This window comes from Camelus ferus, chromosome 3 (genome assembly GCF_009834535.1).
Source record: "Camelus ferus isolate YT-003-E chromosome 3, BCGSAC_Cfer_1.0, whole genome shotgun sequence".
Lineage (NCBI taxonomy): Eukaryota > Metazoa > Chordata > Mammalia > Artiodactyla > Camelidae > Camelus > Camelus ferus.
In genome coordinates, this window is record NC_045698.1 from 106,946,597 (window position 1) to 107,001,775 (window position 55,179).

The following is a 55,179-nucleotide window of genomic DNA, read 5'->3' on the forward strand; positions in this document are numbered from 1 at the left end:
GTCCCCATCCAAACTGCCACCACAGGCAGGTAACCCAGGCTGGGCCAGCTTTCTTACTCCCCTGTTCAGGGACCAGTGATTGGTGCCACAAGAGACAGTCCTGTGACCTGATTGTGGCCAAAGAGAATCTTCCTCTGGGAGTCCCACGGGGACTTTGGGAGAAAGAAATTTCCCCACCCCCATGGACTACTGGGTTATTGCGTGAGAAGATTTAAACCTGGAGAAGTCAGTCCATTGTGTCAGTTTCCTAGTACTGTGGTAGTAAAGTACCACAAACTTAGTGGCTTAAAAGAACACAAATCTACTATCTTATCATTCTGGAGATCACAAGTGCTGAAGTTAAGCTGTCAGCTGGTCACATTCCTTCTGGACACTCTGGGGAAGGCTCCATTTCCTTGACCTTTGTGGCTTCTGGATGCCATCTCTGTTCCTTGGTTCATGGCTCTTTCCTGTCTTCAAGTCCAGCAAGGGAGCATCTTCAAAACTTTCTTTCTCTTTCTGACCTCATCTGTCATCACATCTCCTTCTCCTCTGACCCTCCTGCCCCCTCTTATAATAAAGGACTCTTGTGGTTTCATTGAGCTCATCTGGATAATCCATGATAATCTCCTCATCTCAAGATCCTTACCTTGGTCATATATTACTTTTTACCGTGTAAAGTAACATATTCACAAGTCAGGTATTAGGACATAGACATCTTTGGGGCCATTATTCAGCCCACCACACCCATTCATGTAGAGGAAGCTCAGCAGTGGCAAAAAGGAGAAGCCAGCAGGCAGAGCGAGCAGAGCGAGCAGAGCTGAGAGATGGAGGGAAGGGAGCCCTTGATCCAGCCATGCCTGAAGTCTCCACTTACTCGTTGCATGAACCAATGAATTCTCTTTTTGCTTAAGGTCATGTGATCTCTGTTTTTGTCACTTGCAACCTAATTATTTCTGATGGCTGCACATGCTTACCAGCCAGGATTTCCCTAGCCAACTCATGTTGTGTCAAATTCCATGTACAGTACAATTTTTCAGTTATATATGAACATATATATATTCATTGTTGCATTTTTTTTCGCTGTGAGCTACCACAAGATCTTGTATATGTTTCCCTGTGCTATACAGTATAGTCTTGTTTATCTATTCTACATATGCCTGTCAGTATCTACAAATTTTGAAATCCCAGTCTGTCCCTTCCCACCCCCTGCCCCCTTGGCAGCTGCAAGTTTGTATTCTATGTCTATGAATCTGTTTCTGTTTTGTATTAATGTTCTTTTTTTTTTTTTTTAAGCAAACCCTAAGATGATTGGATCTCTTAGGATCTTTCTGGCACAATCTTGTTAAGCTTCTTGGGAGTCTGCGGTCAGGAGAGAGGTCCATACAAACCCCTGGGAACAGCCAGGATGTAGAAACATCCCCAGAAAGGGCAGGTGCAGACCATGCCCTGACTTGAGCATCCTCAGGCATAGGGCATTAGGTACCTTGCATGTTCTGCTCCATAAATGCTTGTGACTGCACCCCAGAGGGAAGTGTTCTGTGTGGGACTCATTGCACCTCTTAAGTCTATAAAGTAATAGCAGTGCTTTGAAATTTGTCATCTTGGGGCAGCCGTTCCCCTTGTTGGGCCTTAGTTTTCTCCTCTGCAGACTGAAAACATTGGACCAGAATTCAGTTAGTGTCTTCCAGGAGACACAAGGGGACTTCTGGAGAGCTGGCAATGTCCTGTTTCTTGGGCACTGATTACACGGATGGGTACAATTTGTGAAAATCTGTTGAGTTGTACATTTATAGTGTGTGCACTTTTCTGGGTGTGCATTTTGCTTCAATAAAAGTTTACATAATCTATAAACAAGATGTGGGAGTGGGTGTGAGTAGAGACAGGACAGAATTGGATGTGAATTGATCATTGCTGAAGTGAGGGTATAGGTCTCCGGGGTTCATTATGGCATCTTGTGTACTTTTGTATGTGTTTGAAATGTCCCATAGTGAAAGTTATGAGAAGAGCTCTTCTTTCTCTAAAATGCTCTTCTTTGAGGAGTTCCCAGTATTGTGTAAGAATAAAGGCAAGTCACAGGTCCCCAATTCCAGAGTCAAAGAAGAGAAGGACCCCTACCCAACATGGCCAAAACAGGGCGACTGTGACAGCAGGGAGGCACACTGTGCCTCTAGGACAGAGTTATTTGTTTTGTTTGGTCCTAGTTTCAGATACTGTTTGGTATACTCACCTGTGATAGAGCAGGTTAAGTGAGAGTGCTCAGAGACATGGCTGTTTGATTAAGTTCCCCGTACGAATGCTGGCGCAGCCTGGCGCAGGCTGGGTTCTGGGCTGTCACAGCCCACGCGCGGTTGCTGCCTTGCCCTGGCACAAGCTGTGCCCGTTCAGCTGGTGGCAGGAAGCAGGTGAAAAGGCAAGTCCCATGAGGATCCTCAGGGGTTTGGCTTGACCTTCAAACAGTGATTGCAGTATCATCATCACACTTAAAGGGTCATGAATAAAATATCATGGCAAAGTGGCCAGGGTTCCCTCGTTCCCTACACATGTGCCCAGCCCCTGCTGCATGCCAGGCACAGTTCTAGAGTGAGGGATACAGCTCAAAACAGACAAAAATCGCTGCCCATGGAACTCTCATGATTCATTAAGTCACATAGACTTTAAAGACTTTAAAGACTTCTTCAAAAATTTTTTATAATTATGTTAAAATAGACATAACATTTACCATTTGGGGGTGGGGAAGGTATAGCTCAGTGGTAGAATGTGTGCCTAGCATGCACAAGTCCCGGGTTCAACCCCCAGTATTTCCATTAGAAAAATAATAAAATAAAATAGATAGATAGATAGACCTAATTACCTCCCTCCGCCCAACACAAAAAAACTGAAAAAAAATTTACCATTTTTTGAGTGTATATTTCAGCAGTGCTAATTTACGTTGTTGTGCAGCCAGTCTCCAGAACTTTTTCATTTTGCAGAACTGACATTCTATACCCATTAAACAACAGTTATCCTTTGTCTAACTCACCCCCAGCCCAATGACAGCCAGCACTCTACTTTATTTATCAGTTGACTTCTCTAGGTACCTCATGTAAATGGAATCATATAGCATTTGTCTTTTTGTGACTGGCCTATTTTACTTAGCATAATGTCTTCAAGGTTCATCCATGTTGTAGTGTGTTTCAGAATTCCTTTCCTATTCATGGCTGAATAATATTCCATCATAGTATATACCATATTTTCTTCATTCACCCACAGATGGACATTTGGGTTGCTTCCACCTTTTGGTTGTCATAAATAGTGCTACTACACGTATGGGTGTGTAGATCTCTCTTTTGAGATATCTCTTTGAGACCTTGCTTTCAATTCTTTGGAGTATGGTAGTTCCAGTTTTAAGTGTTTGAGGAACAGTCATACTGTTTTCCACATTGTCTGCACTATTTTACGTTTCTACCAACAGTGCACAAGGGTTCCAATTTCTCCACATCCTCTCCAACACTTGTTCTTTCCTGTTTTGTTTTGTTTTGGTTTGGTTTGTCTTGTTTCAGTGATGGCCATCCTAATGGGCATGAAATAAAGACTATTTTTGAAAGACTTAATTATAGAACAAATGGGCTAAGTTAAGTCAGCTGGAAAGACATGTGAAGGAAGCACAGCTCAAACTATCATTTACAGATGAGTAAACTGAATAGCGATACAAGCCTACCTCAAGGAACAAGAACAGTCTCAAATAAACCTACACTCACACCGAAGGCAATTAGAGAAAGAAGAACATACAAAACCCAAAGTCATTAGAAGAAAAGAAATCATAAAGCTTAGAGTAGAAATAAATGAAATAGAGACCAAAAAAAAAAATAGTAAAGATCAATGAAACTAAAAGCTGGTTCTTTGAAAAGACAAACAAAATTGGTAAAACTTTAGCCAGACTCATCAAGAAAAAAAGGGAGAGGGCTCAAATTAATAAAATCAGAAATAAAAAAGAAGTTACAACCAACATCACAGAAATGCAAGGGATCATAAGAGGCTACTATGAGCCAACAAAAAGGACAACCTAGAAGAAATGGACAATTTCTTAGAAAAGTACAATTTGCCAAGTCTGAACCAAGAAGAAATAGAAAATATGAATAGACCAATTACTAGTACTGATCATTGATTTTTTTATTGAAATATAGTCAGTTATAATGTGTCAATTTCTGGTGTACAGCACAATGTCCCAGTCATATATATATATATATATACACACACACATACGCACACACACACACACACATATATTCATTTTCACATTCTTTTTCATTTAAAGTTATTACAAGATATTGAATATAGTTCCCTGTACTATATAGAAGAAATTTGTTTTTTATCTGTTTTTATATATAGTAGTTAATATTTGCAAATCTCAAACTCCCAAATGTATCCCTTCCTATCCCCTTTCCCCCCGGTAACCATAACATTGTTTACTACGTCTGCGAGTCTGTCTCTGTTTTGTAGATGAATTCATTAGTGTCTTCTGTTTTCTTTAGATCATTGACTTTTAAGGAATAATATCCTATATAATTTCCTTAACCACAATGCCCCCAAAGAGCTAAAATAGGATTTGATTCCCTAAAATGCAGTTTATCCAGAAGTTGAGGGACATCTCAGATTCATCCGTTGAAGTTCAGCTTTCCAGGCCTGCCAATGCAGACACACCACAGGGAACATCATTATCCTTGTTTCTTAGTTCAGTGAATACCCCAGCCCTCACCAGCTGTCCATTGTGCAAGCCCCTTGCCCTCACTTGGCCTCAGTTTCTCCATCTGTAACATGAAGGAGGTGGACAATCATGGTGACTCAGGTTCCATCCAGCTCTAGGCTTTTATCAGGGTCTCCTCCTGTGTGCCCAGCACTGTGCCTTCAACAAGCGTGAGGATGAACTGGGGAGAGATGTCAGGCACTGATAAGCAGTGCTGACATGGAGCTGCCTGTGCAAGGTGCCACGTGAAGAAAACAGCCATTAGAGCTCAGAACGAGGAGAGCTGCTATGGACTGGAAAGGACTTGAGCAGGGGCCATTACGAACAGATAGGTTTTGAATAGGGAGAGAAGGAAAATCTATTTGCGCTTTGAAGGCCCACTCAGCAGCCTTCAAAGTAAGCTCAGGCAGCAGGTTCTGGCTTCATTTCCCTTCCTGGAGCAACAGAGGATGAATGGAACAAACCAGGGGACACTCAGGTCCACTTCTACTGATGACATCATTTGTTCCATTGAGTTTCTTGTGTTTCTAGTTGTTGACTGCGGGTAGCAGGGTGTGGACAGTTCTGAGCTTTTTAGCTAGAATATCAAAGTCTTGCTGAACTTGCTGGTTTTCTGCCCGATCCAGCTGTCCAAGCAGTATAGACAGCCCCCTGGGTCCTCCCCACCCACCTGCCGGGGGGAGGATGAATGAAGAGGGACTCAGATTGTGTGGTCCAGGCCCCCAGGAGGTACCTCTGATGCAGACTGTTCCCGCGCCGCAGGAGTGATGGGCAGGGTGGCACAGGGAGGCGGAGATGGCCCTCTCTCGCCTCAGCTTTCTGAACTCCATCTGCTCCAAAACCCAAGCCTTGCTTTCCGCTACACCCAAACCACCTGTGGGACTGGTTCTCCCCAGCACAAATAGCTCTTTGTTGGCTGCTTGTGTTTGTTTGTTGGCCTTTGAACAGTTCTCTGTGGTTCACTCTGAGGCCAGCCTGAGGCAAAAGGAGATTGGCAGAGGTTGGCGTGGGTGCCACACCTCTCTTCCATTCTCCTGCCCCCATGTCCAGACCCTAAACTCTTCTTCATAACAGACACCACCACCACCTTTGGAATTTCCTCCTCCCTCTGGTTCTCATTCTTTGCTTTCTCACATCGGTTTATCTAAGAAACAAATCTCAAACCCTTAGAAGGGTTGAGATTTTGATAAAGTATTTCTGTTTTAATAGGAATCTTCTGGAGACTAAATGCCTAGGCATTGTGACAGGTTTCTCAGGCAGATCAAGCTGCCTCTCAAGTACGGTTCCCTCTGTGTCCTTTGTCTGTACAACAGACACTGGGACACGCTGGCCCAGGAATAAGGGGACCTGAGCTCTTCATCTCAGCTCAACTATTTTTTTTAACATTTTTTATTGATTTATAATCACTTTACAATGTTGTGTCAAATTCCAGTGTTCAGCACAATTTTTCAGTCATTCATGGACATATACACACTCATTGTCACATTTTTTTCTCTGTGAGTTATCATAACATTTTGTGTATATTTCCCTGTGCTATACATTGTAATCTTGTTTTTCTATTCTACAGTTTTGAAATCCCAGTCTATCCCTTCCCACCCTCCACTATTTTTAAAAAATTTTTATTTTTTATTGAAGTATCATTGGTTTATAATGTGTTAATTTCTGATGTACAGCATAGCAATCCAGTTATACATATATATATTCCTTTTCATATTCTTTTTCATTCTAGTCTGTTACAAGATATTGAATGTAGTTCCCTGTGCTATACAGTAGGACCTGTTGGTTATGTATTTTACGTGTAGTAGTTAGTATCTGCAAATCCTGAACTCCCAGTTTATCCCTCCTCCATTTCTTCCCTAGTAACCATAAGTTTGTTTTCTATGTCTGTGATTCTGTCTCTGTTTTGTAAATAAGTTCATTTGTATCCTTTTTTTTTTTTTAGATTCCACATATAAGTAATATCATAGGATATTTTTATTTCTCTTTCTGGCTTATTTCCCTTAGTATGATAATCTCCAGGTCCATCCATGTTACTGCAAATGGCATTATTTTATTCTTTTTATGGCTGAGTAGTATTCCATTGTATAAATATACCACAATGTCTTTATCCAATCATCTGATGATGATGGACATTTGGGTTGCTTGCATGTCTTGGCTATTGCAAATAGTTCAGCTCAACTGTTAATATCTGTGTTTTCAGGCCCTTTGGGAGAGCCTCACTTTCCACATTATTACTGTAAAGGGGTTGGGCAGAATTACCCCACCATTTATAGGCCTGTGCAAGTGAAGGTAGGGGAGAAAATGATGTGCTGACCTTGCCCCCTCCCCCCTAGGAAAAAAGTTCTCAGCTTTTTAGGAGCTGTTCCTGAAACTCATGGACACCAAGTTTCCTCTGACTCTAACACTCATTGCTCTTCTACTACTTGGGATGTTTTTTCACTGAGGTATAGTACTTTACAGTTTCCAAGGTGCTGTCACTGCCCTGACTCAATTCACTGCTTGTTCTGTAAAAAATTAATAAACAGAAGCCTCAATTAAATAGACTTGGGAGACCAGAAAGGGGAACTTTCACACCCTACGATGATAGCAGAGCCCAGGAAGAAGGAAGGCCCTTTTTCTTTCCTGGCAACAGCTCAGCCAATGAAAAGCCATGGACTCTCTTTACTCTAGCCCTCCCAACATCCTTCTCCCCTCTATAAAAGAGATCCCCTAGGGGTGGGCATAGCTCAGTGGTAGAGTGTGTTTAGCATGCATAGAGTCCTGGGTTCAATCCCCCGTACCTCCATTTAAAAATAAATAAATAAAATTTTTTTAAAAAAGAAGTCTCCTGCTCTTGTTGTTGTGGGGACTTTCATGTTGGCTTGCCATGGTTGCAGGTCCCAAACTGCAATGTTTTGTTCATCACAAATAAAATCATTTTTGCTCGAGAAATACCCGGCAGTCTTTTTATTTTAGGTCAACAGCTCAATAAATAATTTTGAGCATCTATAAGGTGTCAGGCATTGTCCTAGCTCTGTGGATATATGCGTAAATGAGATGAGTGGCTTGGAAATAATGTGGTAGGGAAAAGGAAGAGCACATTGAGAAGGAGCATGGCTCCTTGTGGGTAGAACTTTGTAAGATGGGAGTGAATAGTAACAGCCCATGTCTGAAAGCAAAATGAGCGTTCAGTAACAAGCAGCAGCCAACCTTGGGAAGGTCTAGAGGCAGCTTACGCAAAGGCCCTGAGTCAGGAACTGAGTAAGCCACTGAACCTGTTTGGGGTCAGAAAGAAGGCCAATGTGATTGGAACTTAGGGAGCCAGGGTGATGGTAGGACATGTGGTTGGAGAGGAAAATGGGGCTGGATTATGCAGAGAGGTTTGTGGATTTTATTTCAAGTATAGCAAGAAATTGTTAGAGTTTTTTAACTTTAAAAAGAAAAGTCTTGCTGGTTGCTGTATTATTGTCATCAGCACCACTTTTACCTCTCCTGGGCACCATTCACTGTATAGTCTGTGTACAGAGCCCCCTGGAGTTGTGCAAGTTGAAGCAGCCCTGATCGTCCCCTCTAACCCCAATCCCCATGAGCCTTCAGGCTCTGAGGATCCTGATGCTAAGCGACTTTGGGGTGGAAGGAGTCGGAGTCTTCCTCAGGGGCTTTGATGATGTCGATCCTCTGTCATCTTTGAGAAACCTGAGGGAAACTCCGGCCCCTCTCGGGTGTCTTCACTGATCCCTGTAAACACTCCTTTCTCCCAAACTCTTTCATCTGAGAGGTCGAGCCAAGTGGCAGCAGACGCTCCCTCACTCTCTCCTCCTTTCAAGCTGACACTCTCTAAGCCTTTAAGCAGCTTGTAACTCCATCATCTCAGCGCCCCTTGGAAGGGAGCAGCCAGCAGATTAAGCGATTCTGGGATCCAGGCGCTGAGGAATTTGGGGCCTCTCAGTTTTCTTGGCAGGAGTTCCTAGTACATGCAGAGACTCTTCTTCAGAACAAGTGAAAATAATTCCTTCCAGGGGCAGAAAAAGGCATGCTTTTGGCAAAGGACTTCATAAGATGTTATCTCAGGAGACCCGCATGGGAGCCCTGGGAGGGAAGGCAGAAGTTACAAAACCAGGTGGGGAAATGGACAGACAGAGGGGAGAGATTTACAGGGTTCCCACAGCGATTCAGGAACTGGGTCTGCTAACTGGAGGCCACCTGCATTTTCCACTCTCCCGGGACTGGAAGGGAAGTGGGAAAGGCAGGGAGAGGAGAGGAGCAGAGATCTGCTAAAGTTGGAGGCTCAGTCCCACTCCCCAAGCTGGACATCTTGGAGGAAAAAAAAAAAAAAGGCAGATTTAGAAAGTTAGGGCTGCAAGGGACCCTGAGTATCATGCAGTCCAACCTTTTATTCCGTGGATGAAAAGATGGAGACCCCAAAGGTGAGAACTTCCCCTGGTTGTTCAGCTGGGGAGGTGACCTTTTCCTAGGCCAGAAGAGGACACTTTGGCAACACCTGTCAGTGTTTTAAACACACATATATTCTTGGACCCAGCAATTCCATGTCTACAAGTTCACCTGACAGAAATCCTTGCACACATGCACAGAGCTGTATGCACAAGGTTCGCTGTAGCAGCTTTGTCAGTGCAGGAACCTCAAGAGACAGCACAGGGCATGGGTACTGGTAGGTGCAGCACAAGACTGTGGCAGATTCATATTATGGAATACCATGCAGGCCCTGGGAGGAGGAAGCAGGCAAAAACACATCCTCGCTATGGAAAGATTACTGGTGATATTTTAAATGAAAAATAAGGCACATGATAAAACATATGGTCTGACCCAATTTGTGTAACAGAAAGCATGTATACATAAATATGTACACACAAGTATTCTTATATACTATTAACATATTTCCAGAAAGATATGTGAAGAATATTAACAGTTAAAAGAAATGGGAGTCAAGGAGGAGAGCTTTTAACTTCATTTGATGCTCTTCTGCGCACTTTGGAGTTGGATGTCGGGTAGGTGTTGACCATGCGCGTAACACTTCATTACAGGGCACAGCGATGATGACATGGCAGGGCTTTGGGATTCTGCTTCTTGAATTCCCGTTCGGACTGCACAGCTAAGAGTAGATATGGAGCAAATCGCAAGTCCTTTCTCCTCCCTGGGGCTGTTTCCCCATCTGTAACCTGGTGTGTGCAAGTGGCAGGAAGTGCGGTGGAGAAGGTGATCCCTCAGCGTCTCGGGGCAGAAGGAGCCAGTCAGCTGAGGTCTGGAGTTGGGGCCGACAAGGACGAGAGTTCCCATTTCTTGCATTAGGGCTCCCCCTGCTGGTCCGTCAGGAAGCTTACAAGAAAGAGATTCTAAAGGATGGCTGTACCTCCCTTTGGGCGTCCTTTGGAGATGTGTGGAGTTGTTTGGAGCTGTGTGGGCCCAGCTGGCATTTAACAGGCCAGGGATGAGAGACCCTAGACGTCGTCCAAAGCATGAGACAGTCCTGCATGGTAAAGAATTGTCTCATATCCTGAATGGCTTTTGAATGAGCCAATGAGAAAATGCTGTTCATAATTATCTGAGCCTGGAATCTAACTCCTTTACAAACATTAACAAAGTCGTTTGGGTTTTTGTTTGTTGATTTGGTTTTGCACTGTTTTAAGATCTACTGAATTGCAGTGACCCTGCAGATCGATGGGTGCTTGTGCTTTGCTTTGTCTAGAACTTTACCAAGAGTCATTCACCATCTCATAAAATCACATCGCCAGTAGCACTTGTGTGGTCGCCATTTCCACCCACTCTTACCCACCTGCATTTGTAGCCATATCCCTTGGCAAGTATGTAACCAAAGAGATCTGAGACTTCTTTTAACAGATGGAGAGCTAAATATTACTAAATTATCACACATGTGTGAAATGCAGGAATTTTGGGGGTTTTTAGTCTTTAATTTTTTCCAGCTTTATTGAGATAGATATATAACGTGTAAGTTTAAGGTGTGAATGTCATTTGGTACACACGTGTATTACAAAGTGCTTACCACAGAGAGGTTAGTTAACACCTCCACCCTCTCATAAAATTACCTTTTGTGTGTGTGTGGTGGTAACATTTAAGATCTCTCTTAACAACTTTGAAGTATATAACAGGGTATTGATTATAGTCACCATGTTGTGGATTAGATTCCCAGAATTTATTCATCTGACAGCTGGGAGTATGTACTGTTTGACCAACATCTTCCCATTTGCCTCACCCTCCAGTCCTTGGCAACCACTGTTATACTGTCTGTAAGTTCAGCTTTTTTACATTCCAGATAGACATGAGAACGTACAGAGTTTGTCTTTCTCTGTCGGATTTATTTCACTTAGCGTAATGCCCTCAGGGTCCTTTCATGATATCACAAAATGCAAGATTTCCTTTTATTTCCTTCCATTTGTATGTGTGTGTTTTCTTTTCTTTTCCTTTTATTGAAGTATAGCTGATTTACAATGTTGTGTTGATTTCAGGTGTTCAGCAAAGTAATTCAATATATATATGTTTTTTCAGATTATTTTCCATTATAGGTGATTACAAGCTGTTGAATAGATTTCCTATGCTATACACTAAATCTTTGTTGCTTCTCTATTTTGTATATAGTTGTATCTGTTAATCCCATACTCCTAATTTATCCCTCCCAGCTCCTTTCCCCTTTAGTAACCATAAATTTGTTCTCTATGTTTGTGAATCTGTTTCTGTTTTATAAAGAAGTTCATTTGTATCATTTTTTAGATTGCACATATAAGTGATATAATGAAATATATGTCTTTGTCTGATTTACTTCACTTAGTATGATAATGTCTAGGTCCATCCACGTTGCTGCAAATGGCATTATTTCATTCTTTTTTATGGCTGAGTAGTATTCAATTGTGTGTGTGTGTGTGTACTACAACTTCTTAAATCAACAATCTGTTGGTGGGCGCTTGGGTTGTTTCTGTGTCTTGGCTATTGTAAATAGTGCTTCTGTGAACATTGTGGTTCATTTAACTTTTTAAACTAGGGTTTTCATCTTTTCTGGATATATGCCCAAGAGTGGGATTGCTGGATCATATGGTAATTCTATTTTTAGTTTGTTTTAAGGAATCTCCATACCGTTTTCCATAGCGGCTGCTCCAATTTACATTCCCACCAACAGTGTAGGAGAGTTCCCTTTTCTCCACACCCTCTCCAGCATTTATTATTTGTGATTTTTTTTTGATGTTAGCATTCTGACCAGTGTGAGGTGATTCTTCATTGTGGTTTTGGTTTGCATTTCTCTGATAATTAGCGATGTTGAGCATCTGTTCATGTCATTATTGGCTATTTGTATGTCCTCTTTGGAGAAATATCTATTTAGGTCTTCTGCTCGTTTTTTTGATTGGGTAGTTTGTGTTTTCTATATTGAGTTGTATGAGCTGTTTGTATATTTTGGATATTAATCCCCTGTTGGTCACATTGTTTGCAAACATATTCTCCCATCAGTAGGTTGTCTTTTTATTTTGTTGATGGCTTCCTTTCTTTCTCTGATCTTTATTACTTCTTTATGCTAACTTTAGGTTTTGTTTGTTATTCTTTTTCTAATTGTTTTAGGTGATTAGTTAGGTTATTTATTTGAGATTTTTCTTGTTTCTTGAGGAAAACCTGTATCACTATGAACTTCCCTCTTAGAATTGCCTTTGTTGCATGCATCCCATAGATTTTGTAAGGTTGTGTTCTCAATGTCGTTTGTCTTGAGATATTTTCTAATTTCCTCTTTGATTTCATCATTGACTTATTGGTTATTTAGTAGCATGTTGTTTAGTCTCCATATAATCATTTTTGTCTACATTTTCTTTATTCATCCATCTGTTCATGAACATTTAGGTTGTTTCCATGTCTTGTTAATAATGCTGCAGTGAACATGGGAGTACAAATATCTCTTCAAGATAATGTTTTCATTTCTTTGGATTTATACCTTGAAGTGAGATTGCTAGGTCATATAGTGTTCTATGTTTAGTGTTTTTGAGAAACCCCTATACGGTTTTCCACAGTGGCTGCACCAATTTACATTCCCACCGCTAGTGCACAAGTCTTCCCTTTTATCCACACCCTCACCAACACTCATTATCCTAGTCTTTTTGCTGACAACCATTCTAATAGACGTGAGGTGAGATCCCATTGTGGTTTTGACTTGCATTTTCCTGATGGTTAGTGATGCTGAGCACCTTTTCATATATCTGTAGGCTATCTGAATATCTTTTGAGGGGAAAATATCTATTCAAGGGGATAGGTGGTATAGCTCAGTGGTAGAATGTGTGCTTGGCATGCATGAGGTCCTGGGTTCAATCCCCACTGCTTCTGTTAAAGGAAAAAAAATTTTTTTTAATTAAATTTTAAAACTTAAAAAAAACAAAATATCTCTTCAAGTTCTCTGCCCATATTTTAATCAGATTATTTGTTTGTTTGTTTGTTTTGCTGTTGAGTTGTATGAGTTCATGATATACTTTAGATGTTAACCTTTTATCAGATAGATGGTTTGCAAATATTTTCTCCCACTCTGCAGATTACCTTTTTATTTTGCTGATTGTTTCTTTCGCTATGCAGAAGCCTTTTAGTTTGATGTAGTCCCACATGTTTATTTTCACTTTCGTTGTTTGCACTTTTAGTGACATATCTAAAACATCTTAGCCAAGAGCAATGTCAAAGAATTTTTCCCTATTTTCTCAGATCCCAATATCCGCCTGCCCTACCTCTCATTGACCTAATTATTTATCTTAACAAATATCGACTAAGAACTGAACATGTTCCAAGAAATGTGCTTGGGGTTCTTGGCACAGCAGTAAGCAAAAGAGAATAAACAAGATCATAGTTACAGATTGTGATCATTGATATGAAAGAGAGAAAGGGGAGTAAGAGTAAGACCCCAAAGACCACTCTGAGGAGGTGACATTTGAACTGAGTCCTGATAGTGGTGAAGAGACAATATTTTCATTACTAATGAAAGTGTTTTAGTATGCCTACTAAAGAAAAGCTGAGGAAAGAGTGTAGTTCCAACAGAGGGACAGCAAGTGCAAAGGCCCTGAGGCAGGGCAGACCTTGGCATGTTTCTGGAAAACAAAGGCCATTTTAGCTGAGTGTAGTGACTGAGAGGAGTGTGTTAGGAGACAAGGCTGGAGAGGTCATTTATTAGACAACAGCCATGAACAAGACATAACCTTGTCTCCTGGACTTATTTTCCCCTCTGCTCAGACTGCTTGCTCCCTGACCATGATACTTCTCTCTACTTCTCTGACTCTTCTCCACCTTTCAAGACCTGTCCTCAAGATATGGTCTTCAAACCACTTGTACCACAGTCTCCTAATGTTCCTAAGTTTTAAAAGTGTTTTTAGTGAAATGTTTAAGTTATAGCAAATAGAATAATATATTTATATAATCACTATCTGCTTTTAAGAACTTTACCATTCATCTATATTAGCTTCAGTTTTGTTTTTGTTTTTAAGGATTAAAACAGGTACAAATATCCAAGACCCTAGCCTGGATCTACTCAATCGGGTTCTGAGAATGTGCACTTTTAACAAGCCATACTCCTTCACGCACTGCAATTCCTATGCATAGTTTGACAATTACTCATATATACCAATTAAAATCTGCCCCATCCAAGCAGTTTCCTGTCCTTATAGCTAACCCAGGGGGTCTGCATCTTTGTTCCTCATCCAAGTCACCTGGGGAACTTTCAGACATGCAGATATCTGGGCTCCTCCCTAAACTTGTAAGTCAGATTGGGGCTGGGATGTTAGGCACTCTATGACCAAAACCTCAAGATGGGTCTTTGATGGTTGCTGGTGTGGGGATTTGGGGGGAAGGTGGTGTGAGAAATGGGGTGGACCCATCTCCCTTGCTCTGTTTGAAACACTCCTGGGATCATCAGAGTCAGGATTCAGATATCCTTTAACTTACTGTCTCCCAGAATAATGTCAAGAAGCATTTCCCACATCCCTGAGTGCTCGGCAGAGCTGCTAGCAAAAGACATTGGTCCAGTATGATGGGAAAGAAACCATGACCCATGTCTGGGCTCCTGTCGAATCTCAGCCCTGAACTCAGTGGGTGATCTGGAGGTAGAGTTGCCAGATTTATCAAAAAGATAGTATATCTGGGTAATCTTGAATTTCAGATACCTACCGAGTAATTTTCTAATAGAAGTATGTTCTAAACATTGCATGGGACATACTTACATATATCTATCTATACACACACACACACACACATATATACATACACACGCATATACATACATACGTACATATATACATATATATACATTATATATAAACAACATTTATATATATCTGAAATTCAAATTTAGCTGGAAGCCCTCTGTTTTGGCAGTCCTACCTGAGGGAGTATCTTCTGCTCCTGCAAACCTCAGTTTCCCCATTTTGTGGGGACTTCTGTGGGTTCTTAGGGCTTGGATGCGATTCAGACGCATCCTGCGGCCTGGGAGCCCTTCTCCCCTGCTCCACCAGAGGGCGCCCTGGCTCTCCGCAGCGTTGTGCAGGCCTGTGGCTCAGGGAGCAGTCAGCTTGGTCCCTCTGGCTCTGGGGGGCCATGTGGAAACCAGGTTAGGAGGCCTCGATGGCCCTAGGTCCTTACTCCTCCCTAAGACAGCTTATTCAGATGGAGAGAAGAGGAGATGTCATAGAGTCTCTGAAGATGGGACCATCTCATCCAGCTCCCCCTCCACCATTATTTAGAAGGGGAGACGGGACTCCAGAGGGGAAGGCACTTGTCCAGGCTCACACCACTGTCCTGGAAACAAGACTTCTGACTTCCTGTCCATGGCCCCTTTACATCCTTAGGGTGCCCTTACTTCTGCTTCCTGCTGAACATATTTTAACCCTTTGCAGTTCTAAAGCCAAAACCAGTGCAGACACCAGGCTGCCCAGCAGAGCCTAACAAGTGTGATGTGTCTGAGCCCCTTCACAAAGGGGATGTGGCCTTGAAACCTTACTATTGAGAGGGGGCCAGGCATAAAGGGCCAGGCTAGGCAGTGGGGAGACAGCAGGCCTCTCCCAGTTAAGTGGGCAGTCGTTAACATCATTGTCATCGTCGGCTTCCTCTATGCCCAATACAGAGACCTGTGTGGCAGGGACCACTGTTGTCAGGATTTTGCAGATGAGGAGACAAGCTCAGTGTTTGGTCGTTGGACTAAGTGAGGCTTAGTTTCGTTCTGCAGCAGATGTTGGAGGGTGGGAGGGAGGAGAGGAGGGAGGTTTCTGTTTCCGGGACCTAGGTGATCCCTAGAGGACCCACGCCCACTTCAAGGAAAAGAGGAGAGATACCCACCACTTCAGAGCAAGAGATGATTTTAGGAGAGTTTCAGATTTGGCATGAAGTGACATTAAATTAGGTATAATTCAGTTGTCTTTCAGACCATTTGATTATCAAAGAGAAAGTCTCTTAGATGTCTTCTTTTAACAAAAAGCAGAGCATTTTTCAAGCACAAAGAACATTCATAATTGCATAACATTTTTCCCCACTGTATTTATTTTCTTACTGTATTTCTCTTTAAGGTTTATCTCTATTTATGGTAAATGATAGTGGTTTTCCACCCAAGGTAATGAGATCATTTCTTTGAAATGTTAAGTTTTGTTTTGTTTTTTTTTTAAAGAGTTTTGACTTAAAGGGAGGGGAAAGCACAAATAGAAGGAAAGTATGAAAACGCTGCCTTTAAGGATTCTGGATTCTGAGGGCCGCTGTCCACTCAGCCGATCAGTGTCAGTGCAGCCGGCAGGCCATGCAGCCCCACCCATCCTCCCAGGGCTCTGGGCTGATGCACATCCTTGCCGCTCTTTCATGCTACCTTTCCCTTGAAAACTCTGAGGTGCTCCCTATGGCGAGGCATCTAGTTATGGAGGAGAAAGCTCTGGGTGCCAGTTCTCCCATGATTCACCGCCTTATCACTCAGCCTCCCTGAACCTGAACGCCATCTGTGAATAAGCTGACGGCAGAGCTGTTGTAATAGTAGGTGCTGTGCGTTACACGGGTGATCTGCCCCAGGCTGGCCAAGGCACAAAGACTGCATCCTACAGTCTCAGGCAGAATGTCACATCTCCCTCCCTACCTGGAGGAACAACCCATCCAAGCCTTGTTCCATCAGAGCTCTGTGCTTTGTTTCCTTTACAGCACACGTCTCTGCCTCAGAAGGTCTTGTGCATTGCCTGCCTAGCCAGAATGAAAGCTCCAGGACAGCAGGGACCTTGCCTGCTTCACACATGAGAACATAGAACAAGCCTAGCATGCTGCGGGCATCTGGTAAACGTCATCGAATGAATGAATGAGCCAGTACTGAAATTTACCCATCAGTTTCTGCCGCGATCCTTAGAGATTGTGAGACTAGTGCTAGTCTTGCATTCCTCAGATGGCCGAGACCAAACTGGCCAATCTCTCCCTCCCATTGTGTAAAAACAGAGCACCCCAACACAGTTTAATTTTTTTATGAGTTTGTATTATTTTAGTAATTTGAAAAGAATCTAAAATAGAAGGGGAAAAAAAAACAACTCTGGGCTCAGCACCTGATGACCCAGCTCTGTGGCCAGTGCAGCGGCACCCACTTCTAGGATCTGTTTCTCTGTCTTGAAAGGAAGTCTCAGAAGCCCAGCCTGAAATATCACACCAGCATCATGGGCATGCCTGAGCTTCAAAAAGTGCTCTCTGAACTTACAATGCTGTTATCTTTCCAGAACCAGAGTGTTCTTTTTAAACCAAATCCAATCTTGTCTCTTTCTCTTTCTCTGGTTTAAAACCCTCCAACAACTTCCCACCGCACAAAAATCTAAAATCCAAACTCCTTGCCATGGCCCACCTCTTCTGCCTCCTCCAGCGTGACCCACCCTTCTTTGGTGAACCAGCCACGCTGGCTTGGAACACATCATGCTGCCTTTGCGGGTGCTGTTCCCCCTGGAATGCTCTTCCCCTGACCCTCTCTCCTTCCCCCTGTCTCACCTCTGCCCCTCCAAACAATTCCTTCTTTCCCTTTGTGACTCAGCTCATCTTCCCAAGGAAGCCCGAGAACAGCCCTGTCCAATAGAACGTTCTGTGATGATGAAAATGCTCTGGACCTGCCCTGTCCAATGCGGTCAGCAGTAGCCACGTTTTGCTCTTAGCACTTGAAAAGTTTCTAGAGTGACTGAGAGACTAAATATTTCATTTTAATTAATTTAAATTGAAATCGAAATAGCCACGCGTGAGTAGTGGCTACCGTGTGGGACAGTGTGACTCTAGTCCTCCTGTGACACACACTCCTGGCTTCTTACACTCTTCCTTCAGTGCTCCTATCACATCTTGTAATTTGTATTTAGTTGTGCACTTGTTTAATCGATTCCTTGCTAGACTCTAAGTTCCGGAAGAACACACATCTTGTCTGCTTTGCCACAGCTGTGTCTCCATCACCTGGAGTGGGACATGTCCACAGTAGGTACATCAGAAACATTTATGGAATGAATGAATGAATGAGTGAGTGAATGGTTACTGAAAGGAGAGAGTTGCTTAGCCTGGTGCACTGATCATGAAATGCAGCCCACAGGTCATAAAATTAAAAGCAAGCTAACTCTGTGCTTATGGGAACCATCCCTGTGTATAAATCAACCTGTGTGAGTGTGCACGTGTGTGTACAGAAGCAGGAGTGTGCAAAGCTGCTCACTTGTGCGGTCATGTGTGGACATGTCTGTCCGCGGGTCCACGGGTCGGGGAAATGAGGTCACTGAGACACGTGCAGAATCACTCGGGAAGGCCGTTTCTAAGTCAGTAAGTACTTTTTATTTTGAAAGATTTGTCAAACTCCTCGCGTCATGGCGAGAGTTTGCATGATTAATAAGAAGCAGCTTTTTCATGAAATGCTTGGAGGTGAACGAGTTCTCAGCCTGTGAGATCCGACCATCCCAATGACTTTGAAGTTTCTCTTGATTAACAGAAGGAAAAGAGAGGGGACGGGGGGAGAAGGAGGAACATGCTAGAAACCAAAGGAAAGCTCCCTCATGACAGCCATCCAAATGTGAAAAAAAGAGAAAAAAACAAACAAAAAAAACAAAACCAATTCACCAACTGCACTTTTTCTATTTTGCCATTTTCTGCACCTCACTCTTGATTTTGGCCTTCCTGGCTGAAGCAGCCTCCCAGTCCTGCAACTCCGAGAGACATCTGTCGGGGAGTAGCCCTGTAGGATGTGGGGGTCCACCCCCCAGAGGTGAGGTGGATTCCAGAGGCTCCCCAAAGTTTGAACAAACAGCCTACTGTGAAAAGAAATGCCACTGAAAGGGGAGGGGGAAACGGCGAGGAGGCGGGTTTTTGTGAGCGCTTATACGTTTCCATAACACAGCCCCAGGCAAATGAGATTCGTTATCTGCGGTTCTGGCTGGTGGGTTGTGCAGGGCTCCCCCACCACTGATCCTCTAGCCCTGGAAACATCCTTGCCAACGTCACGTGTCTGTTACTTCCCTTTGCCCACCTTCTGGCCACGTAGGGGTGACCCCCCCTGGCAGCCAATACCCTAAAATAAAATTAACACAAAGCCTGACTCTGCGAGTATTAGTTTCAAAGAGAAAAGTAGAAAATCTGAAGATGCAACATGTGTTGAAGGCAGACTTGAGCAGATGGAAGCATCCACCCATGTGCCCCTGAGACAATGGGCAGAGCTGCAAATGGCAAGAGAAAAATGCGACTGTTAGTGGGTGAGCAAGAGGCCTGTGATAGCTGAGGAGCAACTAAGGATGTCGTGACTTGGGTTAAAATTTCCATGTTTAGCACCGTTAATGTGTTCATTGAAATCTATATTAGCACCTTGTCCCCAGGCAGAACAACAAACCATCCAAACATTTTAAACATTGGGGAAAACAGGAGGGGGAAGGTTAAAGACAGAGAATCTGGTTCTGCAGGAGGAGGCGTGGGTTTAGATCACGAGGTCCTTGTCGATGTCCTCTGCAAAGCAAGAAGGAGCAGTTAGACTTGAAGGCCAGTGTTGGTGAAGACGTGCTTCCCAGGGGGTCAGAAGATCCGACCCATCCCCAGGACCAGGGGCCGGGTGACCCGTCCAAGGTCACCCAGGAAGTCAATGCCTGAGAGCTTTGGTCTCCCCGTCCCTGGCTTGTCCTTGTCACTTACACATACTGCCAAGTTACACTTCCCGTTGCCTCCCTGGGTGCCTGAGAGTTCCCAAAGTAGTGCTAGGCACTGAGCAAGTGGAGGAAGGGAAAAGAGAAAGACACCATCTCTGAGTGAGCAAGCGAGGCCCAGAGTTAACCAGGCACAGAGAGCAGAGATGGGCAGAGAGGAGGGAGGGAGAGGACGGCGGACCCTCTGCTCAGACACTCACTCTCCTTGATGCCGAAGCAGCCGGCCCACTCATCCAGGGCGATGTACTTGTCATTGTCCAGGTCACAGGTCTCGAAAAAGCGGGTGGTGCAGTGCTCCATGGGGATGAGGGGTGCACGCAGTGGGGCCAGTTCGGTGTGGGACAGGTACCTGCGGGGGATGAGGTGGGGAGAGCCTGAGGCATGAGAAAGCCCCACACCCCCGAGTGGGGAGACAGGGGGAGCGAGCCTGCCCCCCTCTCCCAGGGCAGAAGGAAAGGATGCTCAGTGCAGAACAGGAAGCCAGGGTCCTGGTCTACCCCCAGCTCCGCCGCTGATCTGCTGTGGGGCTTAGGGCACAGCACTGCCCCACCCTGAGCCTCAGTTTCCCCCTCCATCAAAGGGGCCGGAGTGGACCATAAAGTCTGAGGGCCCTTCCAGTTCTGAGGTCCATGGGTTCATAACACAGGTCTCTGGGTGCATTTCATTGTTTCCTGATTGGCCAAGAGTTGGGGGCACAGACATTTAAAATGAAAATATTCAGCACTTCTGTGAGTGGAAGGTCAAAATCTGGTATGAAACAGTAAGGCATGTTTTTTGCAGACACATACTTATACAAATGCACAGCAAAAAGGCTAAAAAGAGAAGGATCAAAATGATGATGGTGCTGACTTTTGGGGAGGAGCGTAGGAAGGGACTGGGATTAGTGGGAGGGTCAAAGGGAACTCATAGCTTCATGGAACTTTAATCTTTTGTACACCATGTAATGTGTCAGAGGGCGCCTTCTGATTTCTCTCCCACTGTCCTCCATTCCTATTCTCCCAGCTGGTCTGGACTCCAGAGCACTGTCTGATTTTTTTCCCTTGTTCCCCAGAGCCTTCAATTCATTGTCCTCAAAACCCTCTTCCCCCGGGGGCTGCAATGTGAGTCCAATTTTCTCTCCAATCCCCAGGCCTTCCTGCTCCTCCCAACTCATGGAAGGAATCCCACAATGGTTGAACTTGAAGGAAGCCCCCATCCCCTTTCATTGGGAGAAACGGAGTCCCAGAGACGGGCAGGGTCTCAGTCAAGGTCACCGTGCAGCTCTGGGACAACAGGGGGAGGATGGATCTCCTGACCCAGCTGGAGCGCTTTCCCAGACACAGTCCTTGCAGTCCCATCTGGAAGCCTCCCTCCTGGCCCTTCCTTGCTCAGCCTGAGCACCAGATGTTCCCTCCACAGGGTGACTCAGTTGGCTCCAGCCACAGAAAGAGCCTGGGAGAGGAGCAGCAGGGATTTTCCCAGAGCTGGGGAGGCCCCAGCTCCCCAGGATTGCAGACTGGGTGGTCAGGCTTCAGACAAGGGCTGGACCAGGAGGGCGCAGTAAGCCTCCTGGAGAGGAGCCCCCCTGGGCACAGTGTGAGAGCAGGGAGCCCTCCTTTCTGTGCTCCTCTTAGAACACACGGCAGAAAAAGGCCAGAAGGTGAGGGTAACAACCCCTGCTCGCCACCACCTGCAATTTGTGGGAGCCTTCTTTACTGTTTCCTTTGATTGTGAGAAGCAGATCATCACCCAGAGTGTGAGCTCCATGGGCGCAAGGGCTGTGTCAGTTCTGACTGTTGTTAAATCCCCTGCCTAGAATCATGCTGGGCACGTCACAGTCACTCAGTAAGTGTTCACTGACAGCTCCCTGCCTGTCCTGCAGGGCAGTCACACAGCACTTCCTAACTCATTTTGACAAGAGCCGTGAGAGCCATCAAGCCAAGGGCTTGCCATGGGGGCAGGACTGGCTCTGTGAACTTCTTAAGAACTTCTGGGGCCAGGTTGCCCTGTTGGGGCTGAGTCTCAGGGTCTTGCTGAAGGACTGTGAGTGTGCAGGCTGCCCCACCTCAGCCCAGCTACCCTGCAAAGTCGTTCTCTTTCCTAAGCGTTAATGGATACCCAAGGCCGGCACTCGCAGGGTTAAGGAGGGGTTATCAGTTCTGATGCAGTCTGCCTCTTCTGGCAGGGAGGAGTGTCTCATGGCTTTCTTCCTCCTGGTTCTGCATCCCTTCTCCTACACCTGTCCCTTCCTACTCCAGCCCTTAGGCTCCAGGGCTGGGAGCAGCAGAGTCTGCTGGGAGGTCTTCCAGCCATGTCTAGTGCGCCTGGCAGCCCTGACCCACGACTGTCCTCCCCTGGGCCAGGCCAGAGCAGCCCCTGTGCTCCTGAGGGCCTGGGTCTTACCCATCAATGGGGTGCTGGTCCAGCTGGCCGAACTGCCAGTGCACGGGGAAGATGTACATGTTGTAGTTCTTCTCGAAGTCCCGCGCCAGCAGCTCCACGGGGTGGTCTCCGGCCTCCAGGCGCTTCTCATTCTCGTGGATTTTCTTCACCTGGGGGAGCAGGGACACCATGTGACAAGGGTCCAGGGAGACTGTCCAGGCCAGTGAAGGCCTCTCCCACCTCTGACGGGAGACAGGGCAGGCTAAGACCAGCCAAGGCCAAGGTTCAAAATGAGGGAAGGAAGTGGCGTAGATGGGAGCCAGCATCTCATCCACAAGAGTGGAGCCCCGGGGTGATCTCAGAGGGCTCTCTGTAGAGATGACTGGGGCATATGTTAAAATGCAGCTTCCGCGGCCTTGCTTCACAGAGACACTAATTCAGCGGGCCTGAGGTGGGGCCCAGGGAGCTGCATTTTATCAGTACTCCAAGCACTTGAGATGTCCATTAGAGTTTAAGATCCACAGACTCAGAAGGAAAAAGGAATAGAGTTGTTTATGTCTCTTGTTTAACACTGAGCCAAACAAAGTGAGCAGGTCTTTTCAGTACAGGACTTCTTAGAGCCTTTAAGATGTGAATGTGCTCTGTGAGCCTCCCAAGGCAGCAAGGAGGACGCTGTGCCCTGGTGCCCAGGATAAAAGCATTTGTCAGAGCAGGGATGTGGACTTAGATCTGGGAATGCGACTGTGGGTCTGAGCCAGCCCGGGGCCAAGGTGTGTCCACTGCAGGGCCAGGCAGGCGCCCTGGGACAGGCTGGAAAGAGACCACTTACTCGCAGCTTCTGCTTCTCGGTCAGCAGGTTGTTGTCCTCGTCCCTCTCGTACAGTGTGACCAGGACGTTCTTGAGCCAGTCCCGCATGCGCAGGGGGAATTCCGTCAGCTCGGAGTCCAGGCAAGGGGGAATGTCTAGGGTCCAAAACACAGGGGTGGTCAGGACAGACCCCACTCTCCCTGCCTGGTGGCCATCATGCTGGCCGGGCCGCTCTCCCTACCCTGTGCCCTTGTCCTGCTTCAGTCAGCCATCTTGGCACCGTAGCTCAGCCTCTCTGGGCCACAATTTCTTCCCACCTTTTGAACAAAGGAGATTGTGTGTGGGGAAGAATGCTCTGCAAATGGAAACGTGCAAAGGCACGTCTGCTGTTCCCTTGGCCTTGATCTGATCTGCTGAGGGAAATGGTTCGCTCCAATGGCTGCTGCACTTTTCTGGGTGTTGGGCCCTGAAAACAGAGGCCAGGACCCATGATGTGGGTATCAACCGTTGGGAGGTGTTTGAAGCTGGAAGGCTGAGGAGCAGCATCTATGCACAGGCCCCGCTGAGCGAGGGTGGGAGGGTCAGGAATGCTTAATCACCAGAACATCCCTAGCAATATGATTCCATCCTGGTCTTTGGAACTTAGAATTCCAGAATGTTGGACCTGGAGATGACATCCAGGTCCACCCTCTTATTGGATTTATTAGAGGTCAGTGTGGAGAGAAGGGGTTTGCTTAAGGCCACATTGTCAGAGCCTCATTCAGGACCAGGGCATGTGGGTGCCTGGGGGCCTAGGGGTCTGTCCTTCCCCCATCCTTGGCCTGTGGAAAGCCCCGTCTGGGGTTAGGACCACTAAGTTCTTTGCCAGCAGCTGGGGGGTGGGAGAGGACGTCTGGGATGGAGGCAGTAGGAGCTGGAATAAGGGATGCGCCCTAGAGGATGGAAGAGCTGCTTGGCACACGTCAGTCTCACTGCCCAAGAATTCCTACCAACATTCCTCCCCCGCCTCCCTCTCCAGGCCTGTGCCTTCTCATTTCACACCATCAGTGCAGGGCTGGTCCCAGGAGAACCTGATTCTCCCCTCCTGCACCTTTCTGCACTCCGCACACCTGAGGCAGGTGAGTGGCTCTCCCGTGTCGTCTGGTGCCACAATGTACCAAATGCACCATGTGGATGTTGGCTTGGAGAGGGAGCAGAGGTGGCCTTGGCTGTTTCACATGACAGAGAGGCAGCCAACACTGAAGCAGGCACCTGGGCCAGCTGAATCTGCACCTGGTATCACTAACAAAAGGCCAGACAACACCCTGGTGTCCCTTCTCCCAAACACCTGGCTCCCAAGTTTATAGAAGAGGGTGGTTAATCATATGTCTTATGCAGGCAGATAGGAATGTAATGGAGCAAAAGGGCCAAGGATATGACAATATAGAGTGACAGGGCCTGAGGGGAACTGACAGGCTTGCCCCAGTTTTAAAGCATTCAAATTCACATATTTTTAAAACACTTTTTTGCCCCAGGTAAAACATCATTTTGTTTTACAGTGTTGAAGCAGGAAAGATTGGGGTTAGCCCTAAAGAAGAACTTCCTCATCATTACAGAAAAGAAATGAGCTGTCTTGGATGCTAGTGAGAGGCTCCAGAAATCCTCCCTGATCGTGTGCTCCCACACCTGCTCAGTCCTTCCCCCAAGGCGTCCTGAATGCAGAGCTGAGAGGAACCTACTCGTAGACAGGAACTTTGAGGCTCAGAGAGGGGAAGAGACTTGCCCAAGATCACACAGCACAGGGGTGGCAGCGCCAGCATCACTGACAGTTCACTGCCTTCTCCCTGAGATGGGAGGCTTGGCAGGGCCCAAGGGGAGACTCACACTTGCAAGGCCCAATGTAGTCCAGGTGGAGTTTGTGGCCCTTCTTGGTGCCCTCCAGTGTGCACTTGGTGGCAAAGAAGTGGCAGGAAGAGTCGAAGGTCTTGTTATCATTGCTGCACACCTGTTGGCAAAGCACAGAGTTCCTCACCCTCATTCCCAAGGCCCTTCACTGTTACTGCCATCCTTGCCCATTTCAGAGATGGGGACACTGAGGGTCAGGCAAGGAGCATGATTGGGGTCACACAGTGAGGTAGTGGTGGGGCCACAGCAAGAACCCACTCTTTGGACTCCCGGGCTGAGTTCAGCCCATGCTGAGAGCCACTCCTGGTCTCTGAGCAGAGTCAGGGCTGATATATGGGCAAACAAACCTGGAAGGTATGAACAGGATGAATTAAAGGTGGGATGGGGCAAGGGCAAGGTGTACAGAAAAGAGTTAATACAGCAGGCCTGGGATTGTTACGTTAGAAAGACCTGCTTAAAAGGTTGGCCCTTGACTGGCATCTGGGAAGTTGGCTAGTCAGCAGTCAGAAGACTGTACTGTTCAAAAACTTCCCACTAGCCATGCAGGTGGCTCGCTGAGCCTAGTCGGCTTGTACAAACAGTGCAGTTTATGCTGAACCTCTGTTTTCCTGCTCGGAGTCTGGCGTTTGGGTACATGCTAGGCAGAGGGTGCCTATGTGACTGGCCCTCAATTAAATGCTGGGTGCTGAGTCTGTAATGGGCTTTCCCAGGCAGAAACATTGCTCATCTGTGGCTACATCTCATCTTGGTAGCTGGGGAAAGAGTATATTCTCTGAGACCCCTTGCGGCGAGGAGAGAGTCAGCACGTCTATGCGTGGATTCATCCAGATTCCGCATGTGTCTTGTTCCCTCATCATCCAGCTACGTATCCTTAAGTCTCAGCTGTGAGTACAACTGTATGCTGAGTTATGTTGGTCGTCCTAGCAAGTCTCTGTACATGGGGGTGGCTGAGCAGAGATGCTGTGGGTTGAACAAGGGCAATGGCAGTAAATAGCTGTGTCAGGAGGAGGGGAGCTTTGCGGGGAATATCCTGTAAATACTTATTGCTTATATATCGCTGCAGAGGGAGACTTGATGGGCATGGGTGACCGTGGGATTAGGGGGTGAAGGAGTGAGGAGGAGGGAAGAGTTGACAAGGATGCTAAAATTTGGAGCCCAGAGGATAAGTTGTACTGGGGAGAGACTGAAGATGGAGAAGACAGGTGGGAGGCTGTGGGAATGATGCTGGTACCAGATTCGCCGCCCTGAGCTGAATTACCACTAGCACAATGGTTGACGTGCATGTGTGCTCAATAAATATTTACTTGGATGGATGGATGGATGAGTCCTATTGGAGGTAGAATGGACAAGTTTGAAAGATTTTTTAAAATAGCACATAGCGAATACTTACTAAGTACCAGGCAGTATCTGACAAATCCCCCCAATAGCTCTATAAGATAAAGTCTATTTCTGTCCCATTTTTAGAGGTGAGAAAACTTGAAAAGTTTCCATAGCTAAGATCTCACTCTAACAAGTGATGGATGTTTGGTTTGATGTCAACCTTCAGTCTGACCTAGAACCCACATTGTTGGACCTGATGCTCTGCTAAGCTGCTTCCACATGGAGCAAACCCCTCTCTCAGTGGTCAGTGTTGATGTGTTCTCTCCTGGGTCCGGCATAGAGGTGGAACCTCCTGGTGCTGAATACACTCCTCCTGGTTCCTGGAGAGATCCAGTGACAGGAGGAGCCTCCCCCTAACTCACCTCCACTCTCTTGCCATGACTAGATCTAGTGAGGGGACTTCTGAGACAGGGGCTGCCGCATGGGACCACCAAGCCACCAGTTTTCTGGGCAGACACTCTGTGTTTGGAGAGCCCCAGCCCCCTGCCCCTCGTCCATCAGTCCTCACCTTCTCAAACTCGCCGATGGGGGCAGGGCAGCTGGTGGGGTCCTGGCACACACACATGGGGGCGTTGTTCTCGTCCAGCTCGCACACCTTGCCGTGTTTGCAGTGGTGGTTCTGGCAGGGGTCTGGTAGAGCACAAGAGCATGCAGTGAGCACCCCCCGGACTGGCCCGTCCACCCTATCCTAATCCAGATGGATTTGGACGGAGATCCTCGGCTGCGGCCCTAACTCAGGCTTTGGCCAGCCCTGCGTCCTCCCTTCCCTCTGCTGAACCCAGCAGTCGGCACTTAGGGGAGCAGCTGCCTTGGTCTGGGGATCAGAGATTCAGTCTGAGGTCAGGGCCAGGCACACTCTGGGGGCTGGAGGCTCAGTTTGGGACTTAGGAGCACTGGATGCCAGGTGGCTCCCCCCAGGATGGAAGCATTGTGTTCTAAGCTGTCCAGTCAATCAATCACAGTGAGGCATTTCTGGATTCTAGGATAGACTTTCTGGAATGACGTGGAAAGTCAGCTGTTGACTGGGGAGCCGTGAGGCCCAACAAAACGGACTCAAGTGGCTGTGGCGGAAAAGGGCCCCAAGGCCCATGCTGAACAATAGAGCCTGGCTCTGTCCGGTAAACACCGGATGGGGGGTGTGCAGGGGGAAGGAACACGACTCAGGAGACAGCCCCCTGCTCCACCGAAAACTCTGTGCGTCAGGATGACAGCTCATCCAGTCTTTTCCTCCTGATGCTTGATCGGGGGTGTTGTCGACATCCTTTGTCGGACGCCTGCTCCGCCAGGCACTGGGCCAATGGCACTTACGCTTTATTTCCTAATCCTCCGACCTTCCTGGGGTGAAGGTCTAGCGTCTTCACCATTCCCCATGTCAGGCAGGAGGACACTGAGGCTCAGAAAAGCTTAGCAGGTTGCCAGAGGGCGTCACAGAGGGAGTCGGCAGCCTTAGCTGGTTTGCCTCCGGAGTCCATCCTGTTAACCCCTGGTCCGATGCCCCCATGGGATGGAGATGCCCTCATGGTGGGTGGAGCCAGGGGCCCAAGGTCATCTCTCTCGCTCTGGATCTGACCCCATGGGTAGCCTTATATGAGTTGTGTCAGGTTTCCAGGCCTTATTTCCTCATGGCTTTGCGGAAATCAAGGAAGCTCCTGAGTGTGAAAGCTTCCAGGACCCTCAAGGAGCTCAGGGACCAGGTGTGACTGGGGACTTCATCCGGAATAGGAGACCCCACTTGGACTCAGAGTGAAGAGCTGTGAGGGGAGAAGGCCATTTCCAACTTGTGAACTTCCCTTCCTGACACTCACAGCGGCCTGGCTATAAATAGATCTTTCCAGATTCCTGAAAATATTCCCAACCTTGAAGTCCAGGCAGTTTCTCCTCCACAGCCCAGCCTGTAGGGAGGACCCCGCCCTGCGTTTCCTTGGGGAGGAACCGCACAGGCCCAAGCGGCAGAGGGCAAAGGCTGGATGTGACAGCACTCGGGCAAGAGACCTACTTTCAGCCGCCACCTCCTCCTCGGCTTCCTCGGCGCCATCATCAAATTCTCCTACTTCTACCTGGACGGGGTTGGCTCCCACAGGTGCCTGGGGTGGAGGGAGAAGAATGAGTCAAAGGTCCCCCAGTCCACACTTGAAAGAGAGGGGTCAGGGCTGGAGAGGACTTGCCTAGAGCCTCAGGGACCCACAAGGGGATGGTGAGAGATGAGACTGGAAAGCTGTGCTGGGCCCAAGCCACTAAAAGCACAAATGCCAGGTCCAGAATGGAGATTTAATTTTACGGACCCACTGTGCTTGGAGTGCCCCGGAGTGCTATGGGAATGCCTCAGAGGCCACCAGGGGTGTCAGGGCCTGAAGGGGTGCCAAGCCCTCCAGCCCTGCCAGCAACACCAGAGCCCCCCTTCATCTGGTTGACATACAGGAAGACAATGGGTGATCATCTGAGAAAAAAATGTCCTATGGCTTAAAAAATTAAAAAAATTTAAAATCAGAGCTCCCAACTGTAAGTTTCCATGGAAGGTTTGGGGAGCATTCAGGAGTGTGTCTGGATTGGGGGTACACAGGATTACACCCGTGCTGCGCGTGCACACGGGAAGGGACGAACGGCCCGCTAGCACCTGTCTGGTCTCCCCAAGGAGCAGATACAGGCAGAGAGGGGCCGGGGGTCCCAGGTCATCACCCACTTACCTCGGCCACCTCAGCCACGGTTTCCTCCACCACCTCCGTCTCATCGGGCAGGGCTTCCTGTTGCTGTTAGGAAGTGAAAATGGAGTTTGGAGAGGTCAGGGCCAAGGCCAGCTTCACCGCTGAAGTGTCTTGGCCTGGATCACTAGAACTGGGATCTGTACCTTGGGGACCACAATGCGTGGGCGATGAGGGCACAAGAGGGGCCAAACGTGGGGGCCCGGTGGAGCTCCAGAGCACCTCACTTTATATATTCACGTCTGGGGTGTCTAGTAGGATTTGGCTTAGAAAGGCATTTCTGTTGCTTTGACTCCCATAAAGTGTGAAAACCACTGATACAGACCACTCCCCTCCAGCTTACAGATGGGAAACTGAGACCCAGAGGGCGTGCACACTGAATTTCAAAAGATGTCATTACCTTTCCCACAAGTGTGACGTTACTACTACTACTATTATTTGGCAGTTCCTTCTTGTTATCAACTTGGAGTAGGAAGAAGCAAGATAACATATGACTTCGAGGTGCTTGGTTGGCTGGAGCTTCTTCTTCTTTTTCTTTTTTAATGGAGGTATTAGGGGTTGGACCCAGGACCTTGTAGATGCTAAGCACGCCCTCTACCACTGAGCTCTACCCTTCCCCTTGGGGCTACTTCTAAAAGTAATGCTAACCTTGCCAAATCTTTTGCCTAAATGTCCCTGCCTGCTCAGGATTGCCAGAGTCTACCATCCTCACCCCTCCTAGTGAAGAGAGGGTGAGGGGATCACAGTTTGAAAGAAACTGATCTTTTTGCCCTCTTCACTTTTCTTCCTCCCTCTTCTGGTCCTCGCTTCCAGGGTAGTGCTGTATGACCGCGACTGGCCCTCTGCCTGCGATCCTTGGAGGGCCTGTCTGTCTGTCAAGGTGCCTCCCACTCCCCTAGCCAAGAAGCAGGCCCAGGACCCAACTTCAACTAGATCTACTCTCCTTGAATTTTTTCAATCTTCTTGGCACATTCTCTCGAGATGAGAGAACTGTTAGCGTAGATACATTCAGATGGCACCGTCTCCGTGACTGTCCATTAGATCTCACCTCCCAGATCCCAGAGCTGCCCTTTCCCAGGCCTCCCCCATGCCTTTGACTTTATAATCTACCCCTATATCCTTTTCCCCACTAATTTAGTCAGATTGGAGTCTGTGGCTTGCAACCCAACAGCCTCCACTGATGCAGAAACTCACCCAGCCCTCTCTCTGTGGCTTGACCTTCTAACATCATCCCAAACAGTACTTCCCCCTCTGCTAGAATTCCTCGTAGGACAATAAGGTCACTTCTAAAGCAATTCTAGTCCATCTCTGGGAAGCTCTGATTGCTAAGAAGTTCATCTTCACATTACATAGAAATCTCTTGTCTCTGGACTCTCCACCCAATGGTCATTTAATTTTTCTTCTGAGCTTGTTAGTTTAAGAAAAAAAATATTTTTAAAAAATAAGACAGTCAACTCAGGCTGGGGAAGTCCCCATCCCCTCCAAGTATCCAGGGCTGGCAGATTGGATGCCCTTGAGCTGGTGGTAGGAGGTAAGACCAGGCTGATAGGACCTTTAGGTACTTACAGGGGCTGCCAAGGCCCTCCCGGCCAGGCAAAGGAGGAAGAAAATCCAGGCCCTCATGGTGCTGGGAACCCTGTAGGGGGAGAGAGGTTGAGCGCTCAGTGATGGAGAGGTCCTTCTGATGCTGAATTCCTGCTCTGTGCAAGAACATTTCGGCTGGTACATGTTAAACGGTTGTGAAAGACAGGGGGGAAAGTTGCTTCTTCTTGGTTGTCTTTCAGTCCTGATTATATGAGGAAGTCTCAGTTTGGTGCTAACCTGTCTTTAACCCCTCTCTAACCCTCCTCCACCTCCCTTTTGAACAGAGAGCAGGTCTCTGGCTCTGAGCCTCCACAGGAAACTACATCCAGCTGGAATTCAGTAAAGTTGTTTTGTCTCCTTTGTGTTCAGTTTTACAGTTTCCTTCTATTTGTGACAGAGGTGCACAGGTTTTTCCATTTATGGTGATGCTATTAAATGTCCTTTCTCAGCACATTTAGTTAAGTTTTTAAAAGGTGAGTCGCCAAAGGTGATTGGCTAATCAGTCAAGTTTGGGCGATGCTGAACCAGATCATGTGCAAGGGCCCTTCCAGCCCGGATGTCCTAGGGTTCTTTTCCTCCCCTCCTCCTCCTCCTTCCTACCCCTGACAGGAGAAGTTAGTAGGCAGCATCCCCTTGCTAATCTGAGTCAATGCGCTCTACATTCTTAAACAAAGAAAGATAGTCCTGGAGGGTGGCCATGGAAACTTGTCGGTGGCCACATTTTCCTCCATTGCACCAGGATAGATGACACTTCTCTGGACCCTGTGTGGAAACTATCCAAACGCTTAGACATGTGCTGCCTGTTACCTGCCCTCTCCCTTCACAGCTCAAGGATGTCAGCGGAGATCTAGAGATTTCTCCTGCCCTGGTCACTGCTTAGACCTTCCCCTAGAGGCTGAGCTCTTGATTCTAACAGTCCGGTGACTGGAAGGCATCTTGGACCAGCATCTCCTCTGATGACTCACTGCCAAAGTATCATCCCTGACCGAGGAGCTGTGATGGGGACATTTTGTTTCTAGTTCTAACTCAAGGAACTTCCATTTCCAAATGGCTTTAGAAAGTTCTTCCTTATACTGTTAAATTTGCCTCCCTCAAGCTTCTCCTGGTCTATTCTGATCGTCCTTCTGTGGTCACACACAGCAGGCATGCTCGCTCTGCCCCTAGGCAGCTTTTAGTCAAGGGGAGCAGTGGCCATGTCTTCCCTCGTTTGTCCCCCAAACTTCCATGTCAGGCTTATCATCCCTAGTTCCTTCCAAGACTCCTCAACGGACCAGGCACCTTGGTGGGAGGTACCCTAGCATCATGGAAGAAACACTTGACTTGAAACTAAATGCCCGGCATGCTGGTTCTATCTCAATACTAACTTGGTGTATTGGTTAAACCCTTCGTCCTCTCTGGACCTGGTTCCCCCTTCCATTAACTGAGAGGATTAGACAAGGTGACCTTTGAGGTGGTAGGCTGGGCCCTAAAAACGTCCCAGCACATGCTGGTCTTGGCACACATCATCATGTCCCACTGCCCCTATCCTCACTTGGGTTATAGTATTTAGATAGCAGAAACAGGCAGAGGAAGAGCAGGTTTCAAAGTGGTCCTTTGTTGGATTAAAATAGCCACCAAACCTCACTATGTCACGGAATGTACAAGAAGTAAAACTAACAGAAATTTAAAGAAATCAGCCTGGGAGCTTGGCTTTGCTTCATCATGACCCTAACTCCCAGAGGAGTCCAGGCTTCCCTTTCCAGGCAGTTTTGGGAATGTCGCTCCCATCACACAGTTGTATGCTTGTCCCCCTTCCTGCACCCCCAGCCCCCAGCCTAGACATGGAAAAATCTCCCTTCTTACTTCCGCATTTGGGAGACCCACGCAAAACCCCTGTTTGTGGCTTTGGACGAGACAGGAGAGAAAGCATCAGTGAAGGACATATCTGAGATGATTTGAAGGTGAAGAGTCAAAATGAAGACTGGTAGCTGGAACAAAAAAAGTCACCTTCTCTGGGCTCCAATGACAGAGAGGTCATGTCGTTGGAGAAACAGCCCAGTTAGGACTGGAAATGCAGTAAGCTTCAGGTTGGAGAGCCAGGAAGACTGACGTCTCCAGAACCTGTGTCCTGCATCTGAGCAGAGGAACCGCCCCCCACTCCTTGACCAGGGAAGGGTTTGTTGGTCAGCTCTTCCATCTGTCCTGCTGCACCACCTGCACTTTCTCAGCAGTGCACTGACCCCTTCTGCCACCCCCATAGCTGGTGCTGCAGCAGGAAGAGAAAAATAATTCTAGATCTTACAGTGCTTTATGGTTTCTAAAGGCCTCACATACAGCTCTGTCTCCTTGGAGCCCCTGACCCCCTGGCAGGCAGGCGGGCAGGCACAGGGGGGCTCTGAGTCCCACTGTCCTGATGCGGAGTCTGAGGCTGAGAGGGAGGAAGTCACACAACATTCAGACCCTGCCAAGTTGACAGACTCCCTCCTTGTGGAGTTGGGCTGGGCCTCATAGGGATTGCGCTCAGCAGAGACTGGGGTTGGGGCAGGGGGAGAAACGCAGAAAAGGAGAGTATTAAGGACAGAAAATCTTGGAAGAGGAGTTATTTTCCAAGTTTTGGGTTTTGCCCAGTGCTCCATCACCAGTCCCAGCACCCTTTCCCTCCAGATGATGGATGGGAGGGAAGGGGGGGCGTCTGGACAGCTCTTGGGTGCTTGGCTGGACTCCCCGTACCCATGAGCTCCCTCTCTGAGGTTCTCTAAACCACCACTGGCCGAAGAGATCAAGTGCGCATCCTGCAAGGGGAGGGGGTGCATCGTTAAGCCCAGTAAGGTCAGAGCACAGGCTCAAAACCCAGCTTCCGGAAACTATCAGCTGTGCACATACCCTTGCCAATCAATCCTAGGCCTGGCGTGCCCCGTGAAAAGAGAAACACCATTGTATAAAGGACCAGTATTAAATGAAAACTCCCTCCTTTGTATCTCTTTAGTTTGTGTTGTTGCCTGTGTTTATCCTTTTCAAAGTGTTTCCATAAGCTAGCATCCCACTGAGAGTTCAAGGTATGTCTTTCTGCCCTTTAGTACAGGAGAGAAGGCTGAGGCCCAGTGAAGGGAAAAAAACCTGCCCAGAGCCCGAGGGAGCAAGTGTCAGGGCTGAATGAGGACCCAGGCTGCCCCACCCCCCACCCAGGCCCTGGCAAGCCCTCCAGCTCGCAGGCTATTTCCCTTGGCAGCCGTTCTCTCTCAGCTGCTCACCTGAAGGGGGCCCATTTGGGCTGTGAACTGGCCTGAGGTTCAGGGAAGGAAATTAGCCTGGGCCAGGGGGGAACAGGAGGTGTGTTTCCCTTGGCTCAGTGGTCATCAGATGCAGACACCACTCACTCCCACCCCACCGCCTCCTGTTCCGTACATCAAGTCCCTTCCTTTCGCCTTTATTTGCTCTGGAGATGTCTGAAAACCCGTCCTTGGCTGCCAGCAGGACCCGAAGCTGAGGTCACTTCTCCCTCTTTAGAAAGACTCCTAGGGATGGAAAAGTACAGCCAGCCCCCCTACCCCAGTTTATCTCCTTCAGAACATAAAGGGCCTCCTTTGGGCTCTCGCTGGATATTGAAAATTTGCTGAATATCAGAACTGGGGGAAATCTCAGAATCATACAATTTGAGAATGTGGGTCTTGGAATCATAGACTCTGGAGAACATGAAACACAGAATCTGAGATGCAATCATCAGATCTGATTTGAGTCAAAGAGTTTGTAGAGTAATGTTGGATAATAGAACTTTCTGAGATGACAAAAATACTCTACATCTGCATTGTTCAATATGGTAGCTCCTGGCCACATGTGGTTATTGAATACTTGAAATGTTCCTATGCACACGTGCAAATGAAGGACTGAGTTTTTCACTGTATTTCATTTTAATTAATTTGAATTTGCATAGCCGTATGTTAGTCATATGGTAGCTAGTGGCTACCATATTAGAGTGTTTATCAACTCTTACAGAGGCAGTATGGCAGAACTGTAAGCCCACAGGCTCTGGACACAGAATATGCAGGTTTAAGTCCTGGCTCTGCTACTTAGCAGTTGTGTGACTTTTCAGAAAGTGACTGTCCCTCTCTGGGCTTCAGTTCATCTCTCCATCTGTAAAATGGAAATAAGACATCTACCTTGAAAGGCTCAGGGTGATTTACATGAGAGAATACAAGAGGTAAGCACTGGAAGAGTATCTTAAAATCCAAGGATCCCAGAATCTCCATCCCCCTCGAAAATCCAAAGCAAGAATTCCAGCTCTTTGCCTGTGGCCCAGGGAGAAAAGGTGTTGGGGTGGAACGAAGGAGACATTGCTGCTCTTGATCTCGGGCACACCAGCCTGGCTCCCAGAGGACACAGTGACAAAGGCTGGGCCCTAGGCTGCCCTCTCACTTGGGCTGCTGACGCAAACCAGGCATCTTGCTTCCACTGTTTGGCTTGGAAACAAGGGTTCCAAAAACACACATTGCTGGTAAACAAGCCCAAAGAGAGGAAAACAAGCCTAGAGGCTAATAAAGGAGCTCATGTGCCAGGCCCCCCAGGGAGCCAGGACTCGGAAGGAGGGCCGAGCCAGGCCAGAGAGGCGCCATCTTGGCCCGTGTGGCCATGCTGGCTCTCACATCCCCAGGAGCAGACACAGCCACTCGGAGGTGACGTGGAAGTCAGGAGTCCAGGGATTGAGCCTTGGCGATGTGGCTCCCAGCTCACCGTGCTAATGAAAGCAGGCTTCTGTACTCCCAGCACCCTACCTAGTGCCCCTGGTCTGCACAATTAGGAGGTTGTTTTAGATCAGTGGTGTTCAAAAGTCTACAAGCCAGGGAGCCCTTTCTCTCAGTGAAGACTTCTGCAGAAGTCCAAGTTGAAAACAGCTAAAAGCCTTTTGCATTTGTTGAAGCATGTGACTGTATTATTATCTATTTACTAAATCAGCTTGAAATTGAAAAAAAAGAAAGCCAGGTGAAAGTGGTGTTGAGATGGAGGCTGGGACACCCCTGGGACACCCCTGGGACACCCCTGGCACACCCCTGGCACACCCCGGCACACCTTGGGATGTCTCTCGGTTTTCCTATGAATAGAGTTGAAAACCCTGAAGCAAGGTGGTCACTAAGGTTCCTTTCAGCCTTTGTGTTCTGAGTCAACTCCAGCAGAAGCCTTCCAGAATGACACCTCTCCCAACTTGCCCCTGGATTCTCTGCTTCCACTTCTAACATTTTTTGCTGGAAGGGAAGAAATTAAGGGAAATTTTTAAGGTGTTATGGATGCTTAAGCTGAGGTTTGAAGAGGTTCTGGGCAACTCAGAAATAGCCCCAGAGTTTGAGACTGGAATCAGCCTGACTGATATTCCATACACACATCTAAGATGCCACGTTTCTCGGTGGTCAGGAGAGGCTCCAGGGTGGGGCTTCAGACTCTCCTCCTTGGCTCCCCCTAGAGGCCACTGCTGCATCCGGTGACCACAAATGGAGTGGCTGAGAAATAACATCAAAGTGTCCAGGCTGTCACATCCCAAAGATAGCAAATCCATGGCATATATGCCTCCACCTACCCATCCTGTGCCTGTGGCAGACATTACTGATCAGTCATATGACCTTTGGCCTCTAAAGTCCGTAGTGGCATTCAATTCCTGCGCACAGTTCTGGCAGCTACTACCAGTGGATTGGTGTTGTCAAGTCATAGGAAACCGCTTTGCCGTACTTCTGATTTTAGAGCTAGGGAAATTGAGAATCAGAGATGCAAGATAATTCACTTGAAGTCATATGGCAAGCTGGTAACTGAGCCAAACTTCCAGATGTTCAGGAACATCCAGATGCTTACCTTGATTTTGGGGGTTTTTTTGTTTGCTTGTTTTCATTGATCAGTTTGTTTTCATCTAAGGCCATGACTAACACAAGGTGGCCCAGAAGGATCCCCAGATGAGATGTGTTACTACCAAGTTTCTGAAAGAGCTGGTATCACCATTCCTATCTTCATCAAGCTCTACGGCTTGACGAGTGAGGGCAGAGTTAATTCTAATACATCTCCTAGTTGAGAAGGAGGCTGGTTTTCTAATAGTGCTGTCAAATTACTGGTCACTGGCCCTGGCCCCATACAGCCCAGCTGTCCCTGAGTTCAGGACTGGGGTCAGGCCCCAGGCTCTGTGCTGTAGGGAAAAGGTAACTTCATTAATCTCCGGGGCTGGCTGAAAACTCAGCTCCAGGCTGCCCTTCTGTCCTTTAAAGGAGATTAGAGAGGGAGCCAGCAGGAAGCAAGTGAGTAGCCGCCTCTTAACCATGTCCTGCCGCCCTACAGACAAAGCTACGGGGGCGGGGTTAGGCCATGGCAGGCCAGCAAAGGAGAGAGGAGTACTGCTCATCACTCATTATCCACAGGGCTTGTTTCCTATAGAGGGACGTGTAGGCAGGATGCCACACCGATCAGATGAAACAGACCAAAAAGGCAAGATGAACACGTGGATGTTTCTGAACGTCTGAAAATGTGGCTCAGACATCAGTTAGCTGTGTGACCTTAAGTGAGTTATTTTCCCTTTCTGAGTCTTGATTTCTGTCTGTCGTATGTAACAGGTGGTCAGGTGTCTGTCTCCCTGCCATGACCTGTAGTTAGGCCTGGCTGTGCACATCTCTGCGTGGCTACAAACGGCACTTGTGGACCTGTATGAAGCTGTGTCTGTGAGTCCGAGTATGTCTACCTGACTCGGCACCCGTCAGTTTCAGCCTGTACAGATGAGGGTCAGAGTTTGCCTGTGCATCAAGATGCACACCTGGACCTTGTCTGCGAGTCAGGGTATTGTTCAGGGAGAGCTCTGTGAGTGCATGACCTTCTGTGTCTGCTCTTGTATTGAGACATTTATTTTTAGCTGTTGCCAGTGGGTACCTGTTGGTGAAATCAGTGTTTATATACTCGGCATCCTCGTGGGTTTGTGTCTGTCCTTGTCTGTCTCTGCACACATAGCTACCTATCTAAATATCGTCCAAAACCAAACACTCTCCTGTTTACCTCACATCCTCAGCCCTTTCCTTTCCTCCACCATCCTTTTCTATTTATAGCTCATTCTCAGCAAGGAAAACTACTCTTGTGAATAGCAAACCCCAGCCATGCTGTTGGTTGACAAGTCTCTACTGATGGATAAAGATTTTAACAGGACTGTTATGCAACCCAAGGTCCCCTAGTCCCTTCTCTCTTGTTTCCTTTTCAACTAGGGGGCCAGTGGGTGTTTAAAATATAGACTGACTCTTTCTAATGAAAGCCACCCCTGGCATTTAGGTTCACAGGACTTCAGAGCTGGAAGGGCATCTGGAGACCATCTAGGGTAGATTACCCATTTAACAGATTGGGAAACGGAGGCCCAGAGAGGGGAAGAGTCCTTTCCAATGTCACTCACTGTGAATTAGGACCCTCCTCTGCCATTGCCTTGGCCAACACTCTTTCCACATGGGAGGGTCCAACATTCTTGGGAAGTACTCAAGAAAATGCCCAAATCAGGAGAATTTGAACAGTGTTTATTTTGTTTAGCACTTTTTAGGAAAGGGAAGTTATATCCAAACCCCAAGATGATGAAAGTGCCAGACAAAAAAGTTGGAAATGATCTCATCAACTCTTTGGATGCCGTCAGTTCTAATAGGTAGGGGACCACAGTTTCTAAACTTTATAAAGTGCTTCACTTTCTAAAGTGCTTCACCGTGCCTCATCCCATTTTGGCCACACCATATTCCTTTGAGGTGACTGCTGTTCTCGCCTTTTAACCAAGGAAGAAGCTGGGGCTCGGAACGGAGAAGCCAATAGTTCAAGGTCAAATGGCACCTTTGAGGCAGAGGTGGAATGAAAACTCAGGTCTTCAAGTAACCTGTCCAGGAAGCAGGTCACAGCCCCACAGTTGCCCCAGGTTCCAGGAGATCAGAGGGGCAGGGCCTACAATAAGTCCTGGTGTTTGGGGACAGAGTAGAGTAGGGGACCTTCAGACTGAGCCTGATGTTCTGACTGTTTCTAGTGTCCCCTCCCAGCCAGCAGGCAGAGACCCTGAAAAAAAGGTTACCGTGGCAACTCGCATTCCTCCTAGAGTGAGTCACGGCAGAGAAGAGCCTTGGGGTGGGTGGGACTTGGAGAAAGTTTCAAAAGTTGATTCCTTCTCCAGGCACCCCCCTTCTACCCCTCCCTCCCTCTGCTCCAGGCTTTGTCGATGTGGCAGCTGATGGCTGCAAGTTAACTCTCTCTTTCCCCAGCCACTCCCATGTCAAAGCTTTTCATCCCCTTGAAAATATACCTTTGCTTCCAGTCCCCACCCACTCCATCTCCTACGTCATGCCCTCTGGCTATCTGGAGGGTCAGGCATCTGTTGGAGAATATCTTAAGACTGAAGGCTGTGAACACCCTCTTGTGCACCGCTGTCTCTGTTCCCACACACACACATACACACAGACACTGCTGTATACACAATTTTAAGGGGCTTGCAAGCACCTTGGAGCCTATTCAAAGGCTAGTCTGTGGATTCTGGTTTACGAGACCTTCCTTTGAAAGTTTCAGGGGACGTCAGGCACCCCAAAGGCCATCAAGTCCACCCCTCTTAACTTTACACACAAGGAAACTAAGTCCAGAGGAGACACGTACCCAAGGTCACATGTGAAAGTGTGTGATCTAGGGGTGCCTTAAGTCTGTCACCCTGCCTCTGATGTTCTTCTCACCCTGCCATCAATGCTTGGGGTGTGTAGAAATTTAACCCCAGAGAATCGCTGGTGAAAATACTTTCTCTATGTGCTCTGCATAGGATAGAATTTTCTGGGGGAAAACGTGTGTCTGTCTGTTCCCTTTTGGGCAGACGGGCTTCCTGGAAGACATGCCTCATCCCAGTGCCCCCTTTTCCTTTGCTGTTCTTTAGGGCTCTGGACGTTCCCTCATCAACCAGCCAAGGAACCAAAGACAGGAAGGAGTTTACCTGAAGAAGCCCTAATACCCTAAAAGGCTACACAGCAGCCTTGTGTAGGGTTTGAGCTGCTCAAAACAAGTCATGAGAAGGTTGCCATGGAGCCCCCTCTGTTTTGCCTTCCCCCTTCCACTTTTTACAGCATGTCCCCCTCACACCCAGCCTCCCATCGGACCCAGTGCCTCGGCTGGACCATATCAGATGTCTGGGGTCTTCAGATCTAGACACGGAGGGCTACTGCTGGCAAGTTCCTGTTTACACCCCGGGGAGCCAGGGGTGGGAACAATGCCTAACCCAAGACTGACTATCTGATAGGGCTATTTCAGGCAGAATGGCACCGGAATCACTGTGTGTTTGTGTGCGTGTGTGCGCGTGTGTGTGTGTGTGGGTGTGTTGGCGGAGGGGACTTGAGAGGACAGAATTCTAGGAGCCTTCCAAGAGGTGCTGATTAAAGTTGAAGACTTCCCCTTAGCCTTCCAGGGTTCAATTTATCATTCTTGCAAAATCCCTTTTAGAAAACAGAGTCCCGATCAAGAACCAAGTCTAGGAAGTTGCTTCTCCTGGAATGGGGAGCAGAGCAGGCTCTGGCTGCTGGCCAGTCCCCGTTGCAGCTGTGACCAGATCGGATTCCCCAGAAAGGAGGAGGCTGCTACATTTGTAAAGGGAGCAAAGGGGCCAGGCAGGCAGCCTCTGAAACCAGAGAGACAAAGAGAGACAGAAAATACTCCCTCAAAGACAGTCAGATTATTTTCTGCAAACCTAAAGGGGAGATCAGGTGATCCTGATTTCACCCGAAAAGCAACAGGCAGCAAGTCTGTGGCCCCTGCCCGTAAGGGGAGCAGAGGTGGAGCCCAGAGAAGATGCACATCCCCGTCCCTGATCCCGGAGACCTCCCAGCACAGCTTCCCCTCCCTCATACACAGACTGGAGGAGTGAACCAGGGTGTCGGGGTTATGGGACTGGAGAAGGGACAGGCAGGGCAGGGGTCGTGCGTACCTCAGTGGCAGGCAGGCAGCAGGCAGGCGGTGCACTCCGGACAGTCTGAAGGTCTGCAGGAATGTGGAGGGGTTTAGAGCCTGGCAACAGGAAACCACTCAGAGCTCTGGGCTGGGTCTGTCTCCCCCTCCACCACGCGGTCCCTCCTCCTCCTCTGTCTCCTCCTTCCCTCCCCTCCCCCTCCCCCTTCTCCCCGCAGTCAAAGCTGTCTCTCTTTTCCATTTTTTCTCCCTCTCCTTGCAGTGGGCTTTCTTGACCAGCCTTTCCAACCCCGGCTGCCACATGGGTTCTGGGGCTGTTGCCTAAACAGCCTGACAGAGCAGAGCACCCAAGGGCTGGAAGGGCAGGCAGGAATCACCTAGAACAACCTCCTCCTTGTTCAGAGGCAAACTGAGGCCTGGAGCGAGCAAGGGATTACCCAAGGGCTCCCAGGGGCAGAGCCAGGCCCATGTGTCTTGATTTTATGACCAGTGATCTTTACAAGAGCCTCCCTAACATTAGGCAATGCCGAGGAGGGCAAAGCAATTCAAGGGGGTTGTATCTGTGACCAAGGCAAGGCCAGGACTCGCCTCTGCACAGGCTGGGGAAGCCGCCACTGATGGCATCATCGCTGACGATTCAGGACATGGTCTAAAAATAACCACTCAGACTCTAGTCGTGCCACCAATAGACATGTTAGGGATTAGCTTTCTAGCTGGGGGATCTGTGTCATCAGTATAGGACAGATAAAGTGATTGATGATATTGATTACATTCCCAGAGGTAACAAAGGCTAAGGTTTACTGAGGACTTAGAATTTTCACAGCAAACCCTTGACTTAGGTATTGTTATCATGCCCATTTTACTAACAAAGAAATAGAGGCTCATAGAGGCTACACCTGCCCAAGACCACCTGGCTAGAAGTGGATAGGCAGGCTGATTCTACATTCAACTTGATTCGCTCTTACGCAGTGTGAACGTCTCGGTGCAACAGGTCTTGGTTGAATATTTATGAGCATATTGATGGGTGTATGAGTATTTATGAGTGTACGCCTCACACAAGAATGAACATCTGGTCCTTGTCCTTGAGGAGCTTTGGATCTTGCTAAGAGGGCATGTCCTATGCATACACCCACTCACATGAGTGGGACAGACTCTGAGGTTTATCCCAGGGGTTCAGAGTGGCAGGATCTCTGAGTTGGAGCAGGTGGAGAAGGCTTCCTGGAATAGGTGGCTCCTGCAACGTGGATTGGGTTTGAATAACACAGAAAGGGAGAAGGCAGAGAACATTCTCATAAATTTCCACACGGTGTGACCTCTGCCTCCTTTGGCATCCTCTCCTCCTACCACTCTCCTCTCTTTTCACTCTGCTTCAGCCACACTGGCTTCCTCTCACTTCCTTAACACCCCCAGGATCCTTGCACTGGCTCTTACCTCTGCCAGCTACATTCTGCCATTTGATTTTCCTGTGCCTGGAGATTTTTCATCCTTCAGGTTCCTGCTCTATAACGTCATCACCTAAGAGAAGCCCTCCCTGACCCCCTCTCTCACAGGAATAGTTCAACACCTCCCACTCTCTTATTTCCTTCCTGGCACTTGTGATGATCAGAAGCTACTTGTCACCCCTACTAGACAGACACTACAGACACTTGTTCACTGCAGTGCTCCAAGCGTCTACAACAGTGGCCAACACAAAGCTCGCTCTCAATCAATGCAGGAGTTGTCTTTTAATAGGAATAGTGCCCAACACTGGTCATCAGGAGATCCTCTAACCTGCCAAAGTCTGAGCATCTGTGCATATTTCTTCCGTGGCTTCCTTCAGGTTTTAAAGGGACTAGTCAGGAATCCAAGAAACGATCTCTGCTCCAGTTGACCCCCAAGGCCTCTCCTTGGTCCAGAAGCCAAGAGTGGATGTTCTGCCTTAGCTGTTCAGTACAGGGTGCTGGCAGACTCCTCCGATATCTGCAATCTGGACAGATGGTTGTTTTTATAGGACTGGTTGCTATAGCTCCCAGGGATCATAGGACTAAAATTAACTTAAACTTTGTGTTTTCCTTCATAAACTAAGATAATGACTCTGATGAGAATGAGCCAAGGGAACTATCCCCAGCATTTGGCTGGAGTTGCCACGTGGCCTTTGGTTCGGGAACTGGAAAGCTGTTTGGGGCTAGGCTAAAGTTCTGGGACAGAGATTCCCATCTGAGGGCCACCCCCAAGCCCCTGTGGGTGCACCCTGAGCCAGAACACCCTCAGAGGAAAACTTGGTAGGTTTTATATCTAGGGGTAAGAGCACTCTGGGGGAAACAGGAGCCTCTGAAGCAAGATGCCTTTGAGCTAGGGAGGGAGACTGCTAGGACCAAAGCTGGTCCTCCTGCCACCACCACCAAGGGCATTATAGAAAGGGAGAGAAGTGCAACTGAGCCAGGTGTGCTAGACCTGGGTGCCAGTCCCCGCTCTGCCACTGAGTTGCTGAGGGACACAGGGCTCATCCCTGTTCCAGTCTGAGCTACACATTTTCCGTCAACAAGTAGATTGGACAGCATAATAGTGATAAGTGCCAGTGTGTATTAAACACCCATTATATGCCGAGCACTGAACTAAGTGCTTGGCACATATTTTCTGACCTAATCTTTATAAAATGGGAACTATTATTATCCCCATTTTAGAGATGTGGAAAGTGAATTTCAGCTCAATAATTTTCCCAGGCTCATGCACCAAGTATGTGGCAGAGGTTCAAATCCACGTTTAAGGGACATCAGAGCCCAAGTGCTTAACCACTGTGCCCTACCCCCTCCCAAGTTCCCCTGCAGCTCTGGCATCTGTGGACTCTAGACTACACAGCCACTGGGTGCCTGTCTCCCTAGTTCAGTGTGTTGCTGACCCAACATCAGACTGGGTCAGCTTTTCCGCTTGCAGAATGAGAAGTCAGTACCTTGGGGTCCCAGCCACCTGCCCGGAACCCCACCAGCCACTCACCAGCTGTGCTTCTCTAGGCACTGCCCACCCTACCTTGATCCTGTCCTTCCTGACCTAGCACCCAGCACAGCCTGAGAACGCCAGGGCAGGGCCCACAGGTGCACGGCATCCATGCTCCCCACACCTCCTGGAACATCAGCTGCCTCCGTCATTCACTGGTTGACTCCATTGCACCGGGGCTCTAGCAATCAACAGAACCAAGACTGTCTTCCTGCCCTTTACATTCTAATAGATGGATGCAGGTGATAAACGAGTTTCTGGTCATGATCAATGCAATGAATGAACTAAACAGAATGACATGAGAACGTAATAGGGGGACTATTTAGGTAGGGTAGTCAGGGTGGTCCTTTTGGAGGAGACCGATTTTGAGGAAAAAAAAAAATTGAATGATGAGTCAGTGAGAAGGGCTAGGGGAGGAGTATTCCAGGCAAGGGGAAAATAAGTGCCAAGACCTTGAGTGGGGAGAGCGTGGATTCTTCAAGTGAATGGAAGTGTGGCTAGAATCACTAATCAGAGATTTCCCTGCTCCTCCTGGCCTTCCTCTTCCTTTTCTCCTTCCTCTTTCCCTGCTTCATTCCTATTATTTTTACACTCTTTTGGCCATTCCAAAGTACTTCGTTGTCTGCTTTCTCAGCGAATGACAGAGCCGTCCTGTGAGGGAGTCTGAGTAGAGCTTAGCACCGATATTGCAGACATGGGAAAACTGAGGCCCTTATCACACCATGGAGCTGGGACTCAAAACCAGGTCTCCTGAGCTCTGGCTCAGAGGCAGGGTCTCAGCCCCACCAAGAACCTCCTTGTCTTTCTGCTCATAAGTTCAGAGTCCCTGTCACCTGAACCACCTGATGGACCATCTCTGGGAGCTGGACTGGGGCCAGGTGGGCAGAAATACCTGGACAGGAAGCAAGAGGTCTGAACTCTGGAAATAGATTGAGGAGAGTCTGTTGATTTGGCTTCTAGCAAGAAGGAAGGTAACCAAGCAGAAAGTTAAATAAATAAAAGCAGTGCCAAGAAGTATCCCCTAAGGCCTCACATTGGAAACAGTGTCAGCATCTCAGTGGTTCAAATCTTCAGGCTATAAATCCTGAGTAGGCCTTGCAGGTAAAACACTTGATGAATTTTGCATGTAGGAACTTGAGGGCCTGTGGGGACCAGGTCCTGCTGGAACGATTATGAGTAAACTGGGAAGAGAAATAATAATATCCAATATTTCTGAGCAGACACTGGACAAAACACTATGTCCATTATCTCATTTAATCTTCACTTAATGTACACACTTAGGTAGGATATTAATTCCTCATTATTGCTATAATAAATTACCACGAACTTGGTGACTTAAAACACACATTTATTACTTTACATTTCTGGAGGTCAGAAGTCCTAAATTTAAAGAGACAGCAGGGCTGTGTTCTGGAGGCTTGAGGGAAGAATCTGTGTCCTTGCCTTTTTCAGCTTCTAGAGGCCACCTGCATTCCTTGACTTGTGGCCCATCCTCCCCCCGACCAAGCACATCACTCCAGCCTCTGCTCCCATTATTACAGCTCCTTCTTCTGACTTTGACCCTCTTGCCTCCCTCTTATAGAGACTCTTATGATTATACTGGGCCCTCCTGGATAACCTAGGGTAATCTTCCCACCTCAAAAGCCTTAACTTCATCTGCAAAGTCAGTCCCCGTTGCTATGTGAAGTAGCATATTTACAGTTACAGGGATTAGGACATGGACATCTTGGCAGGGGGCTATTATTTTGTCTACCGTAAGTGGGTCCCATTACCATTCCCATTCCAGAGATGAGGAAACAAAGGTTCGGAAAACTAAATAACTTGCTCAAAGTCCCACAGAGGTGAAGCCAGGAATCCACACGAGTAGCTTAACTCCATACCCCAACCTCTCCATCACTCCCCTAATCACCGCTCAACGTAGGCCATTCTCTTGGTGAGGCTGCCTCTCTTCCCTGATCTGCCCCAAACCCACCCATCCTTCAAGCTCAGGCTGAATTTCCCCTAGTCTTTCAAAGCTTACAGCTGACGGGGCCCTTTGGCCCCATCCAACCCTCCACCTCCTTGTATGGCTGAGGAAAGTGAGAATCGTAGAGCCCAAATTCACAGTGCAGACAGGGAGGCTTGGAGCCCTGGTCTCCCAACTCCAGACCCAGGCAGGGGCCAGCTCTGGCTGCTCCAAGTCTCTGGAGGCTGGGACTGGACTGGCTGATTCCTTTGGGCTGAAGATTATGTATCAAAACTCTGCAATGTACCCTTTGTGTGTCTGGCTCAAGGTCAAGTCTGCCAAGCTAAGACGGGCTGGGCGCATGGAGCCTGACTCAGCCTGTCGTCCTGTTACTGTATCTTTCCCCAGACCAGCCCTCCCATTGGCTGAAGGGCACAAAGACTCCATTGTCATTTGGCCCTTGGTCCCCGGGCAGAGTGGCCTCCGACCAGGGCAAGGCCAAAGGGAGAGGAGGATGAAATTTCACATCAGCACCCCTCCCCACGCACAGCACTCCCACTGGGCAAACTCAGATTTTCCCTCAGCCCTTTACAGTTCACAAAGGACTTTTGTACCCATAACCATGTGGAGCGGCACAGTCTCTCAGGTAGAAAAGCCAGGATTCACCAAGCACATTTGGGGCTGAGCAGACAGAATGGCCCTCGGGGTCTTGCTCAGGGTCACCTGGGTGGCCTGTGTGGAGCTGAAATGACACTTGGTCCGAGGCTCTTTCCACTAGGCAGCCACTTCTACCTGGGGCCAGAGAGAGCCTGCACATCTCCTCACATCTCCTCACAGCCGCCTCCTCCACTGATGGTTCACAGTGTGTTGGCTGCCCTTCCTCACATTGACAAAAACCCACCCAAGGAGATGGGTTCGTTTGCGTTCTGGTTAGGTTCAGCCCTTAGTAGGACATGTGCCCTCTGGCCCTGCCTCTCATCTGTCCTTAAGTGGCCCACCCTTCCTCTCTACCTTGGTTTTCTTGTCTGTAAAATGGGCATGATTATTATATCTAACCCTCCTGGGTGCAAAGTCAGTGTAAGATTCAAGAGAGCGCGAGTCTTAAGAGAGTCAGTAAATGAAAGCGAAGTTAAAAGGCCCAGCTTTGGATCTCTGGGCTTGGATCTTGTGGCAAGTGACTTAACTCTAACACTGGGGGCATTGTTATTTCACCTCCACCCTTATTTTTCTCCAGTGTAACGTGTAACCCCTCTTTTATGAGGATCTTGTGAGGATGCAATTACATAGACCATCTATGTAATGCATTTGGCTCACTGTTTCATAGCCTATGCTATTAAATGTTAGCTATCTTATCATTAGATCATTAAACATTTCTCAAAGTGTGTCCACAAAATATTAGTCTGCAGCAAAAAAGGAGGACCCTGGGTTCAAGTGAACTCAAGAAATGTGGCATCTGCCACCTTCCTCATGGTTATTCCCGAGGCACATTAGAACATTAAAGCCTCTGATAAGGTCTGCAGAAAAAGAAATCTGTTTAACTCCATTTAACTGTTACAGGTTCCTCTTTTCCATGAACTTCTGAATGCATCCCACACAATTCGTGTTCCCTGAAGAGTCTTTGGGGAATGTCTATTTGATCTAATGCCCTTGTCCAAAGAAGAAACTGAAGTCCAAGAAGATGAAGTGGCTTGTCGTGGGTCATGTGGCCAGTAAATGGCAAAGCTAGGACTTGACCCAAGCTAACGAATTCTCTGGCCTATTGCTCTATTAAAGCATGCTGAGGAAACGCCTTCTGTTGCTGTTTGACAAACACTCTCTAAATGTCAAAGATTCTTATACTGGTTTCATAGCCCTTTTTTCTTTCTGTATCCATAACTGAGGATGCTGGATTCCCTCTGGCCTGGGCTGGGTTGGAGAAGCTCGGGGATGGATTGGTTCTGCCTCCTCCCATCCCTGGCTCTGTAATATTGCAGCTGCTGGTCCAGCTCCAGGGAACACTAACACGCAGGCACCAATTTTCTTCTGAAACCTCACATGCCTGGAAATCTTTTCTAAAGGAGGGAGAAAGCCCAATAACCTAACCCGACAACGTGGCAGCTCTTACGTGTTCCCTGACGTGGCCCACAAACCAAGCCTCTCTTCAGTGTTAGCAGCTGTGGACCCAGGAGTAATGACAGCCCGCCAGCCTAGCGACGTGGCGGCCGGTGCTGTGACTCAGCTGACCTGGGGGGCAGCCCAGAGCCTCCAGGGTCTTCTCCAGGTCCCAGGGCTGGGGCAGACCGGGGACACAGAAGGAAGATCTGGATTAGGCATTTGAGCCCCTAACCCCTTCTCCAACACAAGTCTTTTTTTCCTCCACCATTGCCTGGATAAGGCAGGCCACATCACCCTCTTCTGAGGCTGATCCAACACTGCCCCAGTATGTCATCTCCTCAGAGTCCTGGCTTCTGTTCTCAGACGGGAGTGTCTTGTAATAAATCTTCGAAACTTTCCATGCCAGTGGTATTCAAACCTCCTTCTGTAGGAGCTCCATGCAGGAGCCTTAAGAGGACAGAAAGAAGGCCAAAGGAACAGGTCTCCAGGCCCCTAGCCCATTCCTGGTTCAACCAGAGTAGAACTGCTTTTATCTGTCTGACATATCAGGCTTCTACCTAAGATTTTATTTCTTAAAATGGTTTTACTACTTAAAAAAAAAAATTGAAACACACAAATTTCTTTTCAGCCCCCTGACTTTATAATGCAAGAAAAAATGAGCTTGGAGAAAGAGGGTACACTGTCCCAGGACACATTGTATCACAAACTCACAAACTGTCCCAGGCACCATGGGAAAGGGTAGGGTTCCAGGAGCCAAGTGTGAGCCCCAGAGGATGTCAGACCCACTCCCTGGGAGCTTGCAGTCTGCTCACCCTGGGCAGGCGGCCACGAGCCCCTACTTCCTCCTAGAAGCTGGAGGGAGAGGCTCCATCCATCAGCCTGGTGCATCCCTGGAGGAGAACCAGGGTTACCAGGTTACCAGGGTGGCAAACTCTGCATCTTCAGGGGCAGAGAGGTGAGAATTGTGGGCAGCCCCTCTGAGCAATGTCCCAGGACTGGCAGGGCCTTTGTCAGCCTGGAGAGAACACGCCCCACATCCCTTCCCCACTTTTAAAATGTTTTCTTCCTCAAACAGTTTCTGTCTGCTGGAGAAATCTCTTCGTTGGCCACTAGTTTGGCACTTTCACTGTTAGGGGCTGGTTCATGACACTTAAAGAACCATTCTTCTGAGAGAAAGGCAAAGATCTTACTTTCTGATTTTGAAAACTTTAAAGAGACCCAGCCTCTTGCCTCCTTCTCTCTCCTAATCTGTTCCTCTTCCCCCTCCATCTTCTCATTTATCTTCTCTCCTCCCTTTTTGCCTGGGCCCTTCCTCTTTCTGTCATTCTCATCCTTTTGAAAAGAGCACTGGACAAAGTGTCAAGGGACCTGGGTTCCTCACCCCCTCCATCGATGTCTTGGGCAAGTTGTCTCCCCTCTCTGAGCTGTTAGTTCATTTGTAAAATGAGACTGTCAGGTTAGGTCATAATTTCCAAATTGGGGGTGATGAGGACCAAGGTGAGGGGGTTCAGTTTCCCTCCTTGGACCCCCAGAGGCACCTGTTTGGCTGTTTTAATAGGGTTCTGTAGCTTAAGAACTCTTGAAGGTCACTAAGTCATTTAACTCAGAGCCTTCAAGCCTTTCAGATCAGTGCTTCCTCTTCTCCTTCTGCTCTGTCTCCTGCTTCTCTCTCCCCCTCCCATCCTCCCTCAGATCCGTGGGTTTGCTGGCAGAGCTTTTATGATTCTGCAGGGTTGCAACCTCTTCCTTTGAGAGCCCAGGCTCTGCGCATTCACTTGCAAGATGCAAGAAGAAATCATGTCTTTCCTGAAATCCCAGAACAGTGAAGGACCCCCCGGGGCTGTGATGAACCGTGGCCAGCCACCCATCTTGGCCTTTGGTCCCAACCCTGCGGACTCCACTCCTGCCCTCCCCCACTAAACGGCCCGCTTCCCAGCCTTATCCCAAGTTGGATTATTCTCCTGATTCAGACATTTTTGTGGTGTGAAATCATCTCCGCCCAGCCAGCTGAAGCCCGGAGCGGAGCTCGCTACAGCCCCAGCAGCTGGCCCGCCCTCCCTTCCCCTGCCACGTCCCACACCCTCAGCGCCTCTCCTCCAAGTGCTCAGAATTTCCATTTGATTTCCTTCCAGTGCTGAGAAGAAATGCAGACAGGATGGCCGGGGCATGTCAGATTCAGCTCTGTCCTCTCCCTGTGGCTCCTGTGCAGGTCCTGGCACATGGGGACTCCCAGGTGAAGGTGACTGAAATGAGCTTGTGAACCCAAGATAGAGAGATTAAGTCAGAAGAAGAAAGACAGGTTCAGACAGAGGAAGAGAGAGAGACACTGACAGTCTGTCATGATCCAGAGAGGGACAGAGGTGAGGAGAGAGAGGAAGAGACCGATGCAGAGAAACGGACGTGGAAGAAACTGGCCCCAAACTTAGCATATCCTCTGATGTTCGACTGAAGTGGTGCCAACAAGCCCATCAAGGATCTTCTCTAGGAGATCTATTGTTGTTTGACTTGCTAGAAGGAACCCCCGGGGTTACAGTTTTAACGCCTTGTAGGACATTGACCAGTCTTGTATATGACCTAGCAGACTTTTTCCAGCCTCCCTTCAGTGCCTGTGTAGACATGATCTCTCCTTGAATTCTCCTGAAATCAGCTTTACCATCCTGCGAATTCCCTCATTAACAGGTTAAATAAATCATTGACACATGTCCATTTTTCATTTGTAGGACAGTCATGTTTTTAACTTTTAAATACATTTATATTGATAAGAGAGACAAAAGTAGAATGAGACAGATGAAGAAAGAGTGAGAGGCAGAGACAGAAAGGGAAAGAGAGAGACATGGAGAGAGATCAAGCTGTCCTCAGGGTTGGTTTTTTCTGAGGCCTCTCTTCTTCAATTGTAAATAGCCGTCTTCTCCCTGTCTTCACGTGATCATCCCTTAGTGTGTGTCTGTGTCCAGATTCCATCTTTTTCTAAGGACACCAGTCATATGGCACTAGGGCCCACCCTAATGACCTCATTTTAACTTAAGCACATCTCTAAAGATCCTATCTCCATCACATTCTGAGGTCCTGGGGTCTAGGACTTCACCATATGAATTTTAGGGGACACAATTCAGCCTGTTACATATGGTATATGAATTATTTCTCAATACAGCTATTAAAAGAAAGAGAAAGAGAGAGAAAGGAAGGAAGGAAGGAAGGAGGGAAGGAAGGAGGGAGAGAAGGAAGGAAAGGGGGAGGGAAGGAAGGAAGGGAAGAAGGGAGGGAGGGAGGAATTCACCTAGAGCAGAGGCACCACATGCTGAGGGATTCAAGAAGGAGAACCTGCTATTGCAGGGGTCTAGGGAATCAGAATAAGGAGGAAAATGTGGAGGTACATTTGAGAGCTACCTCTAGGGTAGCATGAAGAGTCTCTTGAACACAAATCTGACAATGTCACTTCCCTGCCTAAACACTTCACTCCCCACAGAACATCCTTCAAGCTCCTTAAGGCAGCTTCAGTCCCTTCATAGCCAGGCCCCTCCCTACCCCTTCAGCCTCATCTCCCAACACCTCCCATCGGTTGCCCCTTACTCCCCTCTACCACCCAAACACAAACATTCTAATAAACTGACTGACTTGTTTTTTGTTTGTTTGTTTATTCGAAGAATCTTCAGTTACAATGTGTCAACTTCTGGTGTACAGTATAATGTTCCAGTTATATATATATATATTTATTTATATATATATATAAATTATATATATATATACACACACACACATATTCATTTTCATATTCTTTTTCATTAAAGGTTATTACAAGATATTGAATATAGTTTCCTGTGCTATACAGTAGAAATGTATTTTTAATCTATTTTTATATATAGTGGTTAATATTTGCAAATCTCAAACTCCCAAATTTATCCCTTCCCACCCCCTTTCCCCTGTAACTGTAAGATTGTTTACTATGTCTGTGAGTCTGTTTCTGTTTTGTAGATGAGTTCATTAGTGTCCTTTTTTCTTTTTTTTTTTTTAATTCTGTATATAAGTGATATCATATGGTATTCTTCTTTCTCTTTCTGGCTTACTTCACTTAGAATGATAATCTCCAGGTCCATCCATGTTGCTACAAATGGCATTATACCACAATTTCTTTATCCAGTCATCTGTCGATGGACATTTAGATTTCTTCCATGTCTTGCCTATTGTATATAGTGCTGCTATGAGCATGGATGTGTATGTATCTTTTCAAATTAGAGCTCCCTCCTGATATATACCCAGGAGTAGGATTGCTGGATCATATGGCTAGTCTATTTTTAGTCTTTTGAAGAATCTCCATACTGTTTTCCATAATGGCTGCACCAAACTACATTCCCACCAGCAGTGTAGAAGGGTTCCCTTTTCTCCACACCCTCTCCAACATTTATCATTTGTGGACTTTTGAATGATGGCCATTCAGACCAGTGTGAGGTGATACCTCATTGCAGTTTTGATTTGCGTTTCTCTGATAATTCATGATATTGAGCATTTTTTCATGTGCCTATTGGCCATTTGTATGTCTTTACTGGAGAATTGTTTATTTAGGTCTTCTGCCCATTTTTGGATTGGGTTGTTTGTTTTTGTTATTAGGTTGTATGAGCTGTTTATATATTCTGGAAATTAAGCCTTTGTCAGTCAAATCATTTGCAAATATTTTCTCCCATTCCATACGTTGTTGTTTTGTTTTGCTTATGGTTTCCTTTGATGTACAAAAGTTTATAAGTTTAATTAGGTCCCATTTGTTTATTTTTGCTTTTATTTCCATTGCCTGCTCTAGGAGACATTCCTAAGATTTATGTCAGAGAGTGTTTTGCCTACGTTTTCTTCTAGGAGGTTTATAGTGTCTTGTCTTACATTTAAGTCTTTAAGCCATTTTGAGTTTATTTTTGTGTATGGTGTGAGGGAGTGTTCTAACTTCATTGATTTACATGCGACTGTCCACCATTTGCTGAAGAGACTTTTTTCTCCACTGTATATTCCTGCTTCCTTTGTAAACTGACTTACTTGTAATTGCTCTGTCACACCAGAATCCCTTGAACATGTAGCTGCTTTTGTATATCCTGTTCCCCCTGCCTAGGAGAATTTCCCTATGGACTTAAGCTGCTTATTCCTACCCTCCTTCAGTGCTCAGCCTAGACAACACTTCCTTTAAAAAGCCTCTGTGATTCCCAAGGGCTGGGTTAGGTACCTCCCCTGGAGGTACCTGCGGATCTAGTTACTCATCTGTTTTCCCCACTCGACTGAGGAGTAGTTTTGTGAGTGCTCCATCATGTCCCTAGCATCTGCACAGTGCCAGCCCAGAGGAGGGGCTCAATCACTCAGCTGAGTCCATGAGAGTATACCTAGAGGTGAGATGCAAAGAAAAGGCAGGAGGGATGCCTCCTTTCAGAACAATCTCTTTTATCCCTCCCACCCCCGAATTGCACATTTTCTGGCTCCCTCAGTCCTTGAAGAGAACTTCTCTTAGGTCCTCACTTAGCCCTCAGGCCATGGCTGGCTGGGAGTGAGGACCAGGTGGGGCTTGGACTGAATACAGGCTGGGGACCCTTCCACCCCTTAAGGCCCATCTCTGGTTTCCAGCCCTGAGTTCCAGCCCCAAGGACAGGCAGTGTCTGCCTTCCCTCAGCTGCTCAGCTGGTGATGGAGTAAGAAAGAGGGCCCTGTGCTCCCTGGGAGAGCGGCCAAGGGGGTGGCGGGAGCAGGGCAACGGAAGGCCCCGGACAGCAGGGGTCCATTTCAGAGCCTCTCAAGCCCCTTCACCCAGCGACCTTCCAGGGCCTCTCTTCTCTCTCCAATTAAAAATATAATTTCCCTCCTGTTTCTGAGCAACTCTTAGAGGTCGCGAGGAAAGGCAGCCAGGGAGGGGCCAGGAGGGAGAGGAGGCCGTCACCTAAAGTGCAAGGGGCTGCGTGTGGTCCTGGGCGGGGCTTCCCAGATGCCGTCACCGGGCAGCGCCTGTACCGTTCTTGCTCTATCCTCACATCACCTGTCATCATATTTGCTTTATTTCAGCCTGTTTTTTAAAACCTAAGTATGTTTCATTTCAAGGAGAGCTCGTATCATTAATATGTGAAAAGAGTATCCCCGTCCTTGCTGCATGCGTCCTGCTTGCCCCTGGCTCCACTCCCCGCCCTCCACACCCGCAGGAGGGGCTCCCCGAGCCTGTACCCACTTGGGATTGGCCGGTGGGGAGCACCAGCAGGAGACTGGGAAGAGGAGAGAGAAGAGGGAGTCCAGATTCCCCCGGCTCCTTCCCTGGGGGATGACAGCGAACTGGCTGCGTCCCTCAGCCCAGGAGCCCAGCACCTGCTCCCGCCCCTCTCTGGTCCCAGTAACCGCCTCTCCCCTTGCCCCTCAGGCCCCTGCCGTTGCTGACTCTGGGGAATTGGGCCATCCCTGTGGTTTACCTACCTGGGGCCACATCTCTATAAATGGTCCCATGATTAAATTCTCAGGTTACCCATTTTCAAAGTTTCCTGCCAGGAACCTGACTGATAAGCTTGTCAAAATAGAAAGTAATTGACTCAGTGCTAATAAAATAATGGTATTAAATTCTAATTCAGTGTAAAAAGGCATGAGGAAGAATTTCTATCTAATGCTATAAGGTGATCTCCAGGACATATTAGGTGAAAAACAAACAAGCAACAACATCAAAAAAGCAAGGTGCCGAACAATGTTTAGAGTGCAAGGGAGGGAGAAATAAAAATGTGTATATGCAATGGAATACTACTCAGCCATAAAAATAATAAAATAACGCCATTTGCAGCAACATGGATGGACCTGGAGATTGTCATACTAATTGAAGTAAGCCAGAAAGAGAAAGAAAAATATCATATGATATCACTTATATGTGGAATCTAAAAAAAATGAGATAAATGAACTTATTTACAAAACAGAAACAGACTCACAGACATAGGAAACAAACTTGTGGTTATTGGGGGTTGGGGAAGAAGAGGATAGAGGGATAAATTAGGAGTTTGGGATTTGCAGATACTAACTACCATATATAAAATAGATAAACAACAAGGTTCTCTCTATAGCACTATAGAATATAGGGAACTATATTCAATATCTTGTACTGATAAAGAAATAATAGAAAAATATGAAAAGGAATAAATATGTATAAATGAATCACTATGCTGTACAACAGAAATTAACACAACATTGTAAACTGACTATACTTCAATAAATAAATAATATGTGTATGTATTTGCTTATGTTTTCAGACAGAAACAATTGAAAGATAAGCCAAAAATTAATAGAAATGTTTACCTTAGGGAGAGAGAAAAACATGGTTGATAAAAGCTAGCTTTCTGATACCACAGCCTGAGCTAAATTCTATGAGACACGGCTTCTAAGCAAAGCTCGTGGGTGGGCCAGGTTGGTGGGTGCTCAGATGGCCTCTCTTTGAGGGTGTAATATGGATGTGTTGTACCCAACACCAGCAAAGGAATGGTTGCAGAAAAAAAAGCTTTCTGAACATATCGTTATATATAATTCTAACTTTAGAACTCTTAAATGTTTTATAAAATTAAAAATTCTAAATTATATCAAAGACATAAAGTAAATTCTAAAAATAAAAAATACAAGAGCAAATGAGCCTAGTTGTGTAACAAGTTGGTGCGATAACCATCCTGAGACTCATTATTTCAAATAAATTTAATAGTATTTTAGGCATTCATCCTTACTGAGATGTATACCTAGGGAGAAAAAGAACATTTCAT

The 55,179-nt window shown here is 47.4% G+C and overlaps 1 protein-coding gene across 1 annotated transcript; it reads right to left on the reverse strand.

Annotated features, from left to right (window-relative positions):
* Positions 1–18,446: 18,446 nt before the first annotated feature.
* Positions 18,447–40,566, reverse strand: SPARC (secreted protein acidic and cysteine rich). Its single transcript, XM_006174613.3, has 10 exons — positions 40,448–40,566; positions 30,520–30,589; positions 28,939–29,001; positions 28,251–28,338; positions 26,763–26,884; positions 24,854–24,974; positions 23,012–23,145; positions 22,204–22,352; positions 20,022–20,170; positions 18,447–19,627 (listed from the first exon to the last, which is right to left on the reverse strand). Exons 2-10 carry the CDS (start codon positions 30,574–30,576, stop codon positions 19,599–19,601), a joined length of 912 nt encoding a protein of 303 aa, XP_006174675.1. The 5' UTR covers positions 30,577–30,589; positions 40,448–40,566; the 3' UTR covers positions 18,447–19,598.
* Between the last annotated feature and the right edge of the window lie 14,613 nt (positions 40,567–55,179).

Bases quoted from the DNA above. Each gene is read 5' to 3' on its own strand.
- SPARC (XM_006174613.3), bottom strand. From the start codon at position 30,576: ATGAGGGCCTGGATTTTCTTCCTCCTTTGCCTGGCCGGGAGGGCCTTG. The intron at 22,353-23,011 runs GTAAGTGGTCTC...CTGCTCCCCCAG, and splicing joins CCGAGAAGCAGAAGCTGCGA to GTGAAGAAAATCCACGAGAA. The intron at 19,628-20,021 runs GTGAGTGTCTGA...CTTGCTTTGCAG, and splicing joins CTGCTTCGGCATCAAGGAGA to AGGACATCGACAAGGACCTC.